Source organism: Lactuca serriola, chromosome 7 (assembly GCF_051521515.1).
Source record: "Lactuca serriola cultivar US96UC23 chromosome 7, Lser_US96UC23_V15, whole genome shotgun sequence".
Classification (NCBI taxonomy): Eukaryota; Viridiplantae; Streptophyta; class Magnoliopsida; order Asterales; family Asteraceae; genus Lactuca; species Lactuca serriola.
In genome coordinates this window covers 46,653,582-46,725,670 of record NC_136414.1, presented here as the reverse complement: position 1 = coordinate 46,725,670, position 72,089 = coordinate 46,653,582, and the positions used below count along the sequence as shown (strand labels likewise).

The 72,089-nt window shown below is 38.5% G+C and overlaps 1 protein-coding gene and 1 long non-coding RNA gene across 3 annotated transcripts; one reads left to right on the top strand and one right to left on the bottom strand.

Moving 5' to 3' along the window:
* Positions 1-26,052: 26,052 nt before the first annotated feature.
* LOC145061736 (uncharacterized) lies at positions 26,053-28,846 on the bottom strand. 2 transcript variants are annotated; one of them, XM_079009288.1, is made up of 2 exons: positions 27,882-28,846; positions 26,053-27,800 (listed from the first exon to the last, which is right to left on the bottom strand). In XM_079009288.1, exons 1-2 carry the CDS (start codon positions 28,740-28,742, stop codon positions 26,292-26,294), a joined length of 2,370 nt encoding a protein of 789 aa, XP_078865414.1. In that variant the 5' UTR covers positions 28,743-28,846; the 3' UTR covers positions 26,053-26,291. The 2 variants fall into 2 exon arrangements, with proteins under 2 accessions (XP_078865414.1, XP_078865413.1); XM_079009287.1 differs by having other exon boundaries at positions 26,053-28,846.
* Positions 28,847-31,545: 2,699 nt separating this feature from the next.
* LOC145063390 (uncharacterized) lies at positions 31,546-32,102 on the top strand. The gene is made up of 3 exons (XR_013687935.1): positions 31,546-31,613; positions 31,694-31,878; positions 31,958-32,102. It is a non-coding gene; the product is annotated as an uncharacterized LOC145063390 (long non-coding RNA).
* Positions 32,103-72,089: the final 39,987 nt, after the last annotated feature.

Genomic DNA, 72,089 nt, shown 5'->3' with positions numbered 1-72,089 from the left:
ACTCGACGAGTTCCTCCTGGAAGAATCGCGGGGCCACCCCGACTCAACTCGCCGAGTCTGAAGAACAACTCGGCGAGTCCCAGTTAATCTTCAAGCTACTCGCCGAGTCTGTTCATCGGACTCGGCGAGTCCATGCCATGCAACCGCTCAAACTCCTTTCTAAGGTCAGATCTGCTCCGGCAATTCATATGTCTGGCCTGCCTAGACTGGTTCATCACGTAAAGTCCTTATTTCGGTGCTCATGATACACCCCATGACTCATAATTGACGTTTTAACCTAAGGCATAAGGATTCCAATCCAAAACCTCCATTGATTCCCGAAATGCTCAGGCATGGGACATTCTGGACTTCCAAGGGTCCCAATATAGGGTTCCAATCACTTGGGGGACTAAGGAAACACTCAATCTAGCCACAAAAGGGTTCAATAAACCCTAAATCCATATACACATCAACATAGAAGAATGCAACTCGAAAATATTACCTGAATAACGTTGCTCTGTGTCCCCAATCCTCAGAATGTGGCTTCTCTTGTTGTTCCCTTAACCAAGCCTCCTCCTCCTTGCAAAATAACACTTCCAAGATCAATAATGGTCTTCTACCTTGCTCCAGATGCTCACAATCGAATTAGGGTTTCTCTCAAAGGACTAGGATGAACAATGACAACCATAAGGCCCCTTATATATGTCCCAAACCTGGACGGTTAGGGTTTCGCTAAACAGCGCAGACTCGCCAAGTCCATATCAGGACTCGTCGAGTCCAGTCGCGAACCCGCGACCAGAGTTGCCTCTCGGTTAGCCACCCTTGTTTCAAGTCTTTGGCTCGACTTTTCCCTTTAGATTCACTCAATGTAGTCTGGGCGTTCCAAGCTATCAACCTCCATATCTTTCTTATGGAAACCTTCATAGAAAACCTTTAACCTGTGGCCATTAACTTTGAACACTTCTCTAGTTTTGTTACTCTTAATCTCAACTGCACCATGATCAAATACATTAGTAACAATGAACGGTCCTACCCACCGGGACCGTAACTTACCAGAAAACCATTTAAGTCGAGAGTCATATAGTAATACCTTTTGACCAATCTCAAAGGTCTTACGGGAGAGGTACTTATCATGGAATGCTTTGGTCTTGTCTTTGTATATGCGTGAACTCTTTAATGCTTCATTTCTTATCTCCTCCAGCTCTTGGATCTCTAGCTTTTGTTGGACGCCCGCTTCATCCATCTTCATGTTTAGCTTTTTGATAGCCCAGAAAGCTTTGTGTTCTAGTTCAACAGGGAGGTGGCAAGCTTTGCCAAACACAAGTCTATAAGGTGACATCCCAATTGGAGTTTTATATGCAGTTCGGTATGCCCAAAGTGCATCTTCTAATCTCAAACTCCAATCTTTGCGGTTTATGTTCACTGTTTTCTCAAGTATGGACTTGATTTCTCGGTTTGACACTTCAACTTGTCCATTTGTTTGCGGGTGATAAGCTGTGGACACCCGATGTTGGACTCCATACTTCTTGAGAACTGATCTAAGAGTTTTGTTGCAGAAGTGTGTGCCCGTGTCACTGATCAAGGCTTTTGGAGTTCCGAACCTACATAAAATGTTAGCCTTGACAAAATCTACAACAACTTTTGCATCATCAGTTCTTGTTGCCTTTGCTTCTACCCATTTGGAAACATAGTCAACAGCCAAAAGGGTGTATAAATTCCCAAAGGATGAAGGAAAAGGACCCATAAAGTCAATACCCCATATATCAAATATTTCACAAACCAAGATAGGGGTCAAGGGCATTTGGTTTCGGGAACTCAAAGAACCGGTCATTTGACATCTCTCACAACTTTTACAAAAAGTGTAAGAGTCATGAAAAAGTCGGGGCCAATAAAATCCACAGTCTAAAATTTTCCTGGCAGTTCATTGAGGACCAAAATGACCTCCACAAGCATAACTATGACAAAAGTTGAGAATAGATTGTACCTCATGTTCTTCAACACATCTTCTTATTACCTGATCTGCACAATGTTTCCAAAGGTACAGTTCATCCCAAATGTACCTTATCGCCTCTTTCTTGATCTTATCTCTCTGTGACCTCGTGAGCTCAGGTGGGAACTTTCCCGTGACCATGAAGTTGCATATATCCGCATACCAAGGTGGTGTTTGGATAGCAAACAAATGCTCGTCCGGGAATGTGTCATTGATGGGAATCGCATCTTCAGGTTGAACTATTCGGCTCAAATGGTCGACGACTAGGTTCTCTTTCCCGCTCTTATCTTTGATCTCAATATTGAACTCTTGCAAAAGCAGCATCCACCGTATTAACCTCGACTTCGAATCTTTCTTGGTAAGTAAGTGCTTTATGGCTGCATGGTCCGAGTATATGATCACTTTAGTTCCAAGGAGATATTGCCGGAACTTCTCTAGTGCAAAAACAATAGCGAGCAACTCTTTTTCTGTTGTGGTGTAGTTGCATTGTGCACTATCAAGGGTATTTGATGCATAGTAGATGACATGGTGTGCTCGACCCACCTTTTGACCCAATACTGCCCCTACAGTCGTGTTGCTCGCGTCACACATGATCTCAAATGGGAGATCCCAATTAGGTGGTTGGATGATTGGAGCAGAGGTGAGTAAATCCTTCAAACGATCGAAGGCATCCTTGCATGGCTAAGTGAACTCAAATTCAGCATCTTTTTGGAGTAGTTGACACATCTGCACTGTAATCTTTGAAAAATCTTTAATGAACTGCCGATAGAAACCTGCATGGCCAAGAAACGAACGAACTTCCCAAACATTTGTCGGGTAAGGAAGATTTTTGATAACATCAATCTTGGCTTTGTCAACTTTCAAGCCTTTTCGGGACACAATATGACCTAGAATCAATCCTTTGTCCACCATGAAATGGAATTTTTCATAGTTAAGCACAAGATCTGTGTCAATGCACCTTTGCAAAATTTTTGTTAGATTGCTCAAACATTCATCAAAGGAGTTTCCATAGACTGTGAAGTCATCCATGAAAACTTCAATGATGTTTTCAACATATTCAGAAAAAATACTCATCATGCATCTCTGAAATGTTGCAGGTGCATTGCATAGACCAAAAGGCATACACCTATAAGCAAATGTGCCAAAGGGGCAAGTGAAGGTGGTTTTCTCTTGGTCTTCCGGGGCTACCGGAATTTGATGAAAACCCGAGAAACCATCCAAGCAACAGTAATGAGATTTGCCCGCCAATCTCTCTAGCATTTGGTCAATAAATGGCAAGGGAAAATGGTCTTTTCTCGTTGAGGCATTCAACTTTCTATAGTCAATACAAACCCTCCACCCGTTTTGCACACGGGTTGGCACCAAATCTCCCTCAGAATTCTTGACAACTGTGACCCCTGCTTTTTTCGGGACTACCTGAACGGGGCTCACCCATTTACTATCTGAGATATGGTAAATCATACATGCATCCAAAAGCTTCATGATTTATTTCTTTACCACCTCCATCATGGGTGGATTCAGTCTTCTCTGTGCCTCTCGAGTTGGTTTGAAGTCCTCCTCCATGAGGATCTTATGCATGCACAAGGAAGGGCTCAACCCTTTTATGTCAGCAATTGTCCACCCAATAGCTTTCTTATACTTTTTCAGCAAAGTCACCAACTCATCTTCTTCTACAATGGACAGCTTGTTGGAGATAATGACAGGCAAAGTCTTCTCTTCCCCAAGGTACGCATACTTCAAATGATCTGGAAGAGTCTTCAATTCTAGCTTAGGTGCCTGTACAACGGAAGGAAGAAGTTTTGTGTCAGAAATGGGCAATTTCACATTGCCATTATCATACCTTATTTTCTTCTTTTCTTCCATGCTCTCCACAATTTCCAGCAACTCTTCATCTAACTTGAAATTTTCTGCAATCTCTTTGACTGACTTGCTATCAAAATTCCTGCTCAAAACTAACTCCAACAAATCATGGTTAGTCAACTCAAAACACTTTTCAGTGAAAGGTTGGATTATATCAACAAAATTTATGCAATGAACATCACTTGGGTACCTCATTGCTTCATAGATATTGAAGTTGATGACCTCCCCATCGAGTTCCATGGACAATGTACCATTGTAGACATCAATTTTTGTTCTTGCTGTTTTCAAGAATGGTCTACCTAAAAGTATGGAACTCGAGGATGGATGGTCATCATCTCCCATATCAAGCACATAAAAATCTGCAGGAAAGACAAGCTCATTAACTTGCACCAAAACATCCTTTAATACACCTTTTGGGTGTACTATAGAACGATCTGCAAGTTGGATGATTACCCCTGTTTTTGTTAAAGTGCCTATGCCAATAGATTTATAAACAGAATATGGTAAAACATTAACTGAAGCTCCTAAATCTAGCATAGCACGGGGGACATACAAGTTTCCCAATTTGCAAGGAATGGTAAAAACACCTGGATCCTTGCACTTTGGGGGCATCCTTTTCTGGAAAACTGCAGACACATTTTCACTTACTTTCACTGTCTCATTACCTCGCAATTTCTTTTTAGATGTGCAAAGTTCCTTAAGAAACTTAGCATACCTAGGTACCTGTTTGATCGCATCTAAGAGAGGAATGTTGACTTCAACTTTCCGCAACATTGCCATGATTTCACTATCTTCTCTCTCTTTTTTGTTGCTGCTCAATCTTGATGGAAAAGGTGGTGGTGTGATCTTTGCTTGTTTCTCTTCCGGCTTCTTTTTCTCCACAATTTCTTCTTTCTTTTCATCCTTCTTTGGTGGTTCTTCTATCACTAACTCCTCTTCTTCTTCTTCGGGCATCTTCGGGCCGTCATATTTCTTTCCACTCCTCAAGCTAATTGCACAAGCATTGTGCTTTGGGTTCTTTTCAGTTTGAGGATGTAGCTTTCCTTGATTCTCCATTTTGCTCACCGATTGAGTAAGTTGTGCCATTTGTTGCTCAAGATTCTTGATGCTTGCCTTGGTCTCTTGCTGAAAACTTTGGGTGCTGGTGGCAAGGCTTTTGACTATGTCTTCTAAGGACATACTTGAGGATCCAGCTTGTTGAGGAGGAGGTTGTAGTTGCCTCGGTTGGTAATTTTGTTGTGGGAATGGAGGCCTTACTTGGTAATGGGGTGGGGGTCTTTGTTGATAACCCATGTTTTGGTTGTTGTTCCACCCTTGATTTCCTCGGGGCTGATCATAAGTTCTTTGATTATGCCCGAAATAGCCTCCTATAACATTTGCTTCTTCATATTCTTCTTCTTGCAATTGAGGACACATATCAGTCGGGTGTCCCACTTGAGTGCAAATGCCATAGGGACGGGGTGTGGATTGCACACCTTTGTCCTTAGCAAGCATCATTACAACCTTAGTCAATTCGGATACTTGAGCTTCAATTTGAGGAGTGTGCACCTCTTCTACACCTCGAGGTGCATCTGTGTACCAATCTTCATCTTGACTAGTATGCTTTGAATCCTCCGCCATGTTTTTTATGAGATCCCGAATCTCCATTGGGGTCTTGTCAGTCAAAGATCCTCCACTTGAAGCATTAAGAAGTATTCTTTCCCAAGGAGTCATGCCTTCAATGAAGTATTGAAGGATTTGATACTCACTAATACCATGCTTTGGGCAACGGGCACAAAGCTTTTTGAACCTCTCCCAATATGTATGAAAGGCTTCTCTTTTGTGTTGTTTGATCCCAATTATCTCTCTTCTTAGGGCTGAGGCTTTCATTTCTAGGAAGTATTTGTCTAAGAATAGGCGTGCAAGATCTACCCATGTGTTGACCGTCCTCGGTGGAAGGTCATAAAGCCAATCTTTTGCTGAGTCTTGCACTACAAAAGGGAATGCCCTAAGCTTGATTTGGTCTTTAGTGACATTGTGTGGTTTCATGCGAACACACACAACATGGAACTCCGTGAGGAACTTGTGGGGATCTTCATTTTCTAATCCTCTAAAGGTTGGGAGTAAGTGAATGAGACCGGATTTCAATTCAAGGTTTGTGGCTGCCAGATAGGTGATGCAAAGAGGTTGTTGAGTAACCTCTTGCCTCGCCCATTGGCGAAGGGTTTGTTCGGGTGGTGGATTTGGAGGCGGATTCCCTCCATGGTTGTCTCCTATGGTATGAGTAGTGGTTGAAGTTTCTGTGGGTGTAGTGTTTGGGTTGTGATGAGTAGGTGAAGAGGGTGGGGTGGTATTTCTGGATGATGATGGTTGAGGTGAAGGTAATGGAATTTCTGTTTCGGATGCGGACACACTTGAGAGGGTAATATCCTCCCAAATGTTAATGACCGGGGGATTGGATGATGAAGAAGTACCGGAAACCGGTTGCCTCTTACGAAGCTTGGCTTGCTTCCTTAACTTCTTTGCAGTCTTCTCTATCTCCGAGTCAATTGCTTCCTTAACTTCTTTGCAGTCTTCTCTATCTCCGACTCAATTAGGCATGTCATACCCAACAAATTAAGGGGTACAACTGACTCCAAATACACTGCTTTAATGCACTAAAAAGTAGTACAAGGCAAGCAGGGTCGAACCACAGAGACACGGAACAAAAGTCTATACCTCTTTGTGCAAGGTACTTTGGTCACAAAGGGGGGTTTGTTTGCAAAAATAAATAACTAAATAACAATCTACTTTAAAAGCATGCACAAAATGAAATAGATTTGTAAACAAATTGATTGAATAGTTCTAGTTCTAGTTCTCAATGTTGTTGTTCAACTTGATTATGACTTGATGTAATTTAAGATTGCTATTCTATGTTGGTACTGAAAGATATTAACACGCTCTAATAACTCTCGCTTGCCAAGTTATCTAACCAAAACACGCTCTTTGATTAGACCTAGCTTTACTAATTCAACCTAAACATGCTCTTAGATTGTATTGAAAAACTGCATTAAGTTTTGTACAAGCTTCACAACAATGTTCATTTCTTCTCATATGCTCGAAAGTGTGAAAACATGTGATATATGTTTTACAATAAGAAAACTTATTGCTTGTTACCAATTATTAACTCAATAGAACGATTAGGTGCCCTAAAAGTTAATTGACTGCACAAAAATTCAATTCATGAAAGTGGCCAATCAAACACAAATCAAATTCAAGGATTCTAGTTTAAACAAAAACATAATCACTAGAATAGAATCACAAATCAAGCATCAAATCATATGCCTCAAGTCAAGCAATCAACATGTTTTGAACAAGAACTAGAAACTAGGGTTTCTTAGCCACACATGGCTAAGAACAAATCAAACAAGAATAAGATAGAATTGGAATGTTTAATCCTTACAAAAGTGAAATCCAAATGTTTGCAATGATTAAGTCTTCTCAAAAGCTCCAAGAATTCTCCCAAAATTGCCCTAGATCACCAGAAACTGCTCCCCAAAACCGTTCTGCCCTTCAAAATGACGTCTCCTGCTCTTTTATTAAAGTTCACGTGACATACCATAAGGCCATGCATTTTTAGCATGACCATGCCTTTTGCCCATGTGTTTTTTTTGGCATGGCCATTTGTCTTGACCATGTGTTTTTTGGCATGGCCCAAGCTTTTTGCTAAAATTCCAAAAAGTCTTCACTGTTGGCTCCATCTTCAGTCCAGCTTCACCACGCGTCATGTTGCTCAAATATGAGATGATAAAGGACAAACACGACCGGTGTCAAAGTGACAAGAACCGCGTTTCAAACGTAATCGTTTGCTATGAAGATAATGCAACAACGACTCGGGTTATGTCTTCATGCTTTCCTCCATGGAATGACTGATCATCTTCTCTGCATGCTCCAAAGCTTCAAGAATCCAAACTCCATGCATCCATGCATCCAAGCTCCATGTTCCATGCTCCATAATGCCTGGAAAATAAATCAAAAATAATGAAGTACCAGACATTCTTAATGAAATATGCAACTACCTTAATAATCAACTAAATGCAAGAATTATGAAGTAGAATGCTATAAAAAGACGGAAATAAACATGCAAAATAGGTGCATAAAATGGACCTATCAAACATCCATCCTCTCTCCTCACACTTCATTCATTCTCTCATTTTCCACCAAAAGATCAAACACTTTTCTCTCAAACTTTTCCTCTCTATTTCGAGACTCCAAGGCTGATCATTAAGCTTCATTATACTCTTGGTAAGTATAATTCATCCTCTTTGTGATTATTACACTTCATTCTACTCAAAATAATTGATTTCTTACACAAACGCCAACACTTTGGTGTTAGATTTTCGAAAATCTTCAAGGAATCTTCAAGTGTTCTTGAGTTGAAAACTTCTCTTCTCCAACATTCATCTACTGAAATCACATAAGGTGAGTTCATACCCCTACATTTTCAAGTTTTCTTAAGTTTTTAGGGGGGGGGGGGGAATACAAGTTAAAACACCAAGAACATAACTAAACATTTCTAACAGCTTTCATCAGAAAAGTTGGACTCAATTCACAGACTGTTTTGGACAACTTAAAAATTTTAGTTATCAAAACTATATTAGGTGCAAATAGTTCATGTTCTTAGCTTTAAAATGACTACTTGCACATCTCCATACGATTTTCTACAATTTATGGTGATTTTTACAAAACTGCCTATCATTTCAAACATCAATCCGGACCAGTCTGTGATTATGTACTTTTTCACACAAGTTGAAGGTCATTAAAATTCATAATAAAAATTATGAACAAACTAGACTCATTTACCAAACTCTCAGAATTTACGGATTCTGATTTGGACCTTTGATGATTTTTCTATAAATTTTCTAAGAATAGTAATTGAAAATATTAACAACAGAAAAATGCTATCAATTTCACTTCACTTTGTAACATGTTGCGCAAGGTGTAAATCTTTATGTGAAAATATGTTCTTACAAATAGATGACATTTTGACTTAGTATATAGTCATACATCAGAAAACAAATGGATTTTTACCTACAAAAAATGGAAATCAATTAGTTGTTATAATGCATGTTGTTTCACTTTAGTAAAAAGTACATATACATATCGGTAAACAAAAGGGTTTTTACCTTCACAAACATAGTAGTTAACCATAATAAACAAAGTTATAACTATTACATTTAAATGTTTTGATAAACTATAATATGTATGGTTTATGTTTCCATTAACACATCAAACACATTTCGGAAGGTTTTAATCCCACAGAAAAAGGTTTTACACTCACGGACACCACACGTAAACTTGTTAACTTAAATTATGAGACATTCTCTTCCCGTACGTCCGAGTGCGGGATCCAAATTCCTGGTAGTTATAATCAGAGTCTCTTGTACGGAGAACGTGATAGTTGTGTATAGATCTATATTGGGTTAGACACCCCACACCTGAGCTGCATGCAACAACTACACCGGCAGGTCTGTGGTGACAAATGTCATATCAGTTTTGCGACGCTTGAGAAGCATCGTGGCAGGTTCATTCGGTCATAGTATGATTATGGCGACTCACATATGAACCTAACAACTCATAAAGTTTATGGGAATTTTTATAGATCAAAAGGGGTTTTATGTCGATTTAAAATCACTTTTTACATCAATAATTACAGATTTTATTGTATACCTTCGGTCTTGGTATTTAAGACTACACATCATTCATTACGGGATTCTTCTCAAATTAAAAAGGGTTTTACACCAATTTAAAACCACTTTTATATCTTTAAGTATGACAAATACTTGTTCATTCTCGGTTCTGGTATTTAGGACCACATAACTTTTATAAGGAAAATGTTGGATTTTTCTTGGTTACACACAACACATTACAAAGAACGGTTTCCAAACTCTGTATCTAAAAAGCTTATGAACTCACCAACTTAATGTTGACACTTTTTCAAAACTACTTGTATTCTCAGGAATTTAGTGAAACAGGAAATCAACAGCGTTTCGAGGATGGGATGATAAATCATCAAACAGTTCATTTTGTCATCATAATGTAATTGATTTGAATCATGTAAAAATATAATTTGGTGTAACTTTTTCAATTATATTTATGATGGTTGTATTTACTTTGAGCACTATTATACTCGTTGTTGTGATACTACATGAAGTCCTCCACCCCCAAACGTTTCCGCCATCCTTGGTTTGGGGGTGTGACAGATTGGTATCAGAGCATTGTTTATAGTGAACTAAGTATATCGAACCACATAAGATATACAAACTATAAATGCATTGGGACTAAGGTCTCTTATTTAACATTTTCCAAATAACTATACTTTTAGAAATAAATAGTTTCTTATTAAAAGTATACATGCATGCATACATTCTAAGGTCAGCATCATGCTAGAACGAAACAAAAGTAATGATTGTTGAATGGCACAAGTAGGCTTGGGGATGTATAGTCAGGTCTGGGAAGGACATACCCTGATCAACTATGTCTAACCCAGAAGTGATTAGCATATGCCCGAGAATAGTTGTGGCGTTGCTACAAGTCTAAAAACTTACCAACTCTATCTACAAACAAACATTGAAAAACACAAATTAAACACTAAAATACTATAGGAGTATTTTGTAATACGATAACCAACTTATGTGAAAACTAAAGACCCCTATAAGTAATTAATTATAGAGTTAGACGCCTAGCAGTTATCTCTTCCACTCCTATTCTCGCACGTATAACATAGCAAGATCCTACTTACCGTGCGACCCCTACTTTCCCAATCCGAACCCGAGAAATGGTGAATGGTTATGTGAAGAATCAGAAGCGGAACCGGAGGTAATCAATCCTCCATGCATAGTAAGGGTTTCCGAAAACCGTTTTGACTACATCAAACCTGTGCCCCGTTGGGCAACCGTGATCGACGGTTGAATGTCGACATCAATGACAGCAACCACCATGTGGAGACCAATGAGGGTGCTATGACCTCAACCCATGGGGGACCGACTGACAAAGCCTTCCCGGCAAAGATCCGGCAGATCGCTAACATCGAGGATTAAAACAGGAAGATTACAACCAGAGACTCGGAAGGAGACTACTATTTCAGAGACCAACTCTCTATTTAGGACCTTATCGCCACTCGGGCAGAGGCAAGACAGTAACATGATAGACACATGGAATTCAAAGAGAGGAGGATTGCAGCCAAGCATCGATTGACAGAGTTGCAAGGTGCATCGACTTTGCCTCAGGCATCACAAAGGACAGATCGTCGTGAGTAGAGTTCATACTGTGACAACCCAAAAATTTCCATTCAGTGAAACCATCCACAGCAATCAAAGTTAAATCCGTTCCGCTAACTTTCAAACTTTTGGGATAAGTTTGAGCATTTCAGGATATACACTTGAAGATGATATCAGGAGAGAGGATGCACTAGGGTTTTGTGCAACTCTGTTATTCCAAAGCTTCATGATATTAGAATTCAATGCATGAATAAAATATTTTCTGCCAAAAACCCCAGGAGTATATATATATGATTCTGAGCCATTTTGGATTCATTTGTTACATTTCCAACTAGAGAAAAGTCGATTTATCTCTCAAGGATCTTCACCCGATCTCCCCCAAATTGTGAGTACTTCAACCTAGAGTGTATTTAAGTTTGTTATATACTATGATAACATGAAAAATCAAGCCAAAACACCAAGGAAATGGTGTTCACGACCCAAGATCTTCTTGGACCGTGAACACTAATTTTGAGGGCCAAAGTGTGCCCAATGTCCCTCCAAGCCTTGGAACTGAACCTAAGGACTACCATGACATGTTTAGACCTCAAAATCATTAAGAAACAAAGGCTAGAAGTGAGTTCACGGCCAAGGAAGTTCTTGGGCCGTGAACTCCATTTTTGGGTGCCAAAATGCCCTAAATGCCATTCTTAAGCCAAGAGACAAGCATAACACTTTACCTTAATGTGTCTAGGACCCAAAGCAACCAAAATACCAACACCCATAGGTGTTTACGGCCGCAAACACATGACCAAATGGTCCATGGGCCGTAAACTCAAGTTAGGGGTGTTTTGATGCCACAAACACTTCCAAAGGCTTAGACTTGAATTTAGGATGTTTCTTTATGACCTTTAGGACCCTCATAAACATAAATGGCCATGCGTTTATGGTTGTAAACTCATTAGGGCCGTGAACACCCTAAAAGTGCCAAAGGAAGTGGTCTTTCTCATCCTAGGGTAGAGCTAATGTCCCTTAATCATTCCCTAGCCTTCAAACTTGCACTAACACATGAGTAACCATGAGTTTACGTCCGTAAACTCCCTTGGGCCATGAACTCATGGTAGTAAACTCATGTGTGTGCTTTATACCTTCCTATGTTGAATCACATGTGATTCCAACACTTGGTCAAGGTGTTTCCTTGTCCCTGAAGGTGTTTCCTTTCATATAGTTGTTTATAAACCCAATATGCATGTCAATATGTGTCCTTACATATCATTTAGGACTTATTGTGTCTCGGGACTTCATTCGTGGAACTTCTCATCCTTACACGCATACCGGTTTGAATCACCCACATCAGGTGACTTCATACCCCGTAATGAATCTTTTAACTATTTTAAGTGTCTTAAGGGGGGGGGGGGGGAATACAAGTTGAACACCCCGTAATGAATCTTTTAACTAATAGGATGTGTGCCTTCGCTTCATTGCCTGTTCTTGTTTGATTATGGTATTGCACCGAGTTCCCCCAACCTATTAACTACCCGAATCTATATATATTTATGCTTAGTATACATTAAGTCATCATAAGGGTATCAAGTATAGAGCAGGTTATAGGACACAGAGTCGAAGCACAGTTTTTCTAGTACAAAACATACTTTTCAAAGTCAGTACTTTTGGTATACAAAACTAGTGATTTCCCAGATAAGGGCTTAATCCATTTTATTAAGCCAGTACAGTTTTAAAAACTTTAGGCGAGTTAACTCTATAACACCTTAGTTTATACACCATGTTTATATATAAAACTAATATCCAATAGATAGCTAAATGTGTGTTTTCCCCCGACCTCCTGTTCCTGTTGGATGTGGGCTTAGGGCAGATTCCCCCAATTAACTATCTACCTGATATCAGATTATATATAGCAGTATAAACAAAGCTATTATAAAAGTAATCACCATAGTCAATATTTTACTATAAGAGAAATAAGTTTTCTTAAAGAACTCTCCATTAGATATAAAGGAACCATTAAAAATAACTCCATGAGTAACAAGTGAATACACCAAGGTTATATATGACAACGATCTAACAGCTAATGGAATGTGTGCTATCCGCCTTACTTGCTGTTCCCCGTTGGGTTGTGAATTTAGGGCAGATGCGCATAATCGATTGTTTATTTACTCTAAGTATATATAACTGGTACCCACTTAGTACGCATAGAAAGGCTTGTAGTATCATTTTACTTAACTTCCATTAAAGTAGGAAATATAGGATTTTCTAGAGGAACAGGCGAACATTTCAAAACAGAACTTACAGCTTACATCACTTGTGCATATACATTTTCAACCACATTTTACAGCTTACTCACATCACTAAAATCTTATGAACTCACCAGCTTAATTGCTGATCAACTCTTTCAAATAACTTGTATTCTCAGGAGACTATTAGACAGGTGCTCGTGCTGGGAATTCAGAAGATGGAGCATTATAGCTTCAAGTCTTGTTTTGTTATTTGTTTATGACTTCTATGTTTTGTGAGCACACACATTGTAAACAGTTTCTTTCTAAATGAAATGGTTGTTCATTACTTGCTTACCATATACATATCTTGTGATACTAAACATGACGTCCTCCACCCCGAACGTTTCCGCCGTTCCAGTTTTGGGGTGTGACACATACCGCTCACAAGACCTCGTAAAATAGGTTCATGAGTATGCGTTGGTGCTACTCTATTCTAAGCGTAAAAACGACACTGCGATTTAAGCGGTTATACTAATAAAGGGATCTAGTTGCTATCAAAACTTTTCCCTACAATAGTCTGGAGTAAACCTACATCTAGGTCAAATTTTCGCTAAAACCAGAATTACTAGAATCATATTAACAAGATGGGCTTAGGACATACCTAACAGACTCGAAGGTCTATTTAGTCTTAATTATATAACTAAGCATACATAAGTTGGTCATAATAAGGACCTAGCTTGGGTCAAATTACAAGGTTTCACTGGGATACAGAACTACTAAAACACATGAGTTTACCATATAAAGACTCTCGTTATGAACTGCTTACAGAACACCCTTAACAACCAAATTACATTGCAAATTGAACTAAGATAAACTTAGTAAGAAAACTCGCGACATAGCCATTCTAAAAAATCATTATCGTCTCACCTTTGAACATTTTGGTTGAGAGGTTTCTTCTTCGTAGACCTACAGGGTGCGATCATACGAGCACTAATGCATCAGATCCCATCAAAGCTCCTCAGCCAAGTGTGTTTGAACAAGCATGATCCCAAGATGAGTAAATCTTAAAACGCCCGTATGAAACCTACTTATACCCACTACCATAAATCCGTATCAAGAATGTTAGCAGAAACACTAAGAATAGTACAACAATGTGCAAAAATTTATATAGGTGAATATAAATCGTAAGAATGCACTTGAGATAATTATCCCCACTCACGTAGTCGTTTTCATCGTGAAATAGAGCTATGTCTTCACCAAGAGGCAATCAACCAACTAGCAAGGCGCCAACCTTGCAAATAGACTCTGCTATTTTTCAAGCTGCAGTCACGGCAGCCGTGGCAGCCGTCATGGCGCAACTCAATGCTAACCACGCCAGCAGACACGGAGATGGTGTCGGAAATACTAAGCACAATAGCAATCAAGAACACCAGCGGGCGTCTACCAATGAAAATACCTCAGGCCACAAACCTACGAACAAGAAGCGAAAGTTTTGGAACAAAAAGGAGCGCAACCAATCTCAAAGATCCGCTAAAAGGCAACAACCCATGGCCACCCCTACAATTAGGACAGCAGTCACAACACATGCCTCGACATCAGCCACAACATCTATCGCTCAAACATCAGACAAGAAATATATGGGAGCACTCCCAAAGTGTAACAAGTGTAACTACCATCACACAGGAGCTTGCTGGATTTTACACTTTAACAACTGCAACAGGAAAGGACATACCGTCTGTTTCTGCAAGGCCCTGAACCAGCATCTCCCTTCAATCACCAGCACCAAGGTAGGCCCAGTATGCTACCTATGTGGTGAAACGGGACACTTCAAGAGAGAGTGTCCAACTGAGAAGAATGACGGAGGAGCAGGAGGAGCGTGATGAACACACCAGCAGGAGCAACAAGGAAACCTACTAGGACTTTTGTAATGTTTTCAACGAGAAAACGTTTAAGTACCATATGCTTGTAATAAATTTGGTATGATTGCTAAAATTACCGTCTTTCTAAATGTAGTTAAAATACTCTCTCGTTCAAATCAAACCAAAGACACTCATATATGACCTTAGGATCATTACCTATAAGCTGTGATGACTTTGTATGTACATCAGTGTTAATTATAATCAAAATACTAAAGACTTTAAACAAATAATCCCAACCTGACTCCTGTTCCATGTCTAGTAGTGGGAATTGAGTGGATCCACCCACTCGACGATTTCACCAATATCAAATTACATACGACGTACATATACCGCTCGATCATAGAGTGACCTATCAAGGATCATGATATCAAGTATCATTACTAGCTATCGAAACACATCTACTACCAGTGCTATACACTGTGGTATGAACCATTTGTGGTAATAATAACATCGAACAAAACGGAACATACTAAAAAGAAACACAAGATACTCTATCACTCTAATGAGCACTTCCTATGAATACAGCTTAACACATGTTTATCTAAAAAGATTCGGTTGTCACCATTCAATTTCGATTGGTATAGTCCTCATCTTCCCGATTTAACGACTACGAAAGGACCCTTCACCTAACCTACCGAATATCGAAACCTTTGTCTCCCATAAACACGTCCAGCATGGACCTCCGGGTCATCTCTCGCTGTGAAACCCCAAAACACGCAACAGAGGAGTGTTATACTTCCCGAAACTTTATCACAAGTATTTACAGGAGACCTTTCCGGAATGTCACGCATACAGCAGACATGGTTCAAGCACAGAAGCTTGGGACGGATACAGTTAGTCTACCACTACTACGTGTATGCATGAGGATAATGAATAATTAAGATTCTACAGACAATGGATGTGCGCTTCCGCCCTATTTCCTGTTCCATGTCTAGTTGTGGACTTGGGGCAGAGTCACCCATCCAACTGTCTTGCCAACCTTAAGCACATACGACCTATATGCGCAAGTTAATGATAGATGGACCAAGTACGAGTCCTGCCATGAACTTCAGGCCAAGGTTGCCCAGGAGGACGAGTGAACGTCCTACTATCCGAATAAGTTTAGTCGCGTAAATCAAACCCTCATGCTTCCTACCGAGCTAAGCAATCGAGGAACACTACAACAAGCCCTATGCAGTCTGAGGAAAAGTTATTACTTATGACTTAGGACAGCTAAAGACGTACGAGGCCGGCTAGAAAACGCATGACCTCGAATTAGGAGCGGTAGTGTTCGCCCTAGAGGTTTAGAGGCACCATCTCTACGACACGAAGCAAACAATCTTCACCGATCATAAGGACCTAGAGGGCACGGACGGCGGGGCATGTCATCCCATGAACCGGATCTGGACACCGAGGTTGATGGATTCAGAAAATAATGTCACGACCGAAGCACACGAGAACTCGCTACTCCCTTCATCCAGGCTCGGACAAGATGTGTCCGGACCTCAAAAACTACCATCAGTGGGCGAATAAGAAAGTAGACATCGTTACACATGTGGGAAAGTATCGGACTTGTGCCAATATCAAGAGAAAATAAAGGAAGCCTTCGCGTCTCCTACAACAACTAGTGATACCTGAAAGGAAGTGGGAGCGGCTGACCATGGGTTTCATAACCAAGCTACCCAAGGGCAATGTATGGTCTCGATACCATTTGGGTAACCGTCGACAGACTGGCCGAATCCGCACACTCCATGCTAATCAAAGAAACCGACAAGATGGAGGAATTGACTAGAACATACATCAAAGAGATTATGCGACCACATGGTCTATTAATATCTGTCATCTCTATCAGAGATAGTAGATTCGGTTCGTCACCCTGGCAACCCTTACACGGAACTAGGTTGGACTTGTGTATGGCCTACAAACAGCAAGCCAACGGGCAGAACAAAAGGGATTTTTCAAAACTTGGGCGACATGTTAATAGCTTGGGTGATTAACTTTGGTAAAACGTGGGTGTGGTCACTTACTGCTTGGCGAAATCGAAATGAACGAGAGTCTCCACTTTGTAGCCGGGAGCATAAAGACACACATAGAATACACTATCATTATAAAACAATAACTCCTTTAAATTGACTTAGCTCAAGTTACAATAAAAAAAATTCCAAGGCGTCATTTAACATCAGGCGGATTGGTCCCCGCTATACTAGTTTCTTGTATTACGAAACGTTTTCCCCATCTTTTCTCCAAATTCATGAAGTCCCGGTCAAAGTGCTAATTTCGGGAAGAAATTCCATCTGACGGGTGGATGATGTGACAACCGTCAAATTCCAGTCAAGTCCAAGTCAACTAAAGTCAACAAGTCAAACCGATCGACTCAACTAACCCTTATGTACTAGGTATTATGTTAGGTAATTACGATACAACTCACTATTCTAATGAGAAATCATAAATTGAAAAGTACGTACATCTAGATTTCCTTAACCTAAAACTGTGGTAAGTAACGAACCAAACCGATAAAACAATATTGCATACTCATCGGGAGTGTGTAAGATCCTTAAACATGGCTTAACGGGGTTTATGGACCTTGCGTTGCAAAGCCAGACACTCACAAATGTCACACACGAAACCCCTCTCAATCGTTTTCACTGTATCTCTCTCTCTATTTAGAATCTCTCCCAAATCTCTCTAAGTATGTGAAATCTCTCCCAAATCTCTCTAAGTATGTGAAATCTCTCTCAAATCTCTCTTTGTATGAGAAATCTCTCCAGGAATGTGAAATCTCTCCCAAATCTCTCTAAGTATGTGAAATCTCTCTCAAATCTCTCTTTGTATGAGAAATCTCTCCAAGAATGTGTAATCTCTCCCAAATATCTCTTTGTATGAGAAATCTCTCTAAGAATGTGAAATCTCTCCCAAATCCCTCTCAAAAGTTCCTTAAACTTTTTGTAGTCTTTCGGGCCATCCCGACCCTTAACCAGGTCAAAAACCGCTTAAAACGTGGCAAAAAAGGATAAAAAGAACTTAAGGACCCGAAACCCCTCTTAAGGAGTCGAACCCTCTTAAGGACATGAAACCCCTCTTAGGAACCGAACTTGTCAGAAGCGAACTTGTTAAAAGCAAAGGCATCAGAAGTGAACCATCTCGGACCAAACCCTCTCAGGAACCGAAGGTTCCTTCAGATCGAACCTCGGCCTAGGACCGATAGGCCTCGCAGGGAGCTCTTTTTCACCTGGTTTTCAACTAGTTTTGCGTTTTAGGCCCGTTTTTAAGTGTTTTAACGCGGGATTTTCTCCCAAAACTTCATTTTAACATATAAGGCCCCATATTTATTAATTAAGCACGTTTTTGGGGATAAGCCTTATCCAAGAAGGGTGGGTGAAGTACAAGAGGTGGAGTGTTGACTTCTCTTTAGTTATGACACAAGCAACCACCATACCCACTCCATGACTAACCCACACTCCTCCCCACCATCCCTAGTCACTTCCTTGTACCTTTCCATCAATCATCAGACATTTCCCATGTTCTTAGAGATGGAACATCCATCCTCTCTCCTCACACTTCATTCATTCTCTCATTTTCCACCAAAAGATCAAACACTTTTCTCTCAAACTTTTCCTCTCTATTTTGAGACTCCAAGGCTGATCATCAAGCTTCATTATACTCTTGGTAAGTATAATTCATCCTCTTTGTGATTATTACACTTCATTCTACTCAAATCATTGATTTCTTACACAAACGCCAACACTTTGGTGTTAGATTCTCGAAAATCTTCAAGGAATCTTCAAGTGTTCTTGAGTTGAACACTTCTCTTCTCCAACATTCATCTACTGAAATCACATAAGGTGAGTTCATACCCCTAAATTTTTGTGTTTTCTTAAGTTTTTAGGCGGGGAATACAAGTTAAAACACCAAGAACATAACTAAACTTTTCTAACAGCTTTCATCAGAAAAGTTGGACTCTATTCACGGACTGTTTTGGACAATTTAAACATTTTAGTTTTCAAAACTGTATTAGGTGCAAATAGTTCAAGTTCTTAGCTTTAAATGACTACATGCACATTTCCATACGATTTTCTACAAGTTATGGTCATTTTTACAAAACTGCCTATCATTTCAAACATCAATCCAGACCAGTCTGTGATTATGTACTTTTTCACACAAGTTGAAGGTCATTAAAATTCATAATAAAAATTATGAACAAACTAGACTCATTTCCCAAATTCTCAGAATTTACGGATTCTGATTTGGACCTTTGATGATTTTTCTATAAATTTTCTAAGAACAGTAAATGAAAATATTAACAACAGAAAAATGCTATCAATTTCATTTCACTTTGTAACATGTTGAGTAAGGTGTAAATCTTTATGTGAAAATATGTTCTGACAAATAGATGACATTTTGACTTAGTATATAGTCATACATCAGAAAACAAATGGATTTTTACCTACAAAAGTATGGAAATCAATTAGTTGTTATAATGCATGTTGTTTCACTTTAGTAAAAAGTACATATACATATCGGTAAACAAAAGAGTTTTTACCTTCACAAACACAGTAGTTAACCATAATAAACAAAGTTATAACTATTACATTTAAACGTTTTGATAAACTATAATATGTATGGTTTATGTTTCCATTAACACATCAAACACATTTCGGAAGGTTTTATTCCCACAGAAAAAGGTTTTACACTCACGCACACCACACGTAAACTTGTTAACTTAAATTGTGAGACATTCTCTTCCCGTACGTCCGAGTGCGGGATCCAAATTCCTGGTAGTTATAATCAGAGTCTCTTGTACGGAGAACGTGATAGTTGTGTATAGATCTATATTGGGTTAGACACCCCACACCTGAGTTGCATGCAACAGCTAGACCGGCCGGTCTGTGGTGACAAATGTCATATCAGTTTTGCGACGCCTGAGAAACGTCGTGGCAGGTTCATTCAGTCATAGTACGATTATAGCGACTCACATAGGAAGTTAACAACTCATAAAGTTTACGGGAATTTTTATAGATCAAAAGGGGTTTTATGTAGATTTAAAATCAATTTTTACATCAATAATTACAGATTTTATTGTATACCTTCGGTCTTGGTATTTAAGACTACACATCATTCATTACGGGATTCTTCTCAAATTAAAAAGGGTTTTACGCCAATTTAAAACCATTTTTATATCTTTAAGTATGAAAAATACTTGTTCATTTTCGGTTCTGGTATTTAGGACCACATAACTTTTATAAGGAAAATATTGGATTTTTCTTGGTAACACACAACACATTACAAAGAACGGTTTCCAAACTCTGTATCTAAAAAGCTTATGAACTCACCAACTTAATTGTTGACACTTTTTCAAAACTACTTGTATTCTTAGGAATTCAGTGAAACAGGAAATCAACAGCATTTTGAGGATGGGACGATAAATTGTCAAACAATTCATTTTGTCATCATCATGTAATTGATTTGAATCATGTAAACATATACTTTGGTGTAACTTTTTCCATTATATTTATGATGGTTGTATTTACTTTGAGCACTATTATACTCGTTGTTGTGATACTACATGAAGTCCTCCACCCCCGGACGTTTCCGCCATCCTTGGTTTGGGGGTGTGACAAATAAGCCTAGTGACTTCCCCAATATACAACATATTCCACCATATATACAATGCATATAAACAAAGGCTCTTAGCTTCATCCGATCATAACATATCAATATTCATATCTATATCGAGCCTCTATAGCTTACAAACTTTTCGGTCTTGCTATCATCCTGATAAGGACTGTTTGACTCATGGTCGTTTTCGGTCTTGTCATCAACCTAACGACCAATTTTACTCATAGAATCTCTAGTCTTCTTATCAGCCCGATGACCTATTTGACTCACGCTCTCTCTTATTTTTTCATCAACCCAACCAATCATATAACATATAAGGAAACCTATATAGAAGACTACTACTAATATTGAAAGACCACCTTATGAATGCATTGTCATATGTAGTTAGAAAATAACATAGATAGTCGAACATATGATCCTACGTGAGAGTAAATAGTTAGAAAAGAACAAGACAATAAAAACAGATTAAGACGTCTCAAGCTATCAAATTTAAACTACATACAACCCCTAGCGCATTGTCTCAACAATAAACCAATACTACCAATACCCCCATCCAATCATGACACAAAATACTATCATACAATCAATCAACCATATACATCACAAAGGCTATCCTAGTCATCTAGCAGTCATACCCTTACAATACCTATATCCTATCATACAAAGGATATAAAATGTGACACGTGGAATAGTGAGAAATGATGGGTTTTGAGCAAAACATCATTCCTATGGTGTACATGCAAACCCTATTAGCTTTTGGATCTAGTTTGTCTAATGAACATGCAATTGAATATCCAAAGCGATAAACCCTAGATTTAGCATACAATTAATAATATATTAAGATAAGAATGGGGTTTAGATCTTACCTTGATTGTTATGTAGCAATAACAATCTCAAATCCTCCTTGTAATGGCTTTAGAAAGCTTAGAGTCACAAGTGTCACTCCTTTAATGGCTCACAAACACCAAGAGCAAGAGGATGAAGAATGATAAGAGAGGAGGCACCCAAAAACGTGTAGAAACCCTAAGGAATTAGTTGGCCACGTTTTTGGTGCCCTAAGGGTCCTTAAATAGTGAGGCTATTAGGGTTATCTAACAAGGAAACCCTAATTTGACTGCTTAGGCCCTAAGGAACCCATGGACTCCCTCCATAGAGGCCTTGGACGATTTCTAATGGGTTTCCCCATAGAATTCGTCCACTCCATCCTCTATGGAGTCCATTAGCTCAATATTCAACTATCACACAATTGACCATTCTAGTCCCCTTTATTTAATTAATCTCTTTTAGCCACAAAATTAATTCTTATTAATTATTGACTAATATTATTTAAACAATATGATTTCTCCTTTAATATATTATTCTCATAACATATTAATAAATCATAATTAATCCTCTCTCTCCATAATTCATCCTATCAAGTTGCTTTGGCGAAGGCAACCCAAGAGGACCATGCACAATCGGGTCAAGTACATACCAAAATAGTTATGGACTTAGACACTAATCCAACAAGAAACTCATATGAGTCAATAAAATGAACTCAACAGCAGACTCCAAGATGAAAAAGCTATCACAACTAACCTAATACCAATATAAGACCAGTCCTTAGTTAAATACTAATTTCATCAAGGTTTGACCCGAAAGTCAAACTACTGAAACTCAACTAGTCAATGGTCAAAGTCAACAACCCAGGTCAAAGACGCACAATGCCGCAAAAGCTAAGAATCACTCCATGCCTTCCAGGAAGCACACCACGCCCTATACCAAAATATATTAACGGGTGACTTTATCCGTTAAGTGAGAACCCCCAAATCTCAGATCTGAAACTCCTTGATGTCTTAATGGACTAAGTTTCCAACTTTATTCATTAAGATGGTCCAAACAAGCAAGATCTGAAACCCTAATTCATAAATTTTCTAAAATATTTATTTCTTCTACCATGGAACAAAGAGAACTCTTACACGCACTCTTTACTCCACCAAAAGCTCAGATATGTACCCAAATTTCACCCTCAAGCTTTAGAGTTCTTCAAACTCCATGGAATAAACCTTAAAGGGATCAAAACTTTATAAAATTAACATAAACCCAACAAAATACTAGATTTATGAATGTAAATAAATAAAGCTTAAAACTATTGAACTTACAAAGGTCTAGAAGATTACATACGACCGATTTCTTCAAGTACCAATGTAACGCATGGTTCTTGGTATGTAATTAAAATAATAATTTATTTGTTTTTATAAAGCAACTCAACGAGTTGGTAGCCCCAAACATGTCGAGTAGAGATTAGAAGGGACGCGAGTTCAAGCTACCTACTCGACGAGTTTAGAGCCTCAACTCGACGAGTAGGCCGACAAGGTTGAAACCCTACTTTCGAGGTTTGCACCCTATTTAAGTACCTTAATACCCTCATGCAAGCCTCATTTCCAGCCTCCAAGTCCGAAACCTTAAATCTAGAAACCCTAATGCATTTGTAAGCTTGTGAGCCATTTTGAGTAAAGTATTATGTGTGTTGAAGCTTGTAAAGGAAGGAGAAGCTTGGGGAATCAAGAAGAAGCTAGCAGATCCAGAGACTCGAATTCATTCTCATCATTTTCTGGTAAGCAAGTCTGAAACTTTCTTAGTAACTTCTTAGATCTCCTTATTGTCATTTTATTGGGCTTTTGGTCCAAGAAGCTTGATCTTTGGGAAATAGACATCCCAAGTGAGTATACGTTCAGATCTATAACATAGAAGGGCTCTCATGGCATAAAGGTGCAAACTTTATAGATGTTGAAGCCCCATGGAAGCTTTAGGATGTTATTTTGGCCTTTTAAGCTACAAATTCCATGCATGGAGAAAAAGGTGGAAGATTTGCGTGTTCTTATAGTGTCTAGGGTCCAGATCTCAGCTTATATTCCTTGGTTTAGAGTATTGATGGTGTTGGGATCAAAATCTAGTTCTTAAAGAATTATGGTTTGAGCCAAACCCATTATGTAAGGCTAATAACAGGTAAAGTTGGAAACTTTAGGCTTAAAAGGACATTCTTAGAGTATATGTGAAGTATGAAGCTCAAATATGAAGATTAGGGGCTTAATCCATTAAGATGGCTTAACAGACTAAAGAACTCATCAAGTCCATAGAGGAACTCGATGAGTTAGTTCGAAATGCCCCGGCCCCGTAGAAGGAAAAACTCGAAGAGTTCAGTATGGAATCGACGAGTTAGAATGAGTTTTTCCTGACAATGTAAAGGGCAGAACTCGGCGAGTCTAGGAGGGACTCGATGAGTTGACTCGTTTTATCACGATTCTGCTGAGCATGGAAACTCAACAAGTCAGAAGGATGACTCGACGAGTTGAGTCAACTCGGTATGTTAACTTTGACTTTGATTGGATGTTGACTTTGACCTTGACCTTGACTTTGACCATGGTTGACCTGTGAACGGATCTTGTGTATAGAATGGTATCTAAGGGGTTGTTTCTAAACAGGACGTGAGTAGAGTCGTTTGCAAGAGCAGAGACATTCAAATAGTTCACCCGATATTTGACGTGAGTTTACCTCTAGTAGGAACAGGTCGAAGGCACCAATGTTGGCCCGTTTATGTATGTTAGCATATGTCGGACTAAGGTCCGATGACGGGCTGTGCTCGATGTAGGTTTATATGTTTTCGGACTTCGGTCTAATGTCGGGGCAAGCCCAAGGAATGTTTGTATGCTTGATGTCTTCGTGATTCTTGCAAGTGTCTGTTTGTATGTTTCTAGACTTCGGTCCGATGCCGAGGCAAGCTCGCGGAATGTTTATATGTTTCCGGATTTCGGTCCGATGTCGGGCGGGCCCGAGGAATGTTTATATGTATGCATTGCACACACCACAACGTTTAGCCTGTGATGATTTACTCTGATGTTTGGACATGTGATTTTGATACAATGTTTTGATATGATGTTTTGAGATACTATCACTTATGTTTTTGTGAGATGATTTGCTTTACTATGGTTATATTTATAAATTTAAAATGAATTCTCGGAAGTTGTGTGGCCCCACTGAACAACTGAACAACTCCCAGATGAAAATGATGACAAACCTGGTGGGCGGTGGAGGCGCTGCTTAAGACGTCGGCTTTGGGTGTCCACCGGAAGGGTTTTTTTACTAGCGGGGAGCGCTTGTAAGTGTGAGAAGTTGTTGTGAGCTCTAAGAATTATGTGAGGTCCAGTTCTAAACCCTAGTAACTTATTGATTATGTGAAGATGGGCCATATGCGAAGATAAAAGATGAAGACGCACCATATTTGATAAATTTTGGGCAAAGGTATGGTTAGATCTGATTCAAAGTGTATCTATAGATATCAAAGCGGCCATGGAATTTGTAGAGCTTCATGGAAAAGAGAAGGGATTTTTGGTTGGTAGAAGATGAATAAGGTGGGGGGTTTTAGTTTTTTTGGGATTTGATTCCCCCTATAGATATTAAAGAGGAGAACGCATGTTCCATGAAAATTTTGTACTACGACATGCTTAGACGACACGCCTTTTATGTCGAGTGCCCTCCATGTTTTTATTTTTTTTGTTCTGACAATAATTTTAAGGGAACACAAAAATGCGTGTCTTACATTCTTCAAAATTTAGAAGAGATGACATTATTTTAGGATACACGTTTTTGCGTATCGTAAATCAATGCGTGTCATAGTTCGCGTGTCATTAAAGGCGTATATTCTAGTAGTGTTCTCTATTCGAAAATCTTAACATGGGATAAATGGATGATACCCACAACCACATAAAAGGAACATCATCTTCAACTGACAATCATAATTTAAAAAAAAAATAGAATTATCATACTCCACCATAAAAAGTATCTCCATTTTGAATAAATCATTCTAAGAATTTCATATCGACACATGTTGAAAAATTATGGTGCAACTTCCTCGCTTTGAAACCAGTTGTTGGGAAAATGGACTCATGGATCCCGAACAATCCTCCAATAACAATAATATATAAAATAAAAATACACAAGAATATAAGTAGAAACTACAAAAACTAATAAAAAAAACTACATGCCTCCAAAGAGAAAGATCTACTATATAGTAAATTGTTACAATCACATACGTACACTAATCTCTCAAGTCTCCCTCATAAGTTCTCATACTCTTCCAAAGTATTAATTAACGCTTTCTACACTTTAACACAAGATAAAAGGAAAGAACTAAAGAGTTCAAGTATATTTTGGTTGAGTGTCTTTCAAACCAAAGTCTTGGACTCTATTTATAAGTTTGGAATCCTCCCAAGTTTTCATCCTTGTAGCAATATGTGATGGGGGCATTATTCATTCTTTACCCAAAAGTCTCAAGAACTTAATGGTTTCTGACAGATTAATTTTTCCAAAAAAACAAAAACAAAAACAAAAAAACAAAACACAAATAAAAACTCGTTGACTCTACTGCTATGCATACATCATTTTCTGTCTTCTATGATCAGACCATTTTCAGCCTTGAAGAAAATTAATATATACTTTCACTCCAACAATTATTGCTTAATCAGAAAAAAATAACAAGTGATCCGAGTATTGAAAGAATCAATAGAGTCTTATTGGACAGTGAATGGTTTGATTTATTTGATGAGGCACATAACTTGGTGTTGTTGGTAAGACACAGAGATGGATTTCCCTGTAATGCAACTGCACTTGTATTTCTAAAAATACCGGTATCTGGAACACGTCCTTCAAGCTGATTGAAAGAAAGGTCGAGGTGTTTCAATACCAAAATGTTGCCAAAACTCTCGGGAATCAAACCCTTCATTTTATTGTGTGAAAGATCAACTGATGTAAGATCAACCAAATTCGCCATGCTTTCGGGAATGTCTCCATCCAACTGATTCTTTGAAAAATTTATGCTGGTAAGCTGATCAAGAGGAGGGAATATTTCTTGTGGAATACTACCAGAGAGCTGATTTCCAGACAAGTCAAGACTCTTCATGTTTATGCAGCTTTGAAGCGTCACTGGAATGCCTCCAGACAGATTATTGTTTGAGATGTCAATGGCTTCTACCATCTCAAGCTTTCCTAACTCAGTTGGGATGTTTCCTGTAAGAAAATTGTTGGAGAAGTTTAGATAGATCTGTAGATTCTTCATACCTGCAATCATGGACCCTGAAATCGACCCTGTGAGCGTGTTGTGTGAGAGGTCTATCAAAATCAACTTTTTAAGTTTTCTCATACTCTCTGGGATTGATCCATTAAACCTGTTTCCACTTACATCCAACAGAGAAAGCATCTCAAGCTTTGAAACAGAATCCAAAACCGAACCCACAAAATTATTGTTCATCAAGTAGAGTTCAGTCAGCTGTTTGAGCTCAAAGATTTCCTCTGGAATCTTTCCTTCAAGATTATTGTTACCCAACAAAAGGCTTTGAAGGTAGGAAATGTTTGAGAATTCTACAGGAATCGCACCAGAAAATTGGTTTTGTCCCAAGTTTAACAAGATTAAATTACTTAGGCTTCCGATTTCTCCTGGTAGGGACCCAGAAAAAGAATTACCATGAATTTGAAGTATTTGGAGATTATAAAGTTTTCCAATACTTGGTTTCAACAATCCAGAGAAATTGTTAAATGCAATATCCAAAACCACTAGACCTGAGCAATTGAAGAGGTCATCCGGGATTCTTCCCGACATTCTGTTGTTGCTAACAACTAGATATGTAAGATTTGATAACTTCTGTAAACCCTGAGGCAATTCTCCAGTCATCCTATTATTAGCAATATCTATCCGACGGATATTTGTGCAGTTTGTGATGCTCGATGGAATAGATCCCTCCAGAAGATTATTACTAAGAGACAAATTTCTCAGGTTATGAAGTGACCCGATGCTTGAAGGAATTACACCTGTGATGGAGTTTAAGCTAATTGTTAAGTATGTCAAATTGACCAACCTAGTTATGGATGCCGGAATCTCCCCCGTGAGACTGTTCTGATGAAGGGTCAGGGATTGAAGAGATTTCAGTGAACTTATATCAGAAGAAACATTCCCTGTTAAATTATTCCCTGAAAGCTGCAAAACCATTAATGATTGTAATTTGAATAACGAGTTTGGGATCGTGGAATTCAACTGATTTTTATACAACCGCAAAACCTGTAAGCCCATGAGATTTCCAAGCGCAGGAGGAATGCTTCCAACGAGCTTGTTGCTGTATAAATTAAGAGCTGATAGATTTGTGCAATCACCAATTTCAGGTGGTATTTTCCCAGAGAGTGAATTCTCAAACAACTGAAGAACTTGTAAATTTGACAAATTTCCAATCTCTCTAGGAATGATACCAGTAAGTTGGTTTTGACTGAAATCAAGAGCTAGCAACTCTTTTAGATTGCCAACAGAAGTAGGAATTGAGTCTTGTAAAAGGTTATTATAAGCTCCAAGTTGCTGAAGATTGATCAAATCACCAATTCTATCTGGGATTGAACCATTGAGTTTGTTGTCATCAAGGCTAAGTTCTAACATGGAAGTGATATTACACAAGCTTTCCGGAATGATTCCAGATAGTGAATTGTTTCCAAGGTCAAGTATTTGCAGATTCCGGAGGTTTCCGAGTTCCAATGGAATCGGTCCAGAGAGGGAGTTGGTGTAAAGGGAAAGTGTAATAAGTTGTGTGCAATATCCCAAGTGGGAAGGAATGTTTCCAGTTAATGAATTGTAAGAAAGATCAAGAACCTGGAGGCTGGAAAGGTTCGCAAGAAAGGGAGAGATTTGGCCTTTGAGCTGTGTTTGTTGCAGAGAAATGGAAACTACACGTTGTGAGATATCATCACATTGGATTCCGGTCCAGTTACAGTGGTGGATGGAATCAGTATTCCAATCCAGGAGTGCACCAGTTGGGTCATCTGTGATTGAGTTCTTGAAATGTTCCAAAGCATCAACTTCATCTTTTAAGCTAGAATCTGCAGATAGAACACCAAGTACCAGGAATGGTAAAAATACAAAGGTTTTGAATATCATTGATAACTTTGAGGTGGAGATAATTCTATGAGCATGAAGCTAGTTATATATTACTAAATATAGAAGTCCATGAAGCTAAATACAGTTAAGAAATTTTATTGACGTTATACACTTATACTTATCCTGGTTGACTGGTTGTGTTCATATGGCAATTCAGCACTCCTATCATTATTCAACTTGATTCCAAAATCTATGTTAAAAAACCATTATGTTCATGCAAATACAAATAGAGGAAGAAAAAGCAGCAATGGACACTTTGCAAATTCTAGTATTAACTATCGAACTTGTTATTATATTACAATTTACAACTGATACTTCAATTCATTAAGTTTTGATTAAAAGAAGAAAAAGAAAAAGAAAAAAAAAAAGTAAAAGTAAAGAGCACAAGAAATACCAAGGTGTGATATATTTTTGCTTTTCAACAAATAACAAAATGAAAATACTTGTTATGGGTAGTCCATTATGACCTCAACTTGCATACTGATGGTTGATCGTTTAGTAACGAAGGTAACCACAATGCATTAAACTTATTAGAGTTTCTCTTTCAAAAAAAAACTTATTAGAGTTTAATGGATTTGCACATTATCATTTTACTTACTATATAATTCTACATTAAATTTCATTTCGGAATATATATTTAATAGTTAAAAGCTTTTTTTTCCATTGAAAAGTTTATCAATTAAATGCCAAATGATTGAATGACAATTAGGCATCCTACCTCATTCAACTCTCTCATTGAACTATGCATCGTAGATGGTAGTCTTATGATTCCGTATCAGGGTGAAAGTGGGATTGAATTACAATTAGAATTAAATTATGGTAATCGGGTTGTGATGGAGAAATATGTATGGAACCATATTTAATGTGAATGTTTTGTGGCCCGCCATTAGCGCGGCTTCAGTAAATTTATTGGCAATATATAAGGGATATTATTCAAACCTTATAATATGTAGATCTGTAGATTATTAATATAAAAAGAGCGAATCAATGCATTTACGTCTTATATGGCAAGTGGATACTACTCTGTTTCTACTTGTGTCCTCACCAAACTATTTCAAGTTGCAAAAGTAAAGTTGTCACTTTCTTGGACGAATGTGATTCTACATCCACAATAAGGGTGTGTTCACATAATGGTATATTGAAATTTGAAGGTACTAAAATTACTTATGGGTTTCGTTAAATTAAATTTGTTTTTTTGTTTGTTTGCAAATTTGTCAAAGGAGTTTGAAAGTTGATTATTTAATAGGGATAATGACTTGAAAGGGTAACGAACTTTCGACTTTTGTCACATTTAGTCACTAAACTTTTTTTCGTTATCTATTGCCATTAAACTATTGAAACTGTTCACATTTTACCCTTATGACCGACTGTTGCCGGTCATAAAGGTAAAATGTGAACAGTTTCAATAGTTTAATGGCAATAGATAACGAAAAAAAGTTTAGTGACTAAATATGAACAAAATCGAAAGTTCGTTTCCCTTTAAAAAGTTCAATGACTAAATATGAACAAACTTTCTCTTATATTATGTTTTAGCAAATTATTTATTTTTGTTAAATTGAAGCAGCATTTGTTGATGAAGAAATCTATGAAAAAAAAAAAAAAAAAAAAAAAAAACAGAACCCTGAAAATATATTTAAAAAAACAAAAAACCAAAACCGAAATAAAAAACCACTGGTTTGACATTTTCCAAAATAAAAAATCAAAATTTCCAATCTGATTTTGGTTTTACAAAAAAATGAACCATTCTCACTGATGTGAATTATGACCATTAGTTTGGCATGCTGAATTTGTGACATCCCATGAATATGTAGTTACAACATCGTCTGAACTTAGGGATGAAAGTGGGTCCAAACCCGGACCCGATGGACCCGGACCCGGAAAACCCGGAACCGTTTAACGATATTTTTAAGAACCGGAAACCGGACCGGTTTATAGGAACCGGGTCCGGTTCGGTTCCGGGTTTGGTTCCGGGTAAAGTGGGTCTAGAACCGAAAAACCCGGAAATAGGAAAGTGGGTAAAGTAGAACCGGGTCAAATGGGTTTAGAACCGGAAAACCCGGATTTTTTTTTATTACCCATAATCTTTCAACCGTTATAAAAAAATGAACGAACAAAAAATTACATTTAAGTTATTAGGTTATTGATGACATTGATTTATTTAAAAATAAATAAATAAATAGATATAACAATATTGGTTTAAAAAAATTGACATTTAGATCATATCACAGTTACCTTAGGTAACTTACCTACGTGCCTTAGTAAACAATCTCAAGATAGTATAATATTATTGACGACAAATCGTATAATATGATTATGTATAATTTAATTGTACCATATAGCCAAATCGTATAATATGATTATGTATAATTTAATTTTCATAGTACCTAATGTCAGTGGTTTATTGATGCAGCCTTACTGCCTTATTTGATAAGTTGAGTAGCTGACCCATTTTTTTTTATCACTGTACGTTGATCTTCTTCTTCTTCTTTTTTTTTTTTTTTTTTTTTTTATATAAAGAAATTATATCTTTGACTATTGGATAATTTATTTTGGATTGTGTGTTTTAATTTAAGATATGTTGAAATTCTAAATTGTTAGTTATTTATTTATTTGCAACCATACTAACTTGTTTTTTTGCATCTTTGACCTTCAAGGCTTCAACTTTGAAAATTTGAACATAAAAGCAATAGACAATTTTTTTGACATTAGCAATCTTTTAATTTTCATGTTTTGTCAACATCTCACAACTTCTCATTATAAATAGGCCCTTCCACCTCTACATTTTCATTTAACTTATTATTCTCTAAGTTGAAGGTTTTGAGTTGTTTTTTCTTTTCAAGAACATTCATGGAAGCTAACCTCCCAATTCAAGTATGTTTCTTTTTAATTTTACATGCTTTAAATCTACCTAGATTTTTTTTACTTAATTTGTTTAGCATTTGAATTTGAAGGAGAGGTCCACGTGTTGGCAACATTTTGATATGTTGTGGGTAGTAGAAAATGATGGGGTTGAACAAAGGCAAGCAAGGTGCAAGTATTGTTTCGCTACACTTAAAGTCGATCCATCAAGACACGGTACAAGTAGTCTTAATAAACATTGTCGTACGTGTGCCAAAAATCCGAATAATATAGCTAGGTAATAAGTTTTGTGCTTTTAATTTATTTGGTAACATTTTTTTTAATACTAAATATGTTTATTTTTGTTTTATGTATAGAGATTGAAGATGCGTTAACTCGACAAGATGGTCAAGGAATAAGTGTTGTTTTGTTCTTAATTGTTTAAGAATTTTGATTTGAATTGTTTTGAATATTAGACTTTGATTTTGAATTGTTCAATAGGTACCATGAACTTGGACCCAACCATTGTCCCCTTCTTCGCTTGTGTTATGTTCTTTTCATTGTTATTTTACCACAACATGGATAAAAAGAAACATTCATTAAAATGATTACTAAAAATGACGAAAGTCATTGATTAAAATAAAAGTAATAAAAAAATAATAAAGTGGAATGTGGATGTGCATGCATTGATTAAAATATCATTCATTTATACTTGTTTACACCCACATGCACAATTGCACAGTACCAAACAAGTAAATTTGATTCAAGTTCAAAAACATTAATCAACCAAAACAAACACTTACAAACCAATAATCATTTATCGACAAAAAAAAAACAAAAATAGTATAACTACTCGTTAATATCTATCGGCCTTTTTCCATTTCCATTTTGGGTGCGTATGGCGTCTTCCAACTCTAATACATATCATAAAAAAAATTAATATGAAAGTTAGCATATAACCAATGTTTTGTTATTAGATAATAAAATGAATTTGTTTGCTACCTTTAGCTATGTCATCATCTTTAAGAATATCATCGATGTTGTCAACAATTGGCTTCTTTGATTTCCTCACCCAATCTTGGGTGCAAACCAAAGCCTCTATTATAGGTGCGGACAAGTTTGCTCGGTAACTATCAATTATGCGACCGCTTGTACTAAAAGCGGACTCGGAAGCCACGGTAGATATTTGAATGCCCAAAAGATCTAATAACATAAACATATAATGTTAAATTATACTACATTATAATAAAAAAATATAAGTAATTAAAATTATACCTTTTGCCATCCGCGAGAGAATTGGGTAACGAGATGCGTTATTTTTCCACCAAACCAATATATCAAAGTCCTTAACGCCTTGGGTTTGTCCTTTGTTCAAGTATCGTGTTAATTCCGTTTCCTTTGAAGCCGATGAATTCACCGATTGAGCAAAATAGTCACCCACAAAGTCGTCATCATCATCAATATGCACAGTATCTTGACTACCACCAGTTTCAAATGGTACATTAGAGTTGGTATTGTAACAATTAAAAAAGTTCTCAAATCTCGATTCAATATCCTTGATTAAAGACTTAGTCTTCGCAGTAATATCTAATTCGGAAAGGGGTTTATTTTCCGGCATCTTGTACTTGATCAATGTTTCAAAAGCATGTCTAAGAAATTATGTCTTCATTCGCGGATCCAAGATAGTCGCAAAGTACATGTAGTCATTCAAATTTTCAAAATCTCCCCAATACTTCTCATATTTGTCTATCATATCCTTCCCAATTGAATAAAATCGTTTGTTTTTTGACCAAACCCGTATATGTTTGTAAATGCCACATACTTCTCCAAAAAACCGATTTGCCAATGGTTTTGAAGTCGTCGACACCAATTCTGTTTTCACCTTGAACTTCTCAAGAAAGGAGACCATTGCTCGACAAGTTACAAAATCTTCACTCACGGGGGTTACCACATCTCGTGCAAAGGAACGATCTATCAAAAAAATGTTACAAAAGAAAAATTAATATATCATTTTGGAGGGCTGTAACTTACTCAAAACACATGCAAATTAGGTGTTTCCAAAGTCTATAGCTATTGCCAAACAATGAACTATAATTTAAAAAAAAAATCAGCCCAAACGGACTCATAACGAAGTAGATATGACAGCTTAAAGTTAACGAAAAATTCTAAAATAATGTTGTTAACATATTCAAAACAGCTTTGATATATCATTTTTGGAGGGCTGTAACTTACTCAAAACACATGCAAATTAGGTGTTTCCAAAGTCTATAACTATTGCCAAACAATGAACTATAATTTTTAAAAAAAAATCAGCCCAAACGGACTCATAACGAAGTAGATATGACAGCTTAAAGTTAACGAAAAATTCTAAAATAATGCTTTTAACATATTCAAAACAGCTTTGATATATCATTTTTGGAGGGCTGTAACTTACTCAAAACACATGCAAATTAGGTGTTTCCAAAGTCTATAACTATTGCCAAACAATGAACTATAATTTAAAAAAAAAAATCAGCCCAAACAGACTCATAACGAAGTAGATATGACAGCTTAAAGTTAACGAAAAATTCTAAAATAATGCTGTTAATATATTCAAAACAGCTTTGATATATCATTTTTGGAGGGCTGTAACTTACTCAAAACACATGAAAATTAGGTGTTTCCAAAGTCTATAACTATTGCCAAACAATGAACTATAATTTAAAAAAAAATCAGCCCAAACGGACACATAACGAAGTAGATATGACAATTTAAATAGAGCTAAAAATTCAGCAAGAATGCAGAAAAAAAAATTACCTTCCATTTCATACTCATAGAAAGCTTTTTCTAAATCCACCGCGATCTTCAATAAGTCATAAGTTGAGTTCCAACGAGTGGGACAATCGTTGCACAAAAATTTGGTTGATTCCACCCCGACGGCTTTCATGCACTTTTTAAATAGAGCAATCCGTTGTGTGGACTTTCTAATATATCTTACGGCGTCTTGCAAACATTTAACATTCTCGTCATTTTTATTCATCCCGTCTCTCACAATTAGATTGATAATGTGTGACATACACCTAATGTGAAAGTGTTTTCCTTCATTGTACAAGTTTGGTAATTTGTTTTTTAGAAACTCTATTGCTTTGTCATTTGAACTTGCATTATCAACCGTACAAGTCATGACATTTTTAATACCCCACCCTTGAATACATTTCAACACTTCTTTTCCGATATCTTCCCCCCGTTGACTATCTAATTCTTTAAAGTTGATTATCCTTTTGTGCATCTCCCAATTATCATCAATAAAGTGTGCGGTAATGACAATATAATGCACCCTTTTACTCGGACTTGTCCAACAATCGGTGGTCAAATGAATTGTGTTAAGTGGATTACATAAGAATGTTACCAACTTATTTCTTTCTTCTTGATAATAAAGTGACACTTTTTTTGAAATTGTTGTTCGACAAGGTACAATCACCTTCCCGTTTAGTGCGTTTGTGTATTCATAAAAGGCCTCATTTTCTACAAATTTAAAAGGTAGACCACCCACTACAAATAAATTCAACATAGCCTTTTTAATTCGTTTGTCGTCATGTTTCCAAGTGCTAACACTACCCTCCCCGGTTGGTTCTTTTTTAAATTGTAATGTTTGTTGGTTTTTCAAATTCTCGGGGTTTTTTTTTACAATTCTTTGCATGCTTATTTAAGCTAGACGTACCGGTATTATTCCCGTCGGCTTTGAGAGCCCTCTCGCACCATTTGCACTTTCCATGCCGAACTCCATCAATAAAAATCTTCTCAAATGATTTCCAACAATCGGACCTTGTTTTGCCTACTCTTTTTCTCTTTTGTGTTGGTTCCTCATTGATTTCTTGTTGAGTGTTGTCAACAAACACCTCGTCATCATCAAACTACAATAAATAACAATAAAAACACAATTAAAATACAATAACACAACTTAATAACAATAACACAAAAAGTAAGAGTGATCAATTTATGAATATATTTATTTATGATTGTTTTTGGATGTGTTAGTCAAAAAGATATGGAGAGACTTCACTTGGCCAAAACGTGAACACGATTTTGAAGACACCTCACATACCACTAAAAATTCAAACTACTTGAATAGACACCTTGACCATCTGCACTTTGTGTAATAATATATTTGAGTGCCTAATTATTTTAATTATGCAAATAAACATAAAACAAAATCGGTTTTTTAAACTTAAAAAAAACATGCTACATAACGTGAATAACCCATTCAATTTCAAACAACATATCATATCTGATGAGATACTTTGATCTAGGTCTTCAAAAATATATAAAGTTATCAAGATTAGGATCTCAAATCCAGTATGCATTGTAATTTGACAACTTACTTGTGTAGCTTCATTGTTATCTACCCAATTGTCCACCATTGGCCTTTAATTGATTGTAGGAGATTGATTTGAAGTTCAATTGGGAATGATTGTAGGAAATTGATTTGATGATTGTCGACTTGAATGATGTACTGATGAATATCGATTGAAATATCGATTGAAGTATCGGCTTTTTTGACTGAGGCTTCGGTTTCTTTATCAGCGCAAATCGAGTTAGGAACTGAAATACTGAATGATGCGAGTGGATGAAAATCGATTGAAGAACTGGATGAAACTCGATTGAAGAAACTGGATGAAAATCGATGACTTTATTTGATGATCTTCTGTGAGCGATAAATCGTAAAATTGAAAATCGATTGCATTTTTTTTTATTAGCTTCCGACGTTTACGAACTTGGAGGGCATGGGGACAAAACTAATCACATTCCGGTTCCAAATCTATACCGGGTCTACATCTTAATTGGTTCTTTGGCCCACTAAACCCGGACCCGGTCCATTTAACCCGGTTCCGGTTTTTTTAACAAATCCGGTTAAAAAACCCGGAATAACCGAACCCGTTAGACCCATACCCGAAATACCCGGAACCCGGATAAGAGTAATTTTGAAACCCAATACCCGGACCGTTTAAGCATTTTCCGGTTATACCGGTTCCGGTTCCGGTCCGGTTCCGGTTCCGGTCCGGTTTTTCGGTTCCAAAACTCATCCCTATCTGAACTCGTAATTCATAGTAAGGGGTTAGAGTATTATCGCATGAATACGTAGTTACAACATCGCCTGAACTCGTAATTCATCACCTACAGGTTATGGGCCTGCTGGTGTTTCCACTGAGTTGTCTAGAATAGTCCGTGGTCGCCATCTATACTCTGATAGATGACTACATCGCCACATTATCGGTTAAGGTTATGGTGTCTCCTTTCATCCTACATCACATATTCATCATCATCGATTTACCTAATTATCATCACCTTTCTATCATCTCCTATCTCTCATCATTTTATTTCATCACACACCAACTATTTCATCTACCCATGTTTCATCCGCAACATATTTGTAGATATAAAATAAATATACCGTTTAAATCTTTTAAAACATGTATAAAATTGTTCATCCAGCATAGACAACAAGTATTTAAATAATATGCACACATAGCACGTAATTTATATAAAATACTTCATATCTATGTGTAAGATGAAAATAACTATATATACCATAAAAATCCCATAAATGCTTCCTAACTTCGAACCCCAAGGTTTACTCTACTAAAGCTTCATATTCTCGGCTCTCTGGACCTAGAAGGGTCCAGATCTATCACACCAAAAACCTCAAGATAGCTCTTCCTTTCACTCTACACACTCAAGCTCGCTAGGGTTCTCACTTATGGGAAAGGTAGTCGCAATTGAAGGTCATAAGTGCCTTTAAGTATGGCTCGGGCCCAAAGATTTAGGGTTTCTACCAACAACGCGGACTCGTCGAGTCGCCTCACCGACTCTTCGAGTCCATTCATTAATCCGAGTCATCAGTCGCGACCTTACTTGACGAGTTGAGGCGTCAACTCGTCGAGTCTCTCTTCTTAACTCAAAAGAAAAATACTTAAATTATGATACCTGGAAATCCGGATGTTACATTTTGTTTTTTTTTTATTTCATAGATTTTTTCATCAACAAATGTTGCTACAATTAAACAAAAATAAATAATTTGCTAAAACATAACACAATAGGAAGTTTGTTCACATTTAGTCATTGAACTTTTTAGAGGGAAACGAACTTTCGATTTTGTTCACATTTAGTCACTAAACTTTTTTTTGTTGTCTATTTGCCACTAAACTATTGAAACTGTTCACATTTTACCCTTATGACCGGTAACAGCCGGTCATAAGGGTAAAATATGAACAGTTTCAATAGTTCAATGGCAAATAGATAACGAAAAAAAGTTTAGTGACTAAATGTGACAAAAGTCGAAAGTTTGTTACCCTTTCAAGTCATTATCCCTATTTAATATGACCAAAATACTGTTTAGTTGATTTTTTGTAACATATATTATTTTTAATAAAAAATGAGAAAACTTTAATTAATTAAACTCTTACCCATTGAAATCTATGTAGGTGTCAACAAGTGCATGCATGTGTGGATAGAGGGGTGGGGTCGTGTAATGTCACAAAATTTCAAATAAATTTAAACTTTTTAAACTATTTATATTTATTAAAATTTCCATCAAATCTGTTAGTTAACCAATACTGTTAGTTTCAAACATCCAAATTAATATTTTAAAACATATTTTTAATAAAACAAATCCATTTACAACTCAACCAACAATGAAATAGTAATAGTCATAAAACCCATATCAGTCTTCTGTGACAAGGATCCACTCTTCAACTGCGCCAAGCTAATCCTTTACTCTTATTCGTACCTAATGTACCTGTAATAGTTATTTATAAATGAAAGGGTAACCACGAAGCTTAGTGAATTCCAACACAACATAACATTATAAGCATTATACCCTACTCCTACTTATCATTTCATCATCAATCATCAATCATACAAGCATACATATAACATAAACATCAAAATCATACAACTCCGGCCTATTTAGAAACACATCCTAAACAACACCCAAATAAGGACTTGGCATTTCTGCCTTCGGTCCACAGACTTAGCATTTTCAACTTCGGTTCCTCTAACTTGGCATAATGGCCTTCGATCAGTCTGACTATCAATCACATAATTCCTAGTTGGATCCAAACCAATAGTAGCATATAATACCCTAAATTTATGAAGCGGGGAACTCACCTCTAACACCAAAAGCACCCTCCAAAGTAGCCCGAGTCCCCCTTACACCAGGTCAACCATCTTAATAATAGCAAATAGAGTTAAGTTACGGCTACTTTGATACCCCAAATATACAAATGGCATATGGGTTAAATTTCATATTTTTACATAAAAGTTATGGTCTCCTTAAACCTCATATTAGGCAAAGCAGTATTACATGTAGGTTGTTCAGGTCAATACCTTTTCAGGACTACTCACACGCCTTCATACAATTTCTCTACAATTCACTACTAGCAAAACAACATTTTGCGACATGCAATACATGTCGTAAAATGCTCAAATGACGTGCAAATATGTGTCAAGGAAGGCCCTGTCATAACGAGAGACAACACACTTTTTCATGTCGTCTATTTACGACATGCATTTACGACATGTAGTTATGACACGCAATGTGTATCAAGGAAGACCCTGTCATAAAGGAAGACGACATGCATTTGCGTGTCGTAACCTTACGACGCGCGTGTTTATGACATGCAATGCGTATCAAGGAAGCCCTTGTCATAAATTAAGATGACACACATTTGCGTGTCATAATGATGCGGGCCCTAGTGTGGAGGATCGGGCCCTTGCGTTCCTAGAGGCCCACGATCGTGTAACTAAAGGGGCTTCACGAAAATGGCCATAACTTTGGCTATGAATCTCCGTTTCGGGCCTACGACCAGTCAAATCGAAGCTTGGAGCAAGGAGCACGTCTAGATAAGTCCCCAAAGGGGACTTACCCATTTTTGAGTCCAGAAATCGCTTTCTAAATGGAGTTATGAGCAATTTTGTTATTTTTCCTTAATTTTTGGGTTTTGTTTTTGGGTTTGTATTTGGCCCATGGACTTTTAGGGTTTCATTTTAATTTCTGCTTCTTATTTAACTGTTTTTGATGTAATTTGGATGGTCAATCATCAATTTTATGAACTTTCGATTTTCTCCCAAATTTTGTGTGTTAACCCAGATTTTGAAGCCAATCCCATGGTATTCGTAGAATCAACGTGGTTTTGAAGAGATTGTCCTGGCTATTCTTTTAGAATCAACAGGTTCATTCTTGGTTATCTTTGTGTTGTTTTTTTTGCGCTGCATCAGTTGGTATCAGAGCCGAATTCCTGGTTCAAAATGCCTCCGAGGAGAAACAGGACGCCCGCTAATGTTCATGAGCAAGAGTTAGAAGAACGTATTATGGCACGAATGGAGGAGAGGATGGATCAAATGGTTGACCAACTGACTGATAGGATGGTCGAACTGATGAATCGAGGAGGGCAAAGGTCTCGAACACATTCTCAAGTGGAAGATGGTGAATTTGGGAACCCGTTCGGCGGCAGTGACAGTTCATATTCTGAAGATGATCTAGAAAGGCGGCCAAGGCGTGATCATAGAGGTGACAATAGGCGTTGGGAGGCCGGAATGAGAATTGATATCCCAGAATTCGACGGGGTCAGTTTGAATCCAGAGGGGTTCATCGACTGGTTGGCTACTGTTGAGGAAGTTTTTGAGTTCAAAGAAGTCCCTGAAAACAAAAGAGTGTCATTGATTGCTACCAGGCTACGTGGTAGGGCATCTGCATGGTGGCAACAACTGAAACTGACACGAGACAGGCTCGGAAAGTCAAAGGTCGTGACTTGGAGGAAGATGAAGAAGTGTTTACGATCCAACTTCCTACCCCATAATTTTCAAAGGTTGATGTACCAACGGATGCAAAATCTAAAGCAGGGTGCCAAATCAGTTGACGATTACACAACTGAGTTCTACCAATTGATTGCCCGAAACGATATCCAGGAGACAGAGGAACAACTCGTTGCTCGATATATTGGGGGTCTACGGGTCCAAATCATGAACTCTGTAAATATGTTTGACCCGGTATCTATTTCTAAAGCGCACCAACGGGCGTTGGCTTTTGAGAAACAAAGTCGTCGGGTGGGCGGTTCGTCTTCAACTGCCAATATTGGAGGAAGTCCCGGGACGGGTGGTATGGTACCCCGTGTTATGCCTAATCAACAAGGACCGACATCTAACAGTGTTGGACCAAATCCTAGGACAACTGTTAGTAACAGCTTGAAGTGTTTTAGTTGTGGGGAGACAGGTCACCGACAATCAGAGTGCAAGAAGGTCGGAAAACGTCATTTGTTTGCTGAGCAAGATGATTGGCAAAATGATGATGCCGGTGAAAATTACGAAGATCCCCCTATGTATGACGAAGAGCATCAATGCGAGGAGGAAGTTGTAACTGGAGATGTGGGGGTAAATTTGGTGGTAAGGCGGTCTTGTTTTACACCAAAAGTTGTTGGTGATGATTGGCTCAAACACAACATCTTTCAGTCGACATGTACTATTTTGGGAAAGGTTTGTACTTTTGTTATTGATTCAGGAAGTTGTGATAACCTTATATCTGAAGAAGCAATTCAAAAGTTGGCTTTGAAAACAGAAAATCGCCCTAATCCTTACAAGCTACAGTGGCTTAAGAAGGGTGGCGAGGTCACTGTATCTAAACAAGCCCTTGTTCAATTTTCTGTTGGTACCACATATAAAGATGATGTGTGGTGTGATGTGGTTGCTATGGATGCATGTCATTTGTTGTTGGGCAGACCTTGGGAGTATGATCGTAACATAGATCATAACGGGCGGACTAACACTTACAGTTTCTTGTTTGGTGGTGTGAAGATAACATTGGTTCCCAGTAAGCCAAATGAGCCAGTTCCGAGACCTTCAGGTACTCTACTAACCCTTAATCAGTTTGAAGACGAGTTGGAGGCGGAAGGTGAAATTTTTGTATTGCTCGGGAAGGAAGTCGCTAAGGAGGTTGAAATTCCTGAGGCTATGGTTCCTCTGCTCAAGGAATTCGCTGATGTTTTCCCTAATGAATTACCTGATGGTTTGCCACCTTTACGTGACATCCAACATCATATTGATTTACAACCAGGAGCTCAGTTGCCTAATAGGCCACATTACAGAATGAGTCCCGGAGAGCATGAGGAGTTGCGACGACAGGTGGAGGATTTGATTTCAAAAGGTCATATTCGGGAGAGCATGAGCCCGTGTGTTGTTCCTGCTTTGTTGACTCCTAAAAAGGATGGTACTTGGCGTATGTGTGTTGATAGTCGCGCCATCAATAAGATCACGGTGAGGTATAGATTTCCAATTCCTCGACTTGATGACCTACTTGACCAGATTAGCGGTGCCTCTATCTTTACGAAACTGGACTTGAAGAGCGGGTATTATCAGATTTGACTTAGGCCTGGGGATGAGTGGAAGACTACCTTCAAGACTCGTGAAGGATTGTATAAGTGGTTGGTGATGCCTTTCGGTTTATCAAACGCTCCTAGTACATTTATGCGTGTGATGAACCAGTTGTTCAGGCCCTTTATTGGTAAATTTGTAGTCGTTTATTTTGATGACATACTTATTTACAGTGCTACTTTTGGTGAGCATGTCAACCATGTGAGGCAGGTTTTGACTGTACTTCGACGGGATAGTTTGTACGCAGCTATGAAGAAATGTGTGTTTATGGTTCCTAAAGTCTTGTTCTTGGGGTACGTTGTTTCTGGGGAAGGAATACAGGTGGACAAGTCTAAAGTAGCAGCTGTCAGACAATGGACAAGTCCAAATACCGTCACTGAAGTTCGAAGCTTTCATGGCCTTGCTTCATTCTATAGGAGGTTTATTCCAAACTTTAGTTCTATTATGGCACCGGTGACTGATTGTATGAAAGGGAAGACCTTTACTTGGACCGAAGCAGCAGAATCAGCTTTCCAATTAGTAAAAGAGAAGCTTACTACATCACCGATTCTTGTATTGCCAGACTTTTCTCAAGTGTTTGAATTACACACGGATGCTTCCAAGGTTGGGATTGGAGCAGTTCTAAGTCAAGGAGGACGACCGGTTGCCTATTTTAGTGAGAAGTTGACGGGGCCAAAGCTGCGTTATAGCACTTATGATGTTGAGTTCTATGCAGTGGTCCAAGCTGTAAAGCATTGGCGCCATTATCTATTTCATAAGGAATTTGTTTTGTTCACAGATCATGATTCATTAAGACATATTCGTAGTCAAGATAAGGTGTCACACAAACATGGGAGGTGGATGTCGTTCTTGGAAAAATTCACTTTCGTGGTTAAACACAAGTCTGGGATGTCAAATCGGGTGGCTGATGCATTGAGTCGGAGGAGTAATTTGCTAGTTTCCATGAGGGTTGGTGTGCCGGGGATGGATGTCCTCATGGAGCAGCTAACGGTTGATCCTTATTTTTTTTTGTTCTGCAGGGTATACAATCTGGACAGATGTCTGATTTTCTACTGCATGAAGGTTTTCTTTTCAAAGGCAATCAATTGTGCATCCCTGATTCAAGTCTCCGCCTTCAAATCATTAGGGAGCTGCATGGTGAAGGGCATGTCGGCCAAGATCGCACTTTACAGTTGGTACAATCATCTTATTTTTGGCCTACAATGCACAAGGAGGTGGATAGATATGTTAAACGGTGCCGAATCTGTCAGGTGTCAAAGGGCACATCTACCAATGCAGGACTCTATATGCCTTTGTCTGTTTCATCACAACCTTGGGTAGACATCAGTATGGATTTTGTGTTGGGTTTACCACATACTCAACGGGGAAATGATTCAATATTTGTGGTTGTTGATCGTTTTTCTAAGATGGTGCACTTTATTCCATGCAAAAAGACGACGGATGCAGTTAATGTGGCCCAGTTATTCTTCCGAGACGTCTACCGTTTGCATGGATTACCGTCTTCTATTGTATCAGATCGAGACACTAGGTTTTTGAGTCATTTTTGGCACAGCCTATGGAAAATGGTGAACACTCAGCTCAATTTTAGTAGTGCATATCATCCTCAAACGGATGGCCAAACAGAGGTTGTCAATCGATCCCTTGGTAATATTTTGCGGTGTTTAGTGGGTGATCATGTGAAGTCCTGGGATCAGAAGCTTTGTCAAGCTGAGTTTGCTCATAATCATGCTATCAACCGAAGTACTGGATATAGTCCATTCCAGGTGGTCTATTCTGTTCAGCCACGGGGACCACTTGATTTGATGTCACTGCCTGTTTCTAGGGTTGTTCCAAAGAAAGTGCAGGATTTTGTTGGAGGACTACATGATGTTCATAGGGTTGTTCATGACAACTTGGTCCGAGCTAACTCCAAGTACAAGCAAGATGCAGATAAAAAACGCAGACAAGTTGATTTTGAAGTAGGTGACTTTGTTTGGGCTGTTTTGACTAAAGATCGTTTTTCGGTTGGTGAGTACAACAAGCTATCAGCTAAGAAGATTGGACCAGTGGAGATTGTGGAGAAGATTAATTCCAATGCTTACCGTCTACAGTTGCCAAGCCACATTCGTTGTTCCGATGTATTCAATGTAAAGCATTTGCTTCCTTATTATGGGGATTCTTCTAATGATGACCATGGTGCACATTCGAGGTCGAATTTTGTCTACCCGGGAGGGGATGATGCGGGCCCTAGTGTGGAGGATCGGGCCCTTGCGTTCCTAGAGGCCCACGATCGTGTGACTAAAGGGGCTTCACGAAAATGGCCATAACTTTGGCTACGAATCTCCGTTTCGGGCCTACGACCAGTCAAATCGAAGCTTGGAGCAAGGAGCACGTCTAGATAAGTCCTCAAAGGGGACTTACCCATTTTTGAGTCCAGAAATCGCTTTCTAAATGGGGTTATGAGCAATTTTGTTATTTTTCCTTAATTTTTGGGTTTTGTTTTTGGGTTTGTATTTGGCCCATGGACTTTTAGGGTTTCATTTTAATTTCTGCTTCTTATTTAACTGTTTTTGATGTAATTTGGATGGTCAATCATCAATTTTATGAACTTTCGATTCTCTCCCAAATTCTGTGTGTTAACCCAGATTTTGAAGCCAATCCCATGGTATTCGTAGAATCAACGTGGTTTTGAAGAGATTGTCCTGGCTATTCTTTTAGAATCAACAGGTTCATTCTTGGTTATCTTTGTGTTGTTTTTTTTGCGCTGCATCACATAAACTTCAGTAACCATTTACGATATGCATTTACGACGCGTCTTTACGATACTCATTTACGGATAATACAAAAATATGTAAACAAATATATACCAAAACAATCAATTTCATCCAATAACATCATGTCAAAAAATTGTGATACACTGATATTAAGGGGATCTAATTATACATTGTTATTGAGAGGTTTTCCCTAACTATATGACCTAATACTACATTGCGTATCAATGAACACCTTCTGCAAAGTAATGTTATACAAACTAAAAAGATATACACAAAGATCACAAACATCAAATTCCAACTAAGTAGAGTTGCAAATACTTGTGAAAAAAAATTAATATGCTAATATAATTAATAGAAGAATCAAACAAGGAATGTTAGTTGCAAATACTTGTGCCAAATGTGAGTGGTCAAATGAGGGAAAAGTGAACATCTGTAAGATTTTTGACACCAGCCTACACACAAGCACATATACATATCAACATAAGTGCAAAAATAAATAAATAATTAAAAAAATTCATTTCATTACAATCGAATACTTGATAAATACATAAGGGACCCTATAAACTTCGGAGATTTGAAAAAGATGAATGGAACAGTTGGATGTATACATTTTTTTACCATCCATGGTCTCAAATCCCTAGATATGATACGATTTTTTAATTAAAAACCGTTACTAATAAGTTTTACTTTTTACATTGTTTTTAACCAAACCACCGGATGTAAAAATCCTAGCATTTTCTAATGCAAAAAAAACCTTTTTCTGCAACAAATAATAGTATCAATTAGCCAACAAGATAACAAAAAAATTAATAATTACCAAGTTTATGATTATTCTTCATTGGTATTTAAACGGGGCCCACAAATAATTATTCCAATAGTGAGTAAATGTAATAAAAAATGAACTCAAGTGAAGCAGAATTTGTATACAATTGCATTATCTAGCTTGTTATGTGCCAACAACTCTCTGTGCGTTTGCTTTTGCTTGAGTCTCATTTCCTCCAAAGCTTCTAGCCATGCCAAAGTATGATATCTTAGGTTTCATCTCCAAATCAAGTAAAACATTGCTAGCTTAAATTCATCAAGTCCTTGCATGAAGTCTTAGATAGACGCTTAACTGCAATCTCCAATCCTTCTAGCAGACCCTAGAGATCATTATTCGCCATGTAGCAGGATCAACCTGCCAAAATAATACACCAAATTAATCAGAAGCTGAGATGCTACCTACAGGACAATCCAAAAAACATTATAAGAATAACAAACAGTCCATGGACTTACTGTGGATCCACAGTCACCATCACCCACTTTGTTGTCCCACTGATTTAAATTGTCCTTAAGATCAATAATTGCAAAAAAAGAAAATAAGGTTAAAAGTGGAAGAGTTTTGGAAATATTTGAGAGGCTGGTTTGAGAGATTTTGGTTATACCTGAATGTTTTCCTTCAAATATGGACATACGAAATATACAGGTTCTTCATGACCCTCAAATGTATATTGTTTAGCCCTTGTTCCTGCATCCCACGCCTGTAAAAAAAAACTTCATCTTATATGCATCAGAGTTCAAAAATGGGTATTTGGGATATTTTTAATAAGAAGGAAATGTTGGGAACTGAATTCCATGGTATTGAATTCAAATTCAAAAAAATTCAATGGGAAATAAAAGTAATCTGAAAGATACATTCCTTAACAGTTAGACATATTTGTACTCTTCACATGTTGGTTGATAAATACGTAGTCTCTACAACATGTCAACAAAATTTAATTAGTAATCATGTACAACTATGTCAAAACATAGGAAAAGAAATCAAGAATATGCAGTAACTAACCTCCTTTGAGAAATTATCAATCCTGTAAGGCATAAATCCTGTATCATCATCAGATAAAAGAATCAAATTCGTCCTAGTGAAGAAATAAGCCCTAATAGTGATGAATAGAAAAAAGTAACCATTTTAAGCAATAATTATTATACCTGGTAGACAAGAAATAAGCCCTAAAAAGGTCTAAATAGAGACAAAAATCGGAACCCTTTCATCTAAAAGCCTAATCAAAAGCTTTATGATGAGATTGTCACCTAAAAAGGTCTACATTGTAGACAAAACCAACCATGTCATAAGGAAAATAACCAAATCAGGTATAAATGAGATTAACTCCACACTTATCATCGTCCATTATCACTTTTTTCATGAGACCTTTGCCAGTGTAACCATTTTATCAATCAAACAGGCATGACCATAATTGCTAGAGGGTATGTACAAAAGCAGATGAAGCTTGCACAGAACACATCATTCTCTGATGATTTTGAATTGGATTTTGATCCTCAATGATGTGCTCTATTGTTGGAGGGCTTTTACTTTGGTCAATTTGAAAAAGCCAAAAAACATGCTTCAAGTCTCTCAAAATCTGCATAAAAGATTAACTGGTAAATGAACTTGCCTGTTCCCACCACATTAAAAGAGTAACTAAACGCCAAGTACTGACCTTTACAAATGGAAATTCATTTATTGTTTCCTTCATTTTTTTAGAGTGTTCCATAAAACATCAAAAAAATTGCAAGTTACATTATATAATTGAATATAATGCTAAACACCAAAACATCAAAAGAAAATTAAAATGCATGGACTAACCAATCTACTGCCACAGCCATAGTCTCATCATTTTAGTAGTGCGTCCAAATTCAACCAGTGAAGCGTAAACTCAATGCACCAAATTGAATTAAAACCCTCAAACTTCCTTTATACATTATTATGTTTCGAACATGACAACTACATTCAATTATAGAGCACATATAGATCCTCATATAATATCAATTGCAAAAATACCCTCAAAAGTCCTTTTCCACTTCCGTATATCAACACGAGTCGGATCAGGTTAAATCATGTGATGCAGTTAAGTATTGAACTTATTGCTAAAACCTACGATTGTGAACTAAAAGAGCAGAATTTGTAACTGCAAATTGAGTAGAAAGAATAACAAATAGTTTATGAATCAAAATTATGTTTTTAAACCACAGAAGCAGTATCAGAAGAAGATATCAGAATCAAATTATACCTAAGTGTTAACCAGTGAGCCACTGACCAGAGAAACCGCTTGAAGGAGCTACCAACGCCATGAGATGATAGAATCGACAGATGACGTGATTCTCTCATCTATATGAACTCAAAAAGAAACAAACATTACCTCTGTTTTACATTTTCGAAACCCAACATTATGGATTCGTCATTGGAGCAATCGAAGCGCACATACACATCTTTTATGAAAAAACCCTAATTTGTCGGTGTCTTAGTCAATAACTTGTACCAAAAACCCTAAATCGCTATAAGAGAGGAGTGAGGCCTGAATCGCTTTCATTGAGATGGGATATCTTGAAGCGGAGATGTATAGCAGTCCGATACAGCGGGGATACTTTACTCATGCGGCACAACCGGACGAATCAAAGGTGCCGAGCTAACCCACAGGAAATCGATTGAAGTTCCTACCTTGAACCTTGTAGTTGCCGTCAAAAAACACACAAAATAATTGGGCTAAGAATATATGTATAGTTGCTGGTCGCCATTTTGTGATCTTCAGGAATGAACGCGAGTTTTTAAGAAAAAAATTGTAGAATGGTTATATGAGTTGTCGAGGTGTATAGCAGAGATGGTATCGTGATTAGGGTTTGCAGAGAGAACGGAAGAAGAGAACGACGGGAGATCTTGAAGCAGGGTATTTAAAAAATTTAGAATTTTAAAAGAACTCCATTTCCCACTTTTAAGAAACGCATCATTGGAGTAAAAATCATAAAGCGACATTGAGAGAGGACGCAAATTTTAGATAAAGTGACCTCTGTGTTTTAATTTTTTTTTTACATGAGACACTAATTTAAGGGAACGGAATAATGCGTGACCTAAATCCTTCAATTTTTTGAAGAGATGACACTTTTTTTATGTCGCTCTGTTTTGCGTAACATAAATCAATGAGTGTCATGGTTTGCGTGTCGTAAAAGGCTCTTTTTTGTAGTGATTTATGGCGAATTTTACAAAACTGCCTCTCATAACAGTTCATTTTGGACCAATCTAGGTACATGGTCATTTTCATCATAGTTAGTGGCATTTATGGCTTTCGGTAAAACCCAATGAAATGGAGTAGCCTCATATACTAAACTTTGGGCATTAGTCTAGACCCAAATGATGTCCCATGATATTTCTATGACTTTCACAAGATAGGGATAGATTGGTAAATTTCCAATATTTCCAGCTTTGGCTAATTTAAGGTTAATAGCCTCTTAGCCCATTAAGAACTAATCCATAGTGGCTTATTTTCTGGAAACAATTCATTAACAGAAGTGACAACCCATTGAGTAAAAAAGCCAAAAAAAATTTCTAATCTCACACTCCAAAGTACATTGCTTTTTAGAGAAACAAAGTACATTGTCATGATTAGGGTTTGTCAATTAGGGTTAGGGTTTTCTAGCATCAAATCAGTCCCTAGACCCTAAACCTGAACCCAACCACCTTAAGGAAACAACCACCTTAAGGAAACCACCAACCACTACCACCAATATAGGGTGGCCGACGGTAACTACTACCACCATTGGTAGTGGTGGTGGTGGTGGAAATTTTCGAAAAAGAACAAAAGATGAAGGAAAATAGAAGAAACAGTTCTTACCTCCTACATGATGAAGTTTCTTCCACCCAAAACATCCTTTCCTTCTTCACCACAAGCCTCCTAGAGTAACCCTCCTCATCCTTCCGTACACTACAAGTCATTACCATCTTTTTCCTGCTTCCTTCTCTTTTCTCGACCTTAAATACCACACATAAAGAAGCTCACGTACAAAGATGAGGATTAGGGTTCCTCCTTGATGTTTATATGTCGATCCACTAGAAGAATAGGGATTCCCACATGAGGATTCACCGATCCCAAGCCTCCATCGGCTCCCATGTCATGTTTTGCCAAAGTGGCAAAACTAGTCCCTCCTTTATAATCCCACCTAATGATAAGTATTTTTATAGTTTGACACTTTACACCCAAAACTCATAATTTTCCAATTTTTTTTAGAATACCTAAATATATTATTGTTATCATTTTTTCTAAAAAATATTATTATTATTAATTTAATAATATATGTGAAGGATTAATCATGTAGCGAGAAATCGAGGCATTACATGTGTGCTTTAGCGTCAACATGTGTTTATGCGGGCTTGTTGGCATGTGTGTGCATGTTGGTTTCGGTGTGGTATATGTGCGATTACTTGTGGTTGTATTTGTGGGTCGAGTATGTTTGAGGTGCAAGTGGTTGGTGGTTATGTTGATGTCTTCTTCGATGATCTATTGGGTTTACCACCATCACGACATATAGATTTCCATATTGGTCTTGTTTCTTGTGTGGTGTCGATAGCCAAAACACCATATTGGTTTCCCCCCCATGGAAATGAAGGAGATGGTTTCTTAGCTCCAAGAGATTCTTGATAAGGGGTTAATTCAACCGGTTTCCTCACGTTGGGAGCACCGACCATATTCATTAAAAAGAAGGATGGTACGATGCAATGTGTATCCACTATGGAGAACTGAATAAAGCCACGAGTAAATAATATCCACTACCAAGAATTGATGGTCTCTTTGATTAATTTTGGGGTCATGTTAGTTTTCTAGAATCGATATGTAATTATGATTGAAACATTTGTCCATTTTGTATTTTTGATAGAATATTTTCATAACAAAAAAAGTTCTCTAGAATCTTTGTGTTCTTAAAATAACATAACACAAATTTTATATATGTATATATGTGTGTATGTGTGTGCATATACACACATACACACACACACACACACACACACACACATATATATATATATATATATATATATATATAAAATTTGGGTTAAGTTCTTTTAAGAACTCAAAGATTCTGCAGAACATTTTTTGGCAGAAACTCTAGGGTGAGTTGGGTACGAGAGTACATCTTAATACAACCAATCATCCATATACTGGAGACTAATGACGTAGAAAAAAATGTGATGAGTCTCACCACGGAAATGGATTATATGGTTTGGATGTCTCACCATTCATTGTGCTTAAATGGACCAGGGATTAGGCCTAGAGATATGAGATACCACATGAACTAGAAGGGATACACAATGAGTTCCATGTTTATTACCTACATAAATGTGTAACATCTATATTGTTCAGGTTTGCTTTTGAACCCTTAAGTTTTGATTTTGTTGCAAAAGGGGTCCCCGATGTCGATGCCCTTGATTTTTGGTGTTGCTCGAGTACGCAGGGCATATGCCTTGGTATGCTAAGCATACTAGGTCCTGTGCAAGTACGTTGTGCGTACTCCGGTACGCTAAGCGTATGCGGTTAAAACCAAAACTCTAATAATTAGGGCTTTTGCACTATATAAACCCCATTATGGCCCCAAGACCATCCCCTTCATTAGCCTCCATCCCAAGTTCAACCCTCTTTGAAAATCCTAGTTTATTTTGAGCATTTAGAGCTTTTTAGAGTGATTGTGTGCTTCCTTGGTTGTGAAGAAGGATCGTGAAGGAGAAAGCTTTTCCCTCAAGTCTTTACATCCAACATTTCCTCTTCATTTTGCACCATTTGGAGGTATAAAGCTCCAAACTTGGCTTTTGTTTCTTTAGATCTTAGTTAAGGCTTGTTTTCTTCCTTTTTGTCCCCAAAGTTTAGGGCTTGATGAGTATGAGGTACTCTTAAGCCTTCAAGGTGTCTTTTCAAACGTTTTAAGGCATCTCAAGTCATAAAGATGCAACCTTGGACCTTGATTTGTCCCCATCCATGAGTTAGATTGTAGAAAAGGGTGAAATAGACTAGGTTTTTAGTGTTGGACATCTTATAGCCATGCAAAGGCATAAAGTTTGCAACTTTATGGCCTTAGGGGTCTTAATGGGTTTAGTGCTAAGATTTGGTCATTGGGTCTTAAGGCTTTAAGACATTTTTTTCATGGGTTGCTTATGGGGTGCGTACACCGTGCGTAACTCCCTATATGTCGCACATACTGCATCCCAGTCGCGATCCTCCCACTTCGGTCGAGTATGATGCGCGTACCAATTAGTACGCCGAACATACGGCTCAGTCCAGTTTTGAATTTGTTTTGGGCCTTAACCGGTAGGCTTTCTAGTTGGGTTGGACCATAAACTTTCTTATTGTTGGGCCACTTCAAATGTTGGGCTCATTTTAGACCTTGTTTGATCCTTGGGCTTGGGCCTAGGATTTTATTGGGCTTAAAAGACTAGATTGGCCCATTTTACCTTGGACATTAGGCAAGTGCTGTAGGTTTTTAGTTTGGGATATGTATCAATTATTAATTGGGATTTTACTGTTTAGTTAGCATGAAGATTTTTCCAATCCAGCAGCCCGAGCGTTTTCCTGGGATTTTCAGCAGTTGAGGTGAGTTTCCTCACTAGATCCATGGGTCGAAGGCATCAATGCCAACCCATTGTTTGTTGTGTAGAATTTTGGATGTCTCTGTGATGCTTTCATGAAAGACCAAGATCCGACCCCTATCATTTACATAAAAGACTAGGATCTAGCTCCTAGCAGTTATATGAAAGACCTGGGTCTGGCTCCTCGCATTATTATGAAAGACAGGGATTTGGCCCTCGAAACTAAATAGAACGACTATGATTTGGCCCATACCATTGATCTTCTTTCATGTGTTGTTTTTTGTACTTGGGGAAATCACTAAACATTATGCTTACATATTTTGTTTATGGTTTTAGGTACTTCTAGTTCCGAAGGGAAGGCCCCGACATGATAGCACAACGTCTTCCCCTCACGGCTTCCACATTTGAAATAATTTGTACTCAGAGGATTGAATACTATGATTAGTATGGATTCCGAACAATTAATGAATGTTTTGAATGAACTTTAAATGAGAAAAAAACTATTACAATTTTGGGACATTACAAAATGATTAGTGGGGAGGTGGTGGGGGGTTGAGTATCTTGACATTAGAGAAACTATGTGTAAATAAGACAAGGAGGTTGATAGAGGAACTGATGGATATACTGGATCGGGGAACTAAGCAACTACATATGAAATAAGTCAAGCTTGACAATGTCCACTTGTAGAAAAAGCATGGGCCATATATGACATAGGGGCTGAAGACAAAAAGAAGGCTCGATAACCCTAACTATTTGTGTTGGTACTTGCTTTCGAGAAGAAATCTTCTTAATTGGGGAGAATTGTACCGACCCAAATTCTTTATGTTAGTGAGGTTAGTCTTCCATTATCTAGGATTAAGCCTTACATGTGTTTATGGCGTGAGATTATATGTTTAATAAATAACAAAAGTAGTTGATATGCTAGTGTGAACACAATCTTGAGGATATTGATCTTCAAAATAATTATAGCACATACATACAGATACCAATGTGATTAAGATCAAAAAATATGCTCAGTTGACTGCAGTGGTTAAGTCATATTTGTGTTTTTTTTTAATTTTTATTGAAGCGACCTAAATGATAAGCCCGTGTGAACACGGGAACAAAGATCTTAACCTTACAAATAGGAACATATTTCTAGACCACATAACATATTTTCACATAACATAACATATTTTCATATCACTAAACATATTTTCATGCCACTTAACATATTTTCCTACCACCAAACATATTTTCATACCATCAGACATTTATCTTTATATTGAACATGCTGTGGAAAAAACATAATAACCTCCTCCACAAAAATCCAAAAGACTTGACGTGTTCTTCAATGGAAACTACATATATAGATCTTTCCAAGCATATAAGATACGCAATTTAGTAATTTCTGGATCGTTCCATACTTCCCGGTGAAGTTGGTACAACAATATTTTTTAAGACCACGAATATTTTTTTTGTACAATATACAGCCTATGGCAAAAATGTCATAAGTTCCTCTAAGGGAGCAGGGAGTCATTCCCTCCCAACCCACTGAACCCACTGTCATATTAATTTTTGTCTCTTCTTTTTCTTCATCTTTCCCAACCCGCAACACATAGAAATCCTATCTTTCTCAACCACTCAACCCACTCAATTAAAAAAATAAAAAACAACTAAGGTACAAGTTTTAAAACACATGGTACAAGAGAAAATGAAAGAGAGAAAGTAGAGAGAGATGATGAAGTTGGTTAGTGAAACCAATTAAACAACCCGCTGAAGCGAGAGTGGTATCGGCAGTAACTCTATTGCTAATTAAAATTTTACCTTGATTGTTTTGTATTTTTTTAATTGAATGGGTTCAGTGGGTTGGAAGGGAATGACTCCCACCTTCCTAAAAATCAAAACACTTTGTGTTTTTTTTCATCGTAAACTAACCATCAAGCAAAGTATAGTTGGACCCACTACATAGTCATAATACATTGATGCTTAGGATGTTGCATAAGAAGCTGCTTAAATGAAAATTGTAACTTCCCCATGAATATAGAGTAAAATTTTCAGTTTTAAATAAACTAAAACCATCCAATGCAATTTACTCGAAATATCATCATGGTAATAAGTTATAGTTTTAGGACATCAGAGTGACAAACATCAAAGACAGTACAGAAATCTCCAGTGGATATGATGCAATCAAGTCTGGCTCTTTTCATTGCTACAAGAAGTACCTGAAACATTTAAACATAAAGTTATAAGCACAAAACTTAGTGAGTTCCCCAAGATACCACATACATCACATAATATCATATACAACATTAACAACCTATTTCAGCGAATAGGTATGTTTCAACCTATGTAAATGCGACGATCCACCCATTGTCTTACAATCACTTTTGTTGCTAGAGTCCACATTCAGTCTTTCCTGCCATGGTCCAACCATGGTCTTTCATGCACTTACTTGTCTATTTTTAACCCATGAGAATGCTACGGTCCACCCATAGTCTTACAATCACTTTTGTTGCTATAGTCCATCTGCAGTTTTTCTTGTCATGGTCCACCCATCTTTCATGCAAAAGTCACAAAGACAATATAACATACCGTGGCACCAAGTTTCCTACATAATATAGTGAGAAGACTCACCTCTCAGTTGAAGTACTAGCACCACAACTTGCAACAAAAGTAAAGGTTGATACTACTCACCACCTAAACATTAATCAAAAGTTCAAACCTCAGTCTACCACCAGAAACCATTAAGTTGAAAAAAGTCAACGTGGTCAAAACGTCAATGGTCAATGGTCAAAGTCAACCACGCAAACCACTGTGTCGTGGCAAGATCTTGGCCACACCATAGTTTGGCTTGATCCAAAAAAGCAATGGATTTGGCTCTCGCGCCATGGTCAATACTTGACCACGTTGTGGTCAAGCTGACAGATTCAAATCTTCATTAAGTCCTTAATATGTTAGGAAAATTTCTCATATTTTGTAGAAGGCTTCATGACGCCCTAAAGGTTCATAAAAAATAGTAACTATATGGACATGCATGTCCATCCTTAAGCTAGGTCAAAATGGTAAGAAATTGGGTCTAGACCCCATACATGACACTAACAACATAAGAGTCCATATCTGAAATATATTATACTCTTGGGACTTCAGAGATCAATAAAGTTGCAAACTTTATTGCAACAACTAACTCAAAAACTCAACAAATGAACCAATCTAGCTTAAATTCTAGATCTACAAGATTTGAACCATAAAAATTGAGTCTTTAAGACTCACAATGGTCCTAGAGGTGCTCAAAAGAAATGCTTGAACTTGCTAAATGGATCCTTTAACCACTAACAACCTTCTTCTTTCTTCAATGGACACAAGCAAGCAAAAATAAGCTCAAATGAAACAAAAGGAAGTTAGGGTTTGATTCTCTACACTTGGGGGTGATGGAGGCTGGGGGTGGGAGACACCCTAGTTATCATATCCTTTGAATAGGGTTTAAGGCTTGAGATATGGGGGTTTAAACCCTTACCACCACCATGCCATGGTTAGGAGCTAACTATGTCATGGTTATTAAAGGAGTCACACACCGTGTGACATCCCCTTTTGGCACATATCACAATATTGTTCATTTTGGGCTCCTGGCATGAAAACTTCCCAGGGGGTCACCCATCCCATAATTGCTCTCGCCCGGGCACGCAAAATTGCAGAATTCTTATGGGACCTACTACTCTCACAACTTTAAAACGCGTTGTGTCATAGAAGGTACCCACACCCATTTTAAAGAATGCTTAGTTCTCCTTCCCAACGGATGTGGGATCAGGTGTGTTTTAAAGTCATGAGGGCAACAGATCCCATAAGAACTATGCAGTTAAGCGTGCCCAAGCGAGAGAAATTCAGGGATGGGTGATCCCCTCAGAAGTTTTCGTGTCGGGATCCCAAAGTAGACAATATTGTGATACATGCTAGAGGGGGATGTTACAAATGGTATCAGAGCCAAGGTACGGGTCAATGTGTTCAACGACGACGTCGAAACCTATAATAAGGGGTGAAGGTGGGCAGGTTAGTTGAACCTGATCTCACATCGATTAGGAAGGAGAACTAAGCAATCTTTAAAAGGGGTTCGGATACATTCTCTGACACAACGCTTTTTTAAAGCCGTGAGGGCAACATATCCTATAAGAACTTTTCAGTTAAGTGTGCCCGAGCGAGAGCAATTCAGGGATAGGTGACCCCTAGAAAGTTTTTGTGTCAGGAGCCCAAAGCGGAAAATATTGTGATACATGCCAGAGTGGGATGCTACACACTGTGGTCTCGATCCTACCACATCGTGGTGTCGTGAAAACTGAAAAATCATATAATTTCAAGGTAAAAGAATTATACCCAAAAATATGGATGTTACAAAAAGCTCAATAATGATCTAGGGGGTTTCCTTTACCATTTAGGATCTCTTATGACTATGAGAGCCACGTTATGCAAGTATTGCTACAAAAGTCATAATTAAGCACCTAGAAAATTCTCCTGAGATTTCACTATGTTGAGATATAAATGAAGCAAAAAATGCTAGTATTCACAAAGTTTATACAAGTCGAATTTGATGGGTCTATTTAATGAAGCCCATTCATTGGCTAATTATGAAAGTCGTGCTAGAGCTATAGAACTTTGTTATTCTAGTGATTGGATTTGATTCAAATTTAGTATTTGGATATTGGAACAATGTAAGCAACAACTATTGTAATGTTTTGATATGTTGGATATCATATTTTCATTAAATACTTGTTGTGTTCTGTATTAGCATGTTTAATACTTGATTATTCTAGTTATTATAAATGTCCATAGTCGTACCTAATTGTGGGAGAAACTATGAGATAAGACTAATATGAATTGGATTGGTTGATTTTTATGGAGATAAAAATAGCAAAGTGTTGCAACCAACTTCACATGTACATGTTGGAGAAGAAGTATTGGACATTGTCCCGTATCAAGATCACTTCATGGATCATATTCATGAATGATACATGATTGAAGGTAGTATATTTATATTCTTTGACCTGGAATGCATATTTGGGACTTGAGTGTGGGGATTATTGTGCTCTGATATGGTTAATAGTTGTTCTTTTAAAACAGAGCTGTAAAGGCCATTTTTGGGTATAACATGAACTACATGAAAGGCGTATGTAGTTAAGATGAGATTTGTTCCTCTTATTTGTTGAGAGCTAGACATCTAAGGACTTACTAAAAGTTGAACACCATATGAGATTAATTGCGATCCATGCCTCATGATCAACATGAAGCTTGGGACAAAGGGATAACTGATATAATACCTTATACATCAAGTGGAACTTTGAGCTTTTGGGAATTTGTTATTGTTGCATGGTACTTCTTTACATATTGTTGGGTTAGTGGAATGTTGCTACCTGTTCACCACTGTCTATGTCAATCTATCATGAATCTTATGCAACTGGGAGATTGTTAGACATATATGCTCAAGAATCATTTTAGAATAATATTTCCAATAACATATGATCCTATAGGGTCACACCTTTAGCTGTTGAATATTTATTAGAAATCTATTATTAATAAATATTATCAACTCTTGCATTTAAATTGAAAAAATTGTTATTTTGTAAAACAATATTTAACAAAGAGTTTATGTAATTATTAACTCACAAGGTATGAATTAATATGTCATGTATAAAGTTTTGGACTGAACCCATCAAGTATGGGTGACAGGTTACTTTTTGGCTTTCCTCTTATACACACCATACCTCTTAGATGCCTTACCTTTGACCATGATAGAGGTATGACACTTAGATCTTATATGTGTGCATATAAGAGAAGCAAAGGCTTTCATTTGAGGTTGGTCTTTTGTTCTTTCTTCTCTTTTGGCCAAAAACACTCTCTCCCATCTCCTCTTTCTCTCTTAAGAAGACTAGTGAAAGTGTTGGTGTTTTAAAGTGCTTCTCCTTTAAGACTAAAATATATTTAGTTCTTAAAGGCTTAAGAAGTTCTAAATACAAGCGATAACTAGAATTTTTGGTGGTTTGAGCTTGTAGGTGGATACATTATAGAGGAGTTCTACTTTTGGTTCATTTGACATCTACTTCAACTCACCAATACTGAGTGGGATCAAAGACTTCAAAAGTTGTAATCCTTAAACTGGATACAACCCCGATGATAGGCCGGGTCACAAAGATTTGTGCCTTTCTCCTTCCAACTTTGTATAATGTGAACCATGGTCCACCAGTATTCTCAATGTATAACTTCAGCCCTTATAATTTATATTTTCTTCAATTCTGATACAAGCTTTAGCCCAAATGCCCCTATCCCACTCCAGTAGCCCAGTAGCAGTTGCAAGCCCATACACTTCTAATATTTTCAACTATTTACTACAACATATTAACAAGAAATGAATATATATTTTCTTATCAAATTAATATTAAAAGAAGACTAACAAAGGTTGATATTGCTTAACTTTTTCTTATAGACATTTCATTAGTATCCTTATTATGGTTCATTAATAATGAGGTTAATGTAAATTGTTCAAAATTGTAAATTTTGTTACGGATGATTAATAATTATAACTATTTTTTATCTTATAAACTACAACGTTGGTGGTAGGTTTCTTTAAAGTGTACCACCTCCAAACAAGAATTTGATTCCCATGCATAATCCCTTCCTTTGTTTGATAGCTGTTACATTAACCCTCTTTCCAGTCTGATTCCTATCGGATGAAGGATTCACAAATTCATGCACTTTGATCGAACACAAATCACTCCCTTGAAGCTCAGATACCAATTTGTTATATGGAATGGATGGTTTAAAGTAGTAATATATGTAAGTAAGAAGCTATGCAAATACGATGAAACAAAACACCATTGAATTTCTTTAACTGCTCTTGATATTAATGGTGTTGTCACCCCCCATTTTAAGAGTAATTATTTATGGATTACCGAGATCAAGGGTAAGGGCGTTTCGGTCTTTATGGGCCTTGGGTTCACTCGAGAAGGTTTCGAGACGAGGTGTGTTGCCAGAAGCATAAGGCTTCTCACCACCTTTTCGAGGATATAATGTCCGTCGGAAACGGACTTAGAATAAAGGAGTTATGACACTTTGAAGATAGTGTCAATATTGGTAACTAAAGGAAATATTTGGAAAAGGGGTCCTAGGCAGGCATGGAGTGCATGCGTGTGATTGGCTGGGTACGCCCTACGTAAGCTAGGTTACATCCAGCGTAGAGTGGTTAAATGAATGCGAGTGTTGGGGGCGTACGCCCAGCGTACAGGATGTACGCCTTGAACCCCTAATTTTAGGGCTAGCCACTATATAAGGAACATCATGGTTCCAACCCTAGCCTCCATATCTGCCCTCTTACCATCAGAAACCCTATGTAGTCGTGCTTCTTCCATTCTTGTGGACATTTGACCTTGGGGAGCTTGGTTTGGCAAAGGATATCCTTGAAAAAGAAAGTAAAAGTTGTCAAGGAAGGAGTTGGGTGGCTGGAGTTCGTAGATCTGGGAACACATTATCTTCTGGAGCCCTTTTAAGGTATAAAGTCTCTTGCTTGACCTCTATTTTGTGTAGATCTTGGTGTTATGAAGTTTTGACAACATTTCTTGTCCCAAAAACCCCAAAGTGATCCATGATGCGATTTGGTTGAGATTAGCTGTCCTTTAAGACCTTAGGAGAGGTCTTGAGTGAGAAAAATGAGGTCCCAATGGCTTTGATTGTCTCATGTGTGATGTAGGTGGGTCTTAATGGATTAAGACCTTGAGTTAAGAGCTTTATGGATGTCCCAAGTAATAAATTTTGAGACTTTAAGAATCCTAGGCATGTTTGGTCGATGGATCTAAAGTTTGGGCTTAAGAGCTTAAGCCATTAAGAACTTAAGAGGAGTTTTAGATTAGCGCGCATACGTCCCGCGTAAGTTGATGACACCCAGCGTAGTGGGTCAGTGTCCCGTTTCCAGTTCGCGAGAATTGAAGTACGCCCAACGTACCAAGAGGGGTACGCCCAGCATACTCCCTCTGTTGGGTTTTCAATTTTGGGCCTCGAGTAATTGGGCTGTTTATGGACTAGTGGGCTTGGGCCGTGACTGAATATTATGGATAGAGTAATTTAGACCCAATAATTATTATGGACCTTGGATCTAGGCTCATTTGGTGAGGTGGGCCCAATTTAGTAAATTGGACCAATATTGGGCTTTGCATGAGGATTTGGTTTTGGGTCTTGGCCCAATAAGAGGATGATGGACTTAATGAGTGTTGTGGGCCCATATCCTAGAAAGTCAAGATGGTTTCTAATGTATTGGTTTTCATATGATAGTTGGGATTTCCGGTGAGTCAGCGGTCAGAGATTTGCAGGATTTCGGTAGTTGCAAGGTGAGTTTTCCTCACTAGACTCAAGGGTCTAAGGCACCAAGGCCGGCCCTTTGATTTGTTGTTAAATCTTGTTATGTTATGTGATGATATGCTTGCTGGTATCCTGGTAGATAGGATAGTGTTATGAGGATATGCTTTGTTAGCTTAGTATCCTAGAGAAATGGATAGTTGTATGATGGCTAGTTTTGTTGGATCAGCGCCCTGGTAGTTGGGTAGTGATTCTTTATAGACCGGTAGTTGGTCTTTCCTTATGTACGCTGGTAGGAGGTTACCTGCAGGTTATGTATGTTGAGCAGTAGCAGAGGGTATTCCATCCCGGTAGGATGATAGGGCCCTAGTGTGTCGGTTCTGTAGAGCGTTATGTGGTTGCTTGTTATGTGTACATGTCTACTAGTGTAGATTGGCATTCCAAACCGATGGTTGTGGGCCAGGAGTATTCCATCCAGGTAGGATGATCGGATTCATAGTGGTTTGGCATTCCAACCTGATGGTTGAGGGGCCTGGGGTATTCCATCCCGAGGGATGATTGGACCCATAGTAGTAGTAGTTACTATATGTATAGGAAGTGGGGCATTCCAACCCGATGGTTGTGGGCCAAGAGTATTCCATCCCGGTTGGATGATTGGACTCATAGTATGTTGGCATTCCAACCCGATGGTTGAGGGGCCTGGGGTATTCCATCCTAAGGGATGATTGGACCCATAGTAGCTATTGTTATACGTATAGGTGTTTGGGCATTCCAACCCGATGGTTGTGGGCCGAGAGTATTCCATCCCGGTAGGATGATTGGGCTCGTGTTATGTAGGCATTCCAACCCGATGGTTGAGGGCCGGGGGTATTCCAACCGGAAGGTTGATTGGACCCGTAGTATGTTGTTCTTTGATGTATGCGTATGTTATGTGTGTATGGGTACTTTGGGGGAACTCACTAAGATTTCGGGCTTATAGTTGTGGTTTATTGTTTCAGGTGCTTCAGGAGATCATGGCAAGGCGAAGGTGTGATCGTACCGCTCCTCATGTTTTTATGATTTATGTGATATGGTTATGGGGGAATACTCTGATGTTTAAACTATTCAATTTGAAAACAAGATGTATGATTGTAACAGTTTTTGAACGAAATAAAATGTTTTAATTTGGTTGATATTTTTGGTCGTTACAAGTTGGTATCAGAGCCTTGGTTTGAGTGAATTGGAGGAACATTCGTGTGAATCCAGTCTCAAATCAAGGAGAGGTTTTCAAAAAAATGGTTTTCAAAATAAGTAAAGGAGGACGCAGAGGGTACTATCAGCCGGAGCCAGTAAGTTACCCCGTCCAAATTTCCATACAAGTTATTTGTTTTGAGATATGTTAGAACAACATGCTAGTACTAGGCTTGGGATCTTCAGGAATTACATGATAGGATTGCCTGATTTATGATGCTTGCTAGCCTAGGGTCCCTTGATACGAGCTATTCGGTATTCCTCTAGGGGTGAGGATTGAGTGCTTGCTATGTATGTTTGTACTTAGGGCGTTGTGGTGATACTTGATACAAATATGTGTAGGTGTGGAAGGTAGTATGGGCCCGTACTATTGAAAGCATAGGACCCATACGCGTCTCAAGGAAGTCACAGCCCCTAGGTTGTTGGTTTCAGGTTAGTTCTCAGTGGTTATGCGAGGTATCTGAGATTCTTATGGTTCATTTCAGGATGGCGGATGCGAGACGTTTCGAGTCAGGATCCGGTTCGGGATCGGGATCAGGAAAGGGTGGTCAGGATGGATTAGCACCACCCGAGGTTATTGGTCAGATGAGTATGGGGAGGAGTTGGATGCTAGCATTCGTGATATCCTGCATGATGAGGTTGCTGCTATGTTCTGGGATGAGTTACCAGAGCTGTTTGGGTCGATCAAGACCGCCATGGTTGAGTATTTTGATGAGTGATATGCAGATCTTGCAGAGACAGCGGCCGCGGCAGCGGCAGGGGGAGGAGCCAGTCGGGGCTTTTAGTATCGGGATTTGGACAATACGAAGCCCCCTACTTTTGATGGAGTTCCGGATCCGATCATTGCTATGAGGTGGTTGTTAGACGTGGAGGGTTGCTTCTTCATATGTTCATGCCCTGCAGATCAGAGGGTGAGATGTGCCCTAAACCTTTTGAGACTCGGGGCGAAGAATTGGTGGAGGTTGACCATGGGATCTTATTCTGAGGCGCAACGGGCTGCGGTTTCGTGGGATCAGTTTTGAGAAATGTTCAGTACTCGTTATGTTCCGCAGGTTGAGAGAGAGAGAGGTTGGCTCCGGAGTTTCTGGAACTGAAGCAGGGTTCAGAGTCGGTGACGGAGATCACATGGATGTTCGCTGAGAGGGCGATGTTTTGCCCGGAGTTTGCTTCGGAGCAGGCTCAGATGGCTCGATATCTGAGTATGCTCAAGAGGGACATCAAGCAGTTTGTATCCACTCAGAGGTGTAGTGCCTTGTTGGAGTTGCAGGAGGCCGCTAGGCAACGCGAGTTAGAGATTGAGCTCTAGTTGAGAGAGCAGAGGCAGACCCCGGTGCATTTGCAGCCTGCACCGAAGCGGATGAGGCCCACTAATTATCGATAGGGAGGTCAGAGGAGTCGCACTTGCGGGAAGTGCGGCAAGGTGCATGAGGGTAGTTGTCGTTCTTCTTCAGGGTGCCACAAGTGTGGAAAGGAGGGCCACATACCCAGGGATTGCAGGTTGCAGGCTCCAACTGTCGGAGTTCAACTTTGTAATCATTGTGACCAGGTGGCCCATATGAAGGCCCAGTGTCCTCTACTAGCTGCCAGGTCAGTGCAGTCCCTAGTGCCAGCCACTTTGAGACTTACTGACGGAGGTCAGGGTCAAGCAGAGCCTCCAAAGGCTCCAAGGCGTGCTTATCAGCTTGTGACTGAGGAGATCAGATCTGAGCCAAAGGTTTCAGTCGGTATGTTTTCTCCCTTATCTTGTTTATGTTGTGGTTATGAGATGTTGTTCTTGCATGAGATGTTTTAGTGTTGTATGTGTTAGAGGAGAGCGAGTATTGAGGGTTTTTAGAAGGTTATCATCCAGTATGGAATTCGTGAGGAAGGAAGGTTATGGTTCGAGAACTCGGAAACTTTCAGCAAGAACTTAGGTTCCTTGAAGTTCGGTGTAGTAGCGGTTCGATTGAGCAGCGTGTTAGCTTCTCCACCAGAGGATGGTGGTTAGTGGCCTAAGTGGGGGAGAATTGGAAATTCTCGGAGGAGCTGCTGGTTGTAGAAGGTTGCCCGACATGGCCTGAACGTCGCTCTTTGGGCGGTGCGATGAGGCGGTTCGGTCATAGTAAGGGCTTCTATGTGTCGAGTAAATGCGACATCCTATGTATGGATTGTTGGTTATATGATCAGTCTCTAAGTATGTATGCATGTTATGAGATAGCGGTGGGCACCGCTAAGGGGTGAGGTATAGTGAGGATCTGTCGCTGGGACAATGTTGGATGATTCGTAAGCATGTTTTCAGTCTCCTTGGAAGAGGAGGGGGATCGTGACTCCAGATTGGAGGTTAGGACAAAGGAAAGTGAGATAGCAGGTTAACAGATTCGGGAGCAGTCTGGACCGGTGATGAGGATTGTGTAGAGATATTGCAGTCGAAGGTCAAGGACCTACGGATCGTGTTAGGGAGGTATGAGTGGGTTACACTCAGGTGTGGCAAACCGGAGGGTTCGAGGGTGATGCAAGGACAAGGTCCTTGGTTCCGAGTATGGTTATGGGTTTGAGTTATGTATGTAGAGGTATTCCAATCTGGGGTATTCCATCGTGAGGATGACCGGACCCTATGATTGATTGGACCTGATGTGTTTGGTATTCCAACCCGAGGGTTGATTGGGCCAAACGTGTGTAGGGATACGAGGGTATTCCATCCTAGGGATGAGCGGACCCGTCGTAGGCATGCCTGGTATTCCAGCCCAAGGCTGATTGGGCCAGGCGTGAGTGTTGGTTTTGGTGAGAGTATCGATGAATGTACGTTTGGGTATGAGTTAAGAGAGAGCAAGTGTGGCCGACAGCAAAGTATGACTCGTGGTTCTGTTTTTCAGGTTGGTAATTCAGGTTCCCACGATGGAGTAGTCTCTTTTTATAGCAATGGGAAGAGGTTAGTGGATGGTTAGTTTGGACGCCTGTCTGGGAGATGGATCCAATCTAACTTTCCATGTTCAGGGCTTTTCAGGGAGGTAGGTATTTAAGTCTACATGAGAAGGAGTAGGTATCTCTTCGAGATGGAGTTCCAGTGGGGTTAGCCTCCCTTGGTGGTCGTCATGCTTAAGGGGCGTGAATGTGCCTTTCAGGATTTCGGGTAGCCAGAGTTGGCAATTGGCGATTCCGAGGGCGAAATCATATTTAAGTGGGGGAGAAATGTAACGCCCCATTTTAAGAGTAATTATTTATGGATTACCGAGATCAAGGGTAAGGGCGTTTTGGTCTTTATGGGATTTGGGTTCACTTGAGAAGGTTTCGGGACGGGGTGTGTTGCTAGAAGCGTAAGGCTTCTCGCCACCTTTTCGTGGATATAAAGTCTGTCGGAAACGAACATAGAATAAAGGAGTTATGACACTTTGAAGATAGTGTCAATATTGGTCCATAAAGGAAATATTTTGAAAAGAGGTCCTAGGCATGCATGGAGTGCATACGTGTGATTGGCTGGGTATGCCCAGCGTAGAGTGGTTAAATGAACGCGGGTGTTGGGGGCGTACGCCCAGTGTACGTTCAGTGTACAAAAACCCTAATCTTAGGGCTAGCCAATATATAAGGAACATCATGGTTCAACCCTAGCCTCCATATCTGCCCTCTTACCCTCATAAACCCTAAGTAGCCGTTCTTCTTCCATTGTTGGGGATATTTGACCTTGGGGAGCTTGTTTTGGTAAAGGAGAGCCTTGAAGAAGAAGAAAGATAAAGTTGTCAAGGAAGGAGTTGGGTGGCTGGATTTCGTAGATCTGTGAAGACATCTGTGGCAACCCAAAAATTTCCGTTAGTTTTAACGTCGAAATTAAATACATCAAAAATTAGCCAAATTTATCCCAAAAATATTTTTGACCGGATTTAAACCCGTTAGAATATTTTAAATAATATTCGTCAAGCTAACCAAAATTAAGGTGGTATAATTTTAAAATTTGCCGTGGTTAATAATAGTTATGAAAAACCCCATTCGCAGTTGGGGGTCAGGTGAACCCCAGCCAGGCCATAAACTCCACCCTATATAAGGGTGGAGTGGGTCTCATTCCCACCTTAGACTCTCTCTCTCTCTCTACTTTCTCTCTCTACAAAACGGGTTTTGGTCAAAAATCGCCCCTTCGAGCTTCAAATCGGTAAGTTAACCTTCCTAGCTCGTTGTTTATCCTATCTAGCTTGCAAATTCGTGGCTTAATCATCCAAAAACCCCAAGAAAATGAGTTTACGGTCTTGGGAGCATCCCAAAACCATAACCCCTTGGAAGTGGGTTTTGATGCCCAAAACCCTCCCAAACACATCTAATGCTTAGCAATGACTTAGAGGCTTACCCAAAAGGACTTAGAACACCAAAAACTTGCATTTTGGGGAGTAAACATGAGTTTACGGTCTAAGAACATCCTTAGACCGTAAACCCATATTCATGAACCATAAACACCTTTTAAGGTGTTAAACTACCCCTCAAACACCTCCAAAAGCTTTCACGAGTGCCTAGAGCCTTCTAATCCTTCGTTTGATACACCAAAACATAGGATTCATGGACAAAATTAGTTTACTACCATAAACACAAGTGTTTAAGGTAGTAAACTCCCCAAGAACATCTTCTTAGCCCGTAAACACCTGTCCAAGGTGTTTAAGTTCCCTAAACACCTTCCTAAGCTCCAAAAAGTGACTAGAACCTTACATGCAAGAGTTAGAACCACCAAACAACAAAAGAAATGGCCAAGCATGAGTTTACGACCGTAAACTCATGTGTTTACGGCCGTAAACTCCTCAAGGAGTGTCAATGGACCGTAAAGTCCTCAAATGGTCCATTTTGAAGCCTTAAACCCTTCATAAGCCCTAGAATTGAACCTAGCCTAGTTCCACAAGTGTTAATAAGACTCTATAAAGAGTTTACTCTTGAAGAGTAAACTCCCTATCTAGGCCATACACATCCTTAGATGTTACCCGGGACACTCCTAGCACTTGACCAAAGTGTTTTCCGCTCATTAGGATGCGTATACGTGTTTGATTAGTATTATAATTACTAATTGTATGTAAACATATGTCATCATATGTTAATAGGTCACTAAGTGTGTTCATGTCTTCACTTGACACCGCGCACCCAACCGGCTCCTCCGCCCGATCCACTTACAACAGGTGAGTTCATACCCCTGAATTAACCTTTTAAATGTTTTTACATGCTTTTATGGGGGGGGGGAATACAAGTTAAAACATGCCCGTTATCATAGTAATCACATGTGATTGATAACCCGCATGCACAAGGATTTATTACACTGTCAACTGTTTTACCAAGTATGATACTGTAAATGGTTTTCCAAAACATCTTTACTTGTTCAAATCTTTTCTCAAATTGTCTCTCGCGCGATATGTTTTACTTCAAATTCATTTACAACAGTATTTTAAACAAAGGTTTTCTTCACTTATATTGTTTTATCAAAGTTATAATCAAAACTTGTTTATGAAAGATTTTCAAGGGTTTCTAAAGGTTTTCAAACTTATTTTACAAAAGAATACCAAGTCATGATTTTCTTAAGTGTAAAGGTTTTCCAAAGTCTTCATCGAAGTTTTCTTCCATGTTTTTATACTTCTACTTCGTTAGATACTACTACTTTGTTATGCCTCTACTTCGTTAAATGCTCCTACTTAGTTAAATGCTACTACTTTGTAAACGCTTCTACTTCATGAAACGCTTCTACTTTGTTAACGCTTCTACTTCGTTAAATGTTACTGCTTCTACACTTCTACTTCGTTAATGCTATTACTTCGTTAAATGCTTCTACGTCGTTAAATGTATGCATGTACTTGTATAGTTATATAAATAATGTTTAAAGGACTTAGGAAGGCTAGTACGCCCTATTTCCTTTTCCTCGTTTGGATGTGGTCTGGTGGGATCGGATATCCGTCCGAAGGTCGTTTAATCATTAATTATATATTATGTATACATGTATAGACATAAAGGTTTACATCGGTCAATACATGTTCCTTGGGTAGCAAGGACGCCCTCCTACTCGTCACTCATAGATCAGAGACACTAGTAACTATTATAGGAATAGTTAGGAAACTCTATTCACTCTTTCTAGCACGAGAATTCCACAAGAGTCAGTTCATACGCGAGTTTATATCATTTCTCTAGTGCCTCTAATAGAATTCAGAATCCGAGATGCATCTTCAAGACACGGAATCTCCTGTAGGGAGAGCGGGCATTGTGTGTATAGATCTATACGGGACTGACACCCCTACACCCTGACTGCTAGCTACAGTCCACAGCCTACCAAGCCAAAGGGTGACAAATGTCATATTTACACCGACACTTGCAGGGCGTCAAGTACTCTAGTGTCAATCAGTATGGTTACGAGTATCTCCATGTTTACCTTATAATTCATTGCCTTCAGGTAACGATAATTAACACTGTATGCTGGAAACACACTCTTAGAATTACTCTTTGTTTTAGACCTTGCTAGCTGTATCTTTCATTTGATACTGCCTGGGGTCTGTGTTTCTTTGTTTTAGACCTTGCTAGCCGTATCGTACATTTGATACCGTCTAGGGTCTATGTTTCCTTTTGTTAGACTGAGCCAGGCGTGTCATTCACTCGATACTCTCCTGGAGTCTATGATTTCTTTGCCTTGGTCAACAGTATTTTCTGCTGAGGCATATGTTATTTTCCCTTGTATTTTACTAGTGATATTCTCCTACTTTCTTTAAATTCAAATACCGTATTTTGGGTAATGATAGTATTTCAGGGAAAATTTCTCTTTAAAACATAACATTGTCGAGTCTTGGTAGAATACTGCTTTTAATTAGAAAATATAGGATTTTCTGGTAAGGACTCTAATACATTGTAGACTCTAAACTACTACTTTTATAAAGTTATTTTGAATAAAATGCTTACTTACACAAATGACACAAAATACTTATGAACTCACCAGCATTTATAAAATTCCTGATAATCGCTTTCAAAATAACTTGTATTCTCAGGTCAGCAATAGACAGGTACATCCCAGGAGCTTTTGGTGAAGACAGTTTAGTACCAAGTTGCACCTATATTATTACTTGTATTACTTTAATGTCTCTATGAAATGTAAACCATGTAAAACTATTACTATTAATGCAATGGTTGTTGTACTTTGATTACTATACTGCATATGTTGTGATACTTGACATGACGTAATCCACCCCAGAACGTTTCCGCCGTTCCGGTTTTGGGGTGTGACAGATTGGTATCAGAGCATTGTTTATAGTGAGCTAAGTATATCAATTCATAAAAGATATACATCCTATAAATACATAGGGATAAAACACTCTGACCAAGAATTATACTTTAAAATATAACCATATTTTACCAAAGTATAAGAACATCCAGAATCTAAACACTCGAACACAAGTATCACAAGAAGAACAAGAATAAAAGTCTTCGGATGTTGAGCACTACAATCAAACTTGGGCAGTTATGTAATCGTAAACTGGAATAAATGTAACCTGATCAACTACATTTATTCGAGATGCGATGAACGTGTGCTTGGGAGTGGTAGTGGTGTTGCAGCAGGTTTGAAACTTACCAACTAGGAATGCTAGAGCGAAACATAAAGTTTAAAATACTATGGGAGTATTTTTGGAATACTAAAAGACTCACATTAATCCCAGAATCATATTCAAAAGATAAGAAACAAACAAGAAATTAAAAATACCATAGGGGTATTTTAGGATCCATTGATAACCTTGTGTGAAGAACTAAAAAGATCCTTATCGATATACCTACAATTACAGAGGGTATACTCCCAAGGTTATATATAATAAGGATCCCATAGGATAAGAATGTGTGGTTTCGCTCTACTTCCTTTTCCTCTTTGGGATGTGGATATAGAGTAGTATCACATATTCGAAGGCCTATCGGATCTAAGTTATATATGATTTGTGTACCCTATGTAATTGTAGCAGGACTCGATATGGATCACCCAGTGAAATGTTAATAATTTCTTAGGATTCTTTAGATATTTCCATTCTCGCACGAACCCTGTAGAAAACCCTATCCACTTCAGTATTCAGCAGAAGAGTTGCTTCAGACCCCGAAGAGGTTCATTGAGAAAGATTTCCAGTTCGGAAATAAATGAACTAGGTCAAGACTATTGAAATCACCAAGTGCCTATATCATTTTAGGGACATCGGTGCGAAATTCGCCTAAACTTCCGAGATTTCCAGTCATCCACCATGAAGTGATGACACCCAGAGTCGGATTCGGAAGTAAGGCGGAGTAGAAATTCAATATGTCTATAGGAGAAGAGAACCCTAGGTAACTACCCAAAGGAAACCAACGCCGGTCCCAGTCAAAGATACGAGGTAGACAGAGGGAGCCAGTACATGGAACCCAAGAAGTGTCTTTTCCTCGTGTTCATCACGCTAATACACCCATAAACTAATACAATTTAGTGAGTTAGTGATTACACTACTCACGCTATGTGTTAGGTAAATCGCCTTTTCCCGTTGCAAGTAATACGATTAGAGCGGATCCCAACACCTCTATTGAGGTTGTTTAGCCATAAGTCTTCATGAGCCTTTCTTCCCGCAGTCTTCGTTCTGAACTGTTCTCAAATTTTTCCAAGCCGGAGAGTGAACCTTTCCCAGTATAAAGGTAACTTAGTAGGAACGACTCCCATCTTATGGCTTTTCCGATACTCATACTCCTACCTTGAATACTCGGACTACATCATAGGGATGTAGGTCGACACTCAGACAACTAATATCTGAGGCACGGGAAAAATTTATGCCTAATATAGTAAGGATAGATACGTCTAGGGTTAACCATCGTCTCTCATCAGCTTGTGTTCCTTTCCGGGTAGGGAAAAAACATGCCTCCGAAGAAGCGTAACCCATCCGCTGGTAAGAAACCGACTCTCCTATTCGATGAAGCTACGTTCCAAGCTGTAGTTTCGGCAGCCGTAGCAGCTGTCATGGCTCAACTGAATGCTAACAACGCCAATGTTAGCAAGATCCCTATCAGGAATACCAATCCTGGTAATGGACAGCAGCAGCCAACCTCTGTATACCCAGCCACCCAAGAACCTCAACCAAATCCACTAAAGAGAAAACTCAAGATCGAGGAGGGAAGTACCTCGGCTCTAGGACCTTTCGAAGGGCGACAAGCTGAGACAGTCAATACCCCTGCTAGCGCTTCCATCCCGACTTCAAGAAGACCATACCTAGGAAACCTTCCCCACTGCAGCAAATGTAGCTACCATCATCATGGTATATGTCGGGGACTCTATTGTGCTAGGTGCAACATGAAGGGGCATACTGCTTGCGTCTGCAGAACCCCGGTTGAGTTTATTACATCAACCACCAATGTGGCGGCCAATACAGTTTGTCGTCTATGTGGTGAGATTGGACACTTCAAGAAGGACTGTCCAACGGAAGGAAAAGACAAGGACACAGGAGGAGTCTAACTCTAATGCTTGGGGAAAAGCATCAAGGAACCCGATAGATTTTTGGTACGTCTCTCAATTCAGATAACTAACCGAAAACATTAAAAGGCTAATTCTAAATGTAATTACTTCCCCGTTAAGGCGAAAGTCGCAGCACTGTTATAAAATTTAAAATTTCATCAGGTAAAAACTATAATGGCTAGATATATTCGTTACGACCATATATAATTGAGATGTATAGACCTAGAGTGAGTGAATTCCGCCTCATTTCCTGTTCCTCGTTTGGTTGTGGATTTAGGGCGGAGTCGCTCAGTCAACAGTCCTCCCCACCTTAATTATACATGACTAGTATATGTTAGGCGATTATAGAAAGGCCTCGTGAGAATCCATTCATGAAAGGTACTCTACTCAGAAACACTCAAGACCCTCTATAGTTCCGCGTCGACTCTATCAGTCCAAGTATCCGCGACAGTGATACACGGGACGAAACCCGAGATGCCAAGAACTGGTGTGCCCGTTCAGCACATGACCCTATCGACCCTCATTTTATATCATGTCGAAGTATGCCAACTTCGACGCCTCTATCAATCATGGTTCGACTTCGTGCAACCATGTGTAACTCCCTAGTGCTGTGTAAAAAGAACTTTCACCGTAGCCATTTCGGCAGATAAAGGTTCTTCCGAACCTAAACAAACTAAAAATAATAAAGACTAATGTGATCCGCCAGTCGTCAGTCTTATTTTAAACCTTCCAAAGTACCCAAGAGAAGGGTACCGCGCGCTATTAACCAACCCTTCTTAGACAGATAGAAACCAAAGCGAAAGACACAGCAGGAATTCCAGAAGACGATAACCACCTGAAGCATACTCCGTAGATCCCTCAGAAAGACCCTTCGCACCTTGCAATCAGGTTCGTGAATCAAGAGGATAGAACTCATGGGACTGACCACTATAACTTGTATATGCATAAGGGTGGTATATAATTGAGATCAAAAAGATTTAAGATGTGTGCTTCCTCCCCAC

Bases quoted from the DNA above. Each gene is read 5' to 3' on its own strand.
- LOC145061736 (XM_079009287.1), bottom strand. From the start codon at position 28,742: ATGATATTCAAAACCTTTGTATTTTTACCATTCCTGGTACTTGGTGTT.